The 70,894-nt window shown below is 55.0% G+C and overlaps 1 protein-coding gene and 1 long non-coding RNA gene across 2 annotated transcripts; both read left to right on the top strand.

The window, feature by feature from the left end:
* The first annotated feature begins 14,412 nt into the window (after positions 1-14,412).
* On the top strand, positions 14,413-27,207 carry LOC308356834. Its single transcript, XR_013968137.1, has 3 exons — positions 14,413-14,694; positions 15,643-15,815; positions 26,367-27,207. It is a non-coding gene; the product is annotated as an uncharacterized lncRNA (long non-coding RNA).
* Positions 27,208-31,580: 4,373 nt separating this feature from the next.
* On the top strand, positions 31,581-37,386 carry LOC308357136 (sialate:O-sulfotransferase 1-like; the record flags this gene model as incomplete). Its single annotated transcript, XM_080826617.1, is given in 8 exon segments — positions 31,581-31,753; positions 33,174-33,234; positions 33,539-33,701; positions 34,152-34,265; positions 34,268-34,315; positions 36,096-36,296; positions 36,933-36,937; positions 37,252-37,386. Coding segments are annotated over 8 exon segments (900 nt in total).
* Positions 37,387-70,894: the final 33,508 nt, after the last annotated feature.

Here is a 70,894-nt window from a genome sequence, read left to right as displayed (position 1 = left end):
GTAAAGCAATCAACATAGTAGAAAAATAAAGTACTGTCTGCACAGATTCCAAGAAGAGGCATATATAGAACAAGAGAAACTGTCACTTGGGCACAACTCACGTTTCTTACATTTGCTACCGTCAATGGAGACAAGATGAAAGAATAAAAGGTTGGGATGCCTGGGTGGCTCAGTTGGTTTAATGTCGGACTTTTGATTTCAGCTCAGGTCATGATCTCAGGGTCATGGAATTGAGCCCCATGCTGGGTTCTTCGCTGGGCATGGAGCATGCTTGGGATTCTCTCTCCCTCTCCCCCTGCCCTTCCTCCACCCACTGCCACTCACCACTGCACTCTCCTTCTCTCTCTTTCTCTAAAAATAAAAAAAAAAGAAAGAGAATAAAATTTTGCAGTAGAAACAAAAATGTATTCTACTTAGTAATAATAGTATTGAGATCTGATTCAGATCAACTTGTGGATTTGAGGAGGAGTTCAGAGAAACACAGACACATGGTGACAACATAGTTTCAGTGTTAAAGGGACTCCCAGAAAAATAAGCTCCAGCCCTGGGGAAGTGAACAGCTTTGCTGTCCCCCCCAACCTGGTCTTGCCCTGCCCCTGGCTCTGTCTTCTCCAAGACTCAGAACAAAGCTGCTTCCCTGAAGGACACATATGGACAAATCCCTAACAAGACTAAAATATCTATGTCAATGAGCTCCTTAATTTAAAAAGTACAAAACAATGGTAAATTTCCAATTAGCTATTTACAGTATTCTCTCCAGTATGCCTCCATGATTGGAATTATCTTGAAAGAATTAACAATCAATGGGAAATGTGTCAATATATATGAATATTTTTCTATGTCAAGTATTAATTCCTCTGTGCTAATTACAATCAGAAAAATAAAATAGGGCCTGATAATTAAGACTATAGTGAGGAAACCAAAATGAAGGGAGCAGATGATTCGACTATAGATGTATAGCTAACCCTTGAACAACACAGGGATTAGGGTACTGATCCCACAGTCAAAAATCTATGCAGAACTTTGACTCCCCCCAAACAGCTACTAATAGCTTACTTTTGACTGGAAACCTTACCCAAACCATAGTCAATTAACACTTAAAATACACTTATGTTATATGTATTGCATACTTTTTTTTTAAATAAAGTAAGTGAGAGAAGATTTTTTAAAACAAATCTTGAGGAAGAGGGGGCGCCTGGATGGCTCAGTCTTTAAGCATCTGCCTTCGGCTCAGGTCATGATCCAGGGGTCCTGGGATCAAGTCCCACATTGGGCTCCCTGCTCAGCAGGAAGCCTGCTTCTCCCTTTTCCACTCCCCCTGCTTATGTTCCCTCCCTTTTTGTGTCTCTCTGTCGAATAAATAAAATATTTTAAAAAATCCCAAGGAAGAGAAAATGCATTTATAGTGATCTATTGTATTTAATGAAGCAAAACCCACATATAAGTGGAAATATCCATGCTGTTTAGGATCTCGGAAGCTACTAGAAAACCTGCAACATTCCCATGCCCATCTCAGCCAACTCACTCCAAAGCATGCCCCCAGTCACAAGCACCGAGGAAACTTTGCAAGACCAGAGACACTGCTGGAGTACATAAAACTACAAAAATATGGTACCACAGAATCCACATTCATGAAAGGCCCCACCCTCTCTCTGATGTGGGGAAGAGTAGACTGTGCGGATCACTCCTGTTGCCTCCTCCCTGGGACTGGCTGCACAAATTCCGGCCACTGTTGCCATCGCATTCCATGTAAACATCTCTGCCAACTGCCCGAGGAGTGAGGTCATGTGGAGGCCTTCATCACCTCTCCACATAACTGGCTAAATGTGCAGAAAGGGATTCACACGAGCCCCTCTTGAGGGAGTCCAGTGGTTGTCCTTGTATGAACTCTTTCCCCCACAAACCCACTCCTGCACTTTGTTCACAGTTTGCTGAGTTGCTGTCTCCCCCCACAGAAAACCAGGTTCCCAACTGGCTGGCATCCCCACCCACCACTTTCAATCTTTCTTTTCGTTGAAATCCATGAATATCAATCAAGATTCTATAAGACAGAGGAGTAGAAGTTGGGGTTGGGATTCTGGAAATGGGTTCAGGAAAAGGGGGAACTCTTCTTAGAGTCTGACAAAGGTCCTGTCTGGGCCACTGGCCTCCAGCTGCAGCTGTCCCAGCACCCTCCCTGTCTGCCCACCAGCCCCTGCCTCCCAAGCTGAATAGGCTTGCCTCTTCCCTCCATCCCTGGGTCCTCTCAGCCTTTGGCACTAGTGACTCTTGATGATGGGTCAGCGTTCCCTGGAGGGACCTTGAAGTTCCTGCAATGGGGACAGGAAATCTTCTTGACTGTGTAGCTTCGGTGCTCTGCAAGAACAATATGACAGGACTTAGCATATTTCTGCTGCAGGAGTGCTTGGTATTTGCTTTTGGAGAACTCAAGAAGCGGAAGGTTCGGGATGCAGATGGGTACTGGCATTGGGTGAGATCAGGTGACCTACTGTTCTCTGGAGAGATGAGTCTGCAAGCACTCAGATTTTCAGCATGAAGTTGAATGAGCAGGTCTTGAGGTTTTCTTGGAAATCACGGGAAAGATGTTGATGTAAATTGTTATTTATTTCTCGGATTAGTCCCTTGGACAGTGGTGAGGTAGGTGGGTGTCTCAGCTGGGCACAGAGCAATTTTACTGAAGGATTGGAGTTCTGGTCTCATTTCCTGCAAGAGCCCCTGGTGTTCCACTGGCCCCTCTGATGGACAGCAAGCTGCACTGGGCAGGGCACAGGCACCCTCCAGGGTTCATTGCCTCCCTAGATCTCCCTTAAAGTCTGCTCCAGGTGGCACTGAGGATGGAAGGTAATTTCCCCAACTTACACGAGAAGTCCAGAAACCCCCACAGTAGCCCACAGTATGCGAGCTGTTACTGAACACCCTTCTCACTTAGAGCATTACTTCATACACAAATAAACAGACACAAAGTCAAACTTACAGACTGAAAAAGAGTGGGCCTGAGGCCCCAGCCCACTGAGTTTTGAGACTATACTAAGGCCTCCAAATGGAATCTTCAACAATATATGGGGTTCAGTTTGAAAACATCTGATTCTAGTTGATTGTATTTCTCTTCTCTCCAATTTTTGATGTCATTAATCATGTCACTATTTTTTTTTTTTTACTTTGCATGGGGTTAATTCACTGGTTGAACCCAATACCCAATTAAGATCTTGTTGAAATAAAATCAAGAAAGCAGTTTTCTGCCTCAAAAAAAAAAAAAAAAAAAAGAATCTCGTGCTGTTTCTGACTTCTTACTATTCACAGAACTGTGAAGAAGGTCTATGTAGAAATCTTTGCAAACTTGTACAATAATTCCTTAGTATAAATTAAAAACTCTCCAATGCTGGGGTGCCTGGGTGGCTCAGTGGGTTAAAGCCTCTGCCTTCGGCTCAGGTCACGATCCTGGGGTCCTGGGGTCAAGTCCCACATTGGGCTCTCTGCTTGGCGGGGAGACTGCTTCCTCCTCTCTCTCGCTGCCTGCCTCTCTGCCTACTTGCGATCTCTCTCTGTCAAATAAACAAAATCTAAAAATAAATAAGCAAACAAACAAATAAATAAAGGGGCGCCTGGGTGGCTCCATCAGTTAAGCATCTACTCAGGTCAGGTCAAACCTGCTCAATGAGGAGTCTGCTTCTCTCTCTCTCTCTGCCCATCCCCCTGTTCATGCTCTCTCTCGCTCTCTAATAGATAAAATCTTTAAATGAATGAATAAAATAAAAGTATAAACTAAGTCATGCTTATCTGTTTTAGGGAGATCTACTAAGAGACAAAGTTCTGGATCAGTTAGTACCTGACTTGAGATTTTTTTTTAAAGATTTTATTTATTTATTTGACATACAGAGATCACAAGTAGGCAGAGAGGCAGGCAGAGAGAGAGAGGACGAACCTGTCTCTCCGCCGAGCACAGAGCCTGATGCAGGGCTTGATCCCAGGACCCCAGGATCATGACCTGAGTCGAAGGCAGAGGCTTTAACCCACTGAGCCACCCAGGCGCCCCCTGACTTGAGATTTTAAATGGAAAGCTACATGTGTGGATTTTCTGAGGTTTGAGCTTTAACATTCTTTTTAAGCTTCCACAAAAAAGACAGAAAGGAAGAAAATGATAAAGCGGTCATCTTACAGTACAAAGAAGATACTTATGGCTCAACTGCACGTTTTTCTAATGAACTGATTCTGTGCTGGAAACATTTCGGGCCATGTAGCAAGGGGACTGCAAGGTACCCCCAAGCTCTGAGAATTAAAATAAAAGAAACACTGCCTGATGAACGAGTCAATAGGTTCAGAAGTTACCAGAGAGATGAACTGTCTCCCAGGGTAGGACCTGGAGACTCAAGCACTTGCCTAGAGCCAGACCGGCGGTAACTTTTAGAACCAAAGGAAGAACTCTGTTTGCAGGAGGGACATCAAGAAAATGACTCAGAGAGGAAGAGACGAAGCCAGCAACCCCTCACCCCCAAGGCAGGCAAGGGCTTCAGGAAAGGGGGGCCCAGCTGTGGTCAGGCGTTCGGGTCATCCAAACCACTCCCCACACGGATTCCGGGCCCACCAAAAACTCTCCGGTGATGGGTCTGGCTTTCCATGTAGACCCTCTTCCTGGGGGATTAACACCCAATTGGCTACTAAGTCAGAGGGAACTTCTGGAACAATCATGTACCTCAGTTCAGAAATGAGTAAACGCGCACTCTTGTGTATATATCCGTCTCGGCGAGTTTGGTTAGTGTGACTTATCTCCTTGGTTCATACAAGTCTGCCCAACCTCAGCAGAAGCTTCCAAATTCGTCTAGTGAGTGAGGGGAGGGCTAGCCCATGACTCCCCGAAGGCTGGGCACCTAGGCTCTGTGCCAGGCGTGGGCCCCTCCCTAGAAATGTCCCCTCTCTCCACTGGTGGTTGGCTCAGAATTGCCAAGAAAATGTTACCTAATACACATTCTTCACAATTCTGGGATTTCACTTCCAGAAGTCACAGTTTAAAAACTGTGCTGAGGGGTGCCTGCGTGGCTCAGTGGGTTAAAGCCTGTGCCTTCAGCTCAGGTCATGATCACAGGGTCCTGGGATCGAGTCCCACATTGGGGTCTCCACTCACCAGGGAGCCTGCTTCCCCCCCTCTCTCTGTCTGCCTCTCTGCCTATGTGTGATCTTGGCCTGTCAAATAAATAAAATCTTTAAAAAAATAATAAATAAAAACTGCTCATTTGTGAATGTGAGGTAGCTAAGAGACAAAAATTACCTCTAATTTAAGAGTTCATTTTCTATATTGTATGCACGAGGAAGACTAGGGCTAAAACCCAACCATTTAAATGCTTTTATTAAAATAAGTTACATATGTAATATTTTCACAACTATAAATGGAAAAGCGAACAAACCTGAAAAGCTGTATTTTACAATACCGGTAATAAAGTCATTCAGAGAATCCCACCATTTTTTGGCATTTCAGTGATTATATACAGTGACCACATACTGGATTTAGAATTTAAAGATTTTATTAATTTGACAGAGAGCGAGGGAGCCTGCACAAACAGAAGGTGTGGCAGGCAGAGGGAGAGGCAGGCTCCCCACTGAGCAGGGAGCCTGATGTGGGGCTTGATCCCAGGACCCTGGGATCATGACTTGAGCCAAAGTTAGATGCTTTTAACTGACTGAGCCACAGAGGTGCCCCTGGATTTAGAATTTAAAAGGTGTTTAATATAGCTGTTCAGGGGCACCTGGGTGGCTCGGTCAGTTAAGCATCTGCCTTTGGCTCAGGTCATAATACCAGGGTCGTGGGATCAAGCCCCGAGTCAGGCTCCTTGCCCAGCAGGAAGCCTGCTTCTCCCTCTCCCACTCTCCCTGCTTGTGTTTCCTCACTCGCCGTGTCTCCCCATCAAGTAAATAAATAAATAAATCTTAAAAAAAGAAAAAAAAAAGAAAGATGGGTGTTCAGCACCATGACTGCACTAAAGGCCAACGAACTGTACCTTTTCCATGGGTGGACTGTGTGGTAGGTCAGCTGACTCAGGACAGCTACTTTAAAAAGTGGTTAAAGAAGACAAAATTCAAAGAATCCTGAGGCGTGAGCAGGCCCCAGGCAGCTCAGAAGCACCGCCGCCCTCCTCCGATGAAGCGCGTCGTAAGCGCCATACCCAAGCCCACTGCTCATCGAGGAGAGGACCAGTCGGGTGGCCACGCACTCGTGAGGCTAAAGGACTGGTCTGGGAGGGTGGTCTCCCCACGCTGACCACGAGCCTAAGTGTCCCCCACCCTGGAGCCTGGCCTCCCGTGACTCAGAGGTGTTTCCCTCTGTTAGGGTGATTGGCTCCTGGGGGACGCCGTTTCGGGATTCCTAAAGGTACTCACATTTCCATGCAGCTTCCTAGGACCACAGTGGCTGGGCTTAGGGCCCGTGGTAGCATTCCACGGGACAGATTCTGCTGGGTCCTCATGAAGCTAAATGTTTACGCTCTGCACTCAGCAGACACACCTGGCTGCCGACCGGCTGAGCATACTCTGTTTCCCACTGCCCTAAATTCAAAGGCTGGAATCCTTCATTTTGCTCTCATTTTCTACCTCTACTCTACTGGGTAAGTTTCTAGAGGTGAGGAACAGGTTACCTCTCCATCCCAATGACGAACGTCACAGAAAATTCTCAAACTTCTAATAGAGAAGGGGGAGGACAGAAGGGAATCAAAGAGACAGAAACAATTGTTTCAAGGTGAAGGTTGTTCAGGGCCTTAGTTAGTATCCCTCCATTTGTACCAGGTTAGAGTCCTCCTCTTGCTCTTATGTTGTTTCCTCCCCCACTAGGACGAGCCCCTGGAGTAGATGGAGTGGATCTAGTTTATCCTATCCTATCCTTTTTTCTTTTTTTTAAAGATGTTATTTATTTGACAGACAGAGATCACAAGTAGGCAGAGACAGACAGAGAGAGAGGAAGGGAAGCAGGCTCCCTGCCTAGCAGACAGCCTGAGGTGGGGCTCGATCCCAGGACCCTGGGATCATGACCTGAGCCAAAGGCAGAGGCTTTAACCCACTGAGCCACCCAGGCACCCCATATCCTATCCTATCCTACTCTATTTACTATCCCAGTCTAGTTGACACGCACCATCACATGGGTTTTGGGTCCGTGTGGTGATTCGACAATGCTAAACCTTGTGCTGGGTTCACCACAACAGTAGCAGAGCAGTTATTTTTCATTCTCATTTTACAGATGAGGAAAGAGAAACGAAAGCTCACGGCGCCAGCAAGGGGCAGAGAAAGGACATCCCTCCAGGCCTTCCCAAGGCTCGGTGGAGCTGGGCCGTGGAGACAGGGAGGACTGGTGAGGCCCCCACCATGGCAGCCAGGTCAGACCCAGGCTCTCATGGAGGAGTTAGGCGGCTGGGCTCCGTCCCCTCCTTCTCTTCCTGCTGACTCACTAGCAGGGAAAGAATGGATGCTCTTTCTTGCTCTCCATATTCCCAGGAGTTCTGAGATTTTGAAAGTTTGGTGCAGAGAAAGGAAAAACCCTCTACATTTCCCTAGTAGCTCCTTGGGTTAGGATCTGGGCGATCCCCTGACATTGTTCCAGTGAGCGAAGGGGTTTAAGGAATGTCAAAGACCTCGGACCTGGATGGATTAATGCATAGCTCAGAAACCATTAAACTTAGGATGAGAGGTAGCCATATTCTGACTCTATTTTTTTCCCACCAAAGGATTAAGAAGAAAATCAATAGTGTTGGGAACACTGTGACTTCTTTATAAACTTTAAAGATGTGTGCATCCGTACACTTTCCAACTGGACACATCAAAACTACATCCTTTGTGTGTGAAGTACAACTTCACAGGGAGCTTTAGTCGGGCCTCAGGGTCCACGCTCTTGGCCCTTCACACCCCGAGAAGGCCACGCGTGCGGCCCACTGTCTAGTTCTAATTCATTTGAAGGAGTGCTTACCTCAGTAAGGCCTTTTATCTTCAGGTATCCACAAAGGTACGAGTTCCCTGTGTCCACATGCTGGAAGGAAAGGACACACAGTCTGGTTACAAATGGAGGAACCCGGGGCGCCTGGGTGGCTCAGTGGGTTAAGCCTCTGCCTTCGGCTCGGGTCATGATCTCAGGGTCCTGGGATCGAGTCCCACATCGGGCTCTCTGCTTGGCAGGGAGTGTGCTTCTTCCTCTCTCTCTGCCTGCCTCTCTGCCTACCTGTGATCTCTCTGTGTCAAATAAATAAATAAAATCTTTAAAAAAAGAAAAAAAAAACAAATGGAGAAACCCCTGGGACAAGCTGGGGATGCTGTGGAAATCCACGTGTCCTGCGGGCACAGGCCGGGTGGGCTAAGGGAGGTCTGGAGGTGGGTGCCCACCGAGCTGGGCCAGGGATCACCGGCCTTCAAGACTTTCATGAGTCCGCCCTACCCATGGGCCTGTTCAGACCAAGCAAGCTGATCCCAGGAACCTCTCAACCTCCTCTGAGTACCTTGAGACCTAAGTGCCTTTCTGGAGCAGCGAGCCCACGTACACAGGCCTCCCACCGGTCTCAGGAGTGTATTCCTCCCCTACACTCACACTAAGCACAATCCTGCATTAGTTCTTTTTTTTTTTAATATTTTATTTAATTTATTTATAAATAAATAAATCTCTCTGACAGAGAGAGACACAGAGAGAGAGAGGGAATGCAAGCAGGGGGAGTGGGAGAGGGAGAAGCAGGCTTCCTGCTGAGCAGGGAGCCCGATGGGGTGCTTGATCCCAGGACCCCGGGATCATGACCGAAGATGAAGGTTCAGAGGCTTAAGGACTGAGCCACCCGCGTGCCCCTGTACATTAGTTCTTTATGAAATGGGCAGCATATTCAGGAAAGACCTCATACGAAGACTTCTTGGGCAAACATTTCCGTTATGAACCAAAATGCTGACCCCCAGATCGGAATATATTACTGAGTGTTCACTCTGCCCATTTCATAGACGAGCACCTGTATTTCTTGGTGAAGAGTTGGGAGGCTACAATGAACAGGGGTAACAGGCGTGGGAGATGTTAAGGCTGCGTATCCACCACTTATGGGTTGCTGAGACACTGCAGGGTGCCTACCCAATAACCAATTTCCTACCTTTCCATGCTGCCAGGGCCCAGATCCTGTTCTGGCGCCCACCCTGGCCCCACAGGGCCTGGTCAGCCCTGACCCAAGGCAGACAGGTGCCCCTGTTCCCTCGTGAGTCATTAGTTTAGGGGTGAGTGACCCAACCAATCAGGTATGTGTGTCAGTCTCCTGGGGGCCTCTGGGAAAGATGCTGGCTTTTGAGGAGGCCCTCTTTCTTCCCCTGGAAGTGGCAGTACCTGTACGAGCGCCCAGGCCCTCGGCAGCCATCTAGAGACCATGAGGACAAACAGGCCGGGAAATGCCAGGGATGGCAGAGGAGAGACAGACAAGGGAATGAGGCCCCTGAATGACCAATCTGGAACCAAACCACCCCCGAGTTTCTTGTAATCAGAAGTGCTAGGTCCACTCATTCTTTAAATTATTTTGAGGTGGCTACGGTTTACTTACAGCTTAATGCACCTGAACTGATACAATTCACCCAAATCTATACAGACTGGTCCCGAACAGGCAGATTTTCACATTTCATGATAACTTGGGCTCCCTTAAAAAGCAGAACCCTGGAAAGAAAGCAAACCCAAGTACAATGACACTGGCACGCTGAGATTTTAATGTTAAGCGAGGTCTCATTTTAAGCAACTAGGAAAGTTTTGTGGTATTTTTCAGATTTGGAGACTTAACTACTTTCGTTTACACCGTAAATCAAATACTCCAGCAATCCTTAAAAACTGTAATGAGCACAGTCAGCCAGAGGAGGTCAGCACCAAAGCAAATGGGCTTCAATGAAGCTGAAATGTTCCCACAGTTTGGACCCTGTGACAAAGGTAGCCCATGGAAAACTGCCAAAGCACTTGAAATATCCTCATCAGCTGGCCTTAGCCTTGGATGTAATCTAAAGTGGTTGATCTGCACTAACGCGGTTCAGCGAAGGACTTTATTTAAAGGACACACAGCTCTAACCTGGGGCCTTAAATTTCATGTATGCAATTCTCACTGAATTCAATACACTTTGGGGTTTTACAGCTGCTGGAAAGCTTATCAGGTGGCCAAGATACCTGCTAATAAGATTAAAAACCGAACTGGGAGTTGGCTAACATTTTGCATGGATTATCACATGCTCAAGAATCAGAATTTCAGTCTGGCCTCTGTTCAACCATGTATCCCTCCCATTAAGCCCCAACTCATCTTGATGACAGTTGGTGAACTCAAACACAGTACAATGCAGAGACCTTACACCGAACGCCAGGCCAGCATCTCGATGAGAAAGATAACAAGGCAAATGTTTAGCAAGAACGTCTCACAGCACAGCTGTGTCCAACAGCTGCTCTTTCTAGTACCCGTTCCCTGTGACCCTGGCCTTCACTTTGGTCTTGGCTCCCTGCGTGGCAGAGGAGAAACAGAGTAGTTACAGTAACAACGGCAACAAGGGAAACCCAGCCAGAATCTCACGAAGGTTTGGGAAACTCTATAAACTAGAATTAAGAGGAAAGAAAGAAGGAAGGAAGGAAGGCAGGGAGGCAGGCAGGCAGGCGGGCTCCAGAAAGCCCAAGCAAAGATGTGCAACACTGTTAGTCATTAAGGAGATTCCAGTCAAAACCACAATGAGACACCACTTCACACCCACTAGCAGGACTGCGATCAAAGAGACAGGCAGTAAGTTGAAAGTGTCAGCAAGGCTGTGGGGAAACTGGACCCTCATGCGGGGCTGGTGGGAATGAAAACTGGGCTAGGCACTTTGCAAATCGGCGTAGTAGCTCCTCGGAGTGGTAAGCACAGAGCTGCCATCGGACCCAGCATTTCACTCCCACGAGGAATGAAGATGTGTCCACATGAAAGCTCATAAAGCAATGTTCACTCCATCGTTAAATGGTTTCCAAAGTGGAAACCACCCAAATGTTCACCGACTGCTCGAAGGCTCAACAAAATGCTGTATATCCATACAACAGATTATCATGCAATGATAAAAAGGAACAAAGCACAGCCACATCCTATGACATGGGCGAACGTTGAGGACATGACACTCGGCAACAGAAGCTAGACACAAAAGGTCCCATAGTGTATGACTCCACATACGTGAAATGGCCAGAAAAAGCAAATCTTCAGGAACGTGATGGCTAGGAGGTGAGGTTTCTCTTCAGGGTGATGAAAGGGGGCTAAAATTAGGTTGCAGTGATGCTTATCCAACTCTGAGTACTCCAAAAACTACTGACCTGAACACCTTCAGTGGGCCAGTTGTGTAGGATGCGAACTGTATCTCAACAAAGCTGTTAGGAAACAAAGCAAGCAAGCAGGAAAGAGGCTGATGTATATTCTAAAAAGGCTGAGTCCAAGAAACTGGTCCTGGCTGAAAAACCAGGGCAATGATGGGCCAATTCACAGGCCACTGACGGTCTCAGTGATGGGCAAAGAACTTACCAATCCAGATGTAGGGCGGCATTCCTGGGCACGACCACAGCTCCCACCAGCAGACATCCTACTGAGGCCTGAGCCGGGCTTCTGCTCTGGGCTCCCGTGAGACCAGTCAGTCCTGCACCAACTTAATCACCACTTCTATTGGGTCACAAGGACACGGGCACCCAACAGGATGTTGGAAACAACACACCAATGACAGAATCGGGGAGTTGCTGAAGAAGTCAAAGACCACTTCTCTTTGACACTTAGCGACCCTGCTGGTCTACCGCATCAGAAACTGTCAAAATAAACAATCGGCACAAATTCACGATCATTCCAAACACGACCCACACCAAGGACCTCACTGCCAGAATTTTATGATGTTGCCCCCACAATAAAGAAAAAAGAGTCTTTACCTTTATACTAAATTCTCACATTTCAAGCAAAAGACAAGCGGGATCACCACGTGAGGCATATAATTATGAAGACTGAATGAATCAGTCACAACAGTTTTCCAGCTATAACAAATGCCACCGCTCACGTGAAAAAGTTAAGTTTATGGAGCAAAGATACAATTAACATGAAGAGGCAGTTTCCTCCACCGAAAAAAGATGAAACTATTGATTCCCCCAAAACAGTAAGAAAAAAGAGGTTAATGGTGCTCTACAGTTAGCAGAAAGAAAATGTATCTGCACTGTCTTTTGGGAGGGACACCCACTTGCTCAGAAGAGAGGCTGTCCAAAATTTACTATTTTTAAAGAGCCAAGGGCACATAAGGCAAAGACACATCTTAGGTTCTGTCCTCACTCATGGGAGCAGTAAGGTGGCACACTAGGTCCTCAGAGTTTCTGTAAAAGGCCTTTCAAGAGGGCAGATGGGGAGGGGCTTTAGGAGGTGGGGCCTCACACTAAGGAAAAAAGGGGCAAAGGGAGGAGGAAAGTGGATCCTGAGGCAGGCAAGGGTAGCTACACAGGAAGGGTTTTTTCGGGGAAGGGAGAGAAAAAGGAGTATGGACTACTGTTGATCTCTGCCTGGAGAAAAGAATGTCAAGTGTGTTCCTATTTGCGTGAGAGGGGTGAGGTGCAGAAAAGGGCCAGAGTAGGTAAAGCTGTCGCTCCAAAGCCACCAGGGGCTGGCACCAGTTATTTAGAAATCCAGGTCAAATTGAGGGGGGGCGGGGGGAGGTGTACATGGACAGCAAGGAAATACCGTGTGAGAGATAATACGGGGTGAGTTCGATTTCCCAGCACATGGCTATCAGAGACCAGGAGGAAGCCCTGGTTGTGTAGATAAAAGAACACAGAAAGAGGGTCCCCTGGAGCCGAGGAGGAGGAAGATGAAGGTATGGGTTGGGGAAGCAAGCCGGGGAGACTGGGAGGGGACTGGAGGTGGCCAAAGAATGGAGGCAGGGAGCATGAGAAGCCTAGAGCGGGAGGCCTGGGGCTAGGGGCAGCTGGGTGCCTGGGCCAGGAAGAGACTGGGACAGTTGTGGGGGGAGGGAGGCCAGGAGGCAAGATCCCCACAGACTTGGAGGAGCTCCACTCAGCAGCACCCAGGATGTGAGTGCCTGGTCTTGAGGGAGTAATTACCAGAGGCTAGGAATCAGTTGTGGGCTGGGGGGCGCTCAGGGCTCAGGGGCTAATGGAGGGAGTGTGCGCCAGGTCGCCAGGTCCGAGGGGACTAACTAGGCTCTCCCAAGGAAGAAATCCTGGGAGGAGGGCCCCAGGGTTTGAGGATCCCTGGAACTTAGGAAAGGGGAGGGGAGGAGGACTGTCTCAGGTCTGAGATAATTTGACATGGGCCCAGCCACGGGTAGGGTCCCCAGTCAGGAGAAACCAATGGAGGGCTCTTCAGCGTCTGAGAGGGACTGGAGGAGGGGGCGCTGATCTCCGGAGGAAAGGTCCTGGGGAGGAAGGACTCAGGTCTGAGGGTGGCGAGTCACGGGGCGGGGGGGGGGGGGCCCTTCCTGATCCCAGGCAGGCCGGTCACTGGCTTCGAGTCTGGGACAGTGTTCAGGGTCTGCCAGGAGCTGCTCCCGACAGGCTCCGGTGTGAGGGGCAGGTCAGGGCTGGGGCTTGGAGAGTGTGAGACACCAGCTGGGCAGGTCCCGGGGGGGTGAAGCGCCTGGTGCAGGAGGCCATGCGGGGAGGGCCTGGTCCGCGGCGGCGGGCTCGAGAAGCCGGGGGCGGACACTGCCCGTGAGCGCCGCGAGGAGGCCCGCGGGCCCGGCTCGGCGCTCCCCTGCAGCACCACCTCTACGTCCTACGAGTTCCCCTTGCTCTTCTGGCGGCCGCGGAACTGGAGCTGCTGTAGAGCAGGCTGGTGGCCACGCCGGGCTGCTGGGTGTTGATGGGCAGCGGCGGGATGAGCGAGGCCGCGAAAGCGGCCGAGGCACCGGCCGGCGGGTGGCGCGGGGCGGGGGGCGGGGGGGACTCAGTGTGGACCGGCATCGCGGGGTCTTCCGGAGCCAGGGCAGAGGGGGGGGGGAAGGAACGGCCGCCGCCACGCGGGAGCCGAGGCGGGTGGCAGGGAGGGAGGGGCCGGGGCGCGCACGCGCGGGGTTGGGCCGGAGGGGGGACCACCCGCTCGCTGCCTGCGGACCAAGCGCTCCAGCAGACACCGGGACCCGGGGACCTGCGAGCAGGGCCCCCCCCCCTTCCCCGCGTCCTGAGCTGAGTCCTCCTCCCCACTTGCCTTCGCACACACACCACCCTTTTGATTGGCTCAGGCGCACCGGGGGGGAGGGAACAGGCTCACGCGGCGCTTCCACCCATTAGCTGGCGGAGAACACACGTAGGGGGGTGCGCGAGAGGCCCTCTGGGACTTGTAGTCTTCTTCCCAAGGCACAGCATGGAGGGGGCGGGGCAAGGTGGGTTAGTGATACTGATTGACTGGGGGTGTGTGCAAGAGGCGAGCAGGAGCGACAGCTCGCGCTGGTGTCAGGCGGAAGATGGCGGTGTCCAGGGGAGGCAGAGGACTCTGGGGAGGTTGTGAGAGGTTTCCGTACAACCCCAGCCTGCGGCTTTGGGAATCCCTTCGTTCAGTTTCCTGCTCTCAGGTTTCCCGCCGGTTGTCCCCCAGGCTCTCGGGGGCGATGTGGAGGAGCTGCCTCCAGCTGCGGCGCCGGGAGCCTCCTCCTGAACCGGCCGGGGCTGCCCTCACCACCTCCGCCAGCCGGAGCCAAACCCACTGACCCCTGATCGGGCCTACGCGCCCCCAACAGGTGAGGGAGGCCAGGGCACGTTCTCTTTGGGCCAGGGCCCGAGGCGGGCTAAAGTGGGCTGAGGGATTAGGCTGTGTAGGGCGGGGTCACCGAGGCAGGGCTCAGGCCCCTGAGGTTACTCAGTTCACCGGGATCCTGCCAGGGATCGGGAAAGATAGCAGGCCAGGCAAGGGCACGCATCGCGTCACTGCGTGAGACAGTAGTTGCCATTTGGCACGTGCAGTTTTTCTCAAAGCTTATGGGTTTCTTTTCCAATAAGGAAAGCAAATAGCGTTCTTGTTCTCAGACAGGGTAATTTGGGTTCTTAGATCAGGACTACACCAAGGTCACAGAGCAGACTCACAGGTTTGTGGAGGGCATCGGTCAGCCTGACCTTTTTCTGTGTACCCAAGGCTGGGCATCCTGGAACCGGGGCATTCAGTGGGTCTTCAGTCTTCCATCCTGGACAGTTTCTCTGCAGGTTCCCTGGCCCTCGGTCCCACTGTCCTATCACAGTCCCTGGCATTTCTCCTAAGGAGTTGATCCTGGTGCCTCCTTTCTCTCCTGACTGATAAGGCCTAGATGAAAGTAGTAACACTTTCACTGATTCTGGGAAGAGGTTTTAGGGTAAGAGTGGGAATGACTCCCTTAAATGAGTGCAGAGTAGTAACACTCTTTAGTTAATTTTTCTGTGCTGAGAGCTGGAGGCATGGTGGTCTTCAAGGTAGGTGAGGTCCTACCTAATGAGCACTGTCATTATAGTCATTATAGCTCACTGCAGGTTATAATAGTCTGATTAAACAACAATGTATGATATGCTGTGATAAGGGAAATACAAAGAAACTGTGACAACATAAAGAAGCACCTACTCTCATCTTGGGGGTTTTGAGGGTCTGGAAAGGATCTTGGATGAAAGGACATTTCAGCTGAGTCTTTTTTTAAAAAACATTTTATTTATTTATTTGACAGAGACATAGCAAGAGAGGGAATGCAAGCAGGGCGTGTTCGAGAGGGAGAAGCCGGCTCCCTGCTGAGCAGGGAGCCCGATGCAGGACCTGACCCCAGGTCAGTTGGTGACCTGAGCCGAAGGCAGATGTTCAGTGGCTGAGCCACCCAGCCGCCCCTCAGCTGAGTCTTGACAGGTAAGTTGGAGTTCAGTGGAGAGGAGGAGGAAGAGTGTTGGGTGGACAGAACAAGTTCAGAGGTGACAGCAGGATGTGAGGGACCATGCTGTGACATTATTTACTTTAGAAAATCTAGAACTCTACAGATAGTTTGACATTGTGGCAGAAGTACAGACCTGGGGTCTAATGCTGGCTGGAGGTACAGCACGATCTTGGGCGCTGGACCGCTTCCTTTGGGCCTCATTTTCCTCTGTGAGTTGAAGAACCAGGTTGCCTATGAGGGTCCTGTTAAGTTTCATCATTTTATATACATGGGGGAGAGAGCTGGATGCAGCAAGGAGCTGGCATTTCCCCTATGGTGGTCCAAGTTGAAGGGCATGAAAGTGGGCCATGAAGAACCAGTAAAGAGGGAGAAGGAAGGGCACTTGTGACACTGTGAGTTATAAGAAGAAATATACAGTTGATGGGGCGCCTGAGTGGCTCAGTGGGTTAAAGCCTCTGCCTTCAGCTCAGGTCATGATCTCAGGGTCCTGGGATCGAGCCCCGCGTAGGGCTCTCTGCTTAGCGGGGACCCTGCTTCCTCCTCTGTCTCTCTCTGCCTTCCTCTCTGCCGACTTGTGATCTCTGTCAAATAAACAAATAAAATCTTAAAAAAAAAAAAAGAAATATACAGTTGACTCTTCAAACAACATGAGGGTTAGGAATACCACTACAACCCCCCACCATTGAAAAATCACATACAACTTTTGACTCCCCCAGAACTTAATTAGTAATAACCTGCTGTTGACCAGAAGTGTTACAGATAGCAGTCAAGTAACACACATTTTGTATGTTAGATGTTATAATACTATATATATAATATAAATATATTTTATATATATACTTTTGTTATATATTTATTATATGTATTATACATATAATATATATAATAATTCCTATTTATTTAGATTCTTAAAGTAAGCTAGATACAAGATCTTCTTATTTAGAAAATTAGAATGAATCATAAGGAAGAGATCAGGAGGAATAGAAAATAACATTTACTGTATTGTTAAAAAATCCAGGTATAAGTGGACCTGTCCAGTTCCAACCCACGTTGTTCAAGGGTCAATTGTCTCTTTTGGTCTCCCTTTAGTTCCTGAAACACATCTCTCTCTCTTTTTTTTTAAAGATTTTATTTATTTATTAGTCAGAGAGAGAGAGACAGTGTGCGCTTGTGCACACAAGCAGGCAGACTGGCAGACAGAGGCAGAGAGAAGCAGGCTCCCTGTTGAGCAAGGAGCCAGATGTGGGACTCGATCCCAGGACCCTGGGATCGTGACCTGAGTTGAAGGCAGCAGCTTAACTGACTGAGCCACCCAGGCATCCCCTGGCACACATCTCTTAAAACCCTTGTAATTTACAAGCAATAAGAGCTATGGAAGAGGTTTTTATTATAATATTTGGTCTTTTGTCCTAAAATTGCTCCAGAGATACAAAGTTGAAAGTGGTATCTTATTCATAAGCCTCTTTCAACCACACCTGAGGTTATGTAAATGAGGAGGCTTTTGGAAAGCATCTAAGGATGGGGCCTGGTTGCCAGGGGAACCAGCCACAAGATGAGAGGTTTGGTACTTTTAGGCCTACACCCGACCTCTGGGGAGGGGAGAAGGGCTGGAGAGGTTGACTTGATTGCTAGTGGCCTGTGATTTAATCAATCATGCCTATATAATGAAGCCTCCATAAAAATCCCTGAACTTCGGGGTTCAGAGAGCTTCAGGGGTGGTGGACACTCGGAGATGCTGGAAGAGTAGCATGCTTTTCTCAAAGCTTGCTATGTCTCTCAGAGAAGGCACGGAAGCTCCACACCCTTTCCCCTATACCTTGCCCTGCACATCTCTTCTGATCCTGAGTTATAATGAGCTGGTGATCTAGTAAGTTAAATATTTATCTGAGTTCTCTGAGCTGCTCTGACAAATTCATCAAACCTGAGGAGGGGTCCTGGGAGCCTCTGATTTATAGCCAGCAGTCGGAAGCATAGGAGACCACCTGGGCTTGTGGTTGGCATCTGAAGGGAGCAGAAAATGCAGTCTTGTGGGACTGAGCCCTTAACTTGTGGGACCTGATGCTATCTCCAGGCAGATAGTGTCAGAACTTCATTGAACTGTAGGACACCAGCTGTTGGGTGGCAAACCCCCCAGACGTTTGGAGCAGAGAGTGTCTCTGTGAATGCATAAAGGAAAATGAGAGTTTCCTTTACAACATCCCGGGAAGGTACAACACGGCCAAAGGGGACATGTGCAGAGTTCACTGAAATTGGCAGAGGCAGAGCGTTCATTTGGGTCAGTGGTGCCATTTCCCGTTACTGTGACACGCGATCTACCATCTCTGTTTCCTTTCTCCTGCAGACTTTACTAGTTTAGGCTCTTGGAAGTAGCCGGCACATGGGAGGTAGTTAAACATGAAAGAGAAGAGGAATGTAAGAATGAAGCCCAGCGGGAGAGAGGTACATGACCCAGGCCTGTGAGTGCACTGCAAAGACACTACCACTTTGAGATTCTGTGAGTCTTGGGAATGGTGGAGTATTAAACCCAAGTGGGGGCCTTCCCCATGAAGACTCCGGCAGGCAGCTTGAACGTGGCTCCTTAGGAACGGCCAGGCCAGTGAAGGTTGTCAGAAGAGGAGGGGTTTGGGAAAGGGTTGCTGGGGTGTTAGAGGAGATTTTGCAGCAAGGAGGCCTGTTTGAGTGGTGGCCCAGCTCTGTACCAGTTCTCAGAGATCCATCAGCTGGTTTAGAGGGGAGGGTGTTCTGGAGAGGCTGTATGTCTGACTGAGTACAACACCCGGTGAAGCCAAGGCTGGAAGTCTTGTCTCTTCTGTTGTCAAATTGTCACCTGGACAAGTCATTTGGCTTCTCACCGTCTCTACTGCCTCAGAGGCATTACTTGGCCTGTCTTCACAGAGTGATTGTGTTGGGTTGAGGGAGATTCTGTAGATAAAGCCCAGCCTGCCACCTGTTGTTCAAATAAAGTTTTATTGGAACACAGCCATGCCCATTCATTTTCATGTCATCTCAGGCTGCTTTAACTACTGAGTATAGTAGTTGCCACAGTAATGTTATGTTATGTTATGTATGTTATGTTATGGCCAGCCGAGCCTAAAATATTTACTCTGGCTCTTCATGGAAAAAGTTGGCCAACCCCTCCTCAGGATGGGTAGAGCAACTTGGAAAAAAAAACCTGTGTTTAGTTATTTAGCTCCTTTATATTAATTGCTGTGGCAGATGCATTTGCCCCAAAGAGTTTTTTAACAGCTTCATTGAGATTCAGTTCACTTATAGCTTACTCATTTAAAACGTATAATTCATTGGCTTTTAGTATATTCACAGAGTTGTACAACTGTCACCACAATTCTAGAACACTTTGATCACCCCAAAAGCACCCCTGTACCCTTTAGCTACCACTGTTACTCCCTGCAGGCCCTAGACAACCACTATTTTACATTCTGTCTCTATAGATTTCCCTAGTTCGGACGTTTCATAAATGGAATGTGGTCCTTTCTGGCTGCCTTTCTTACAATGATTCTGGTGAGGTTTATCCAGTTGTAGCATGTATCACTACTCCATTGTTTTTCATAGCTGAGTAATATGCCATCATATGGCCATATGACATCTTATTTATCCATTCATCCACTAATGAACATTTGGATTGATTCCCTCTTTTGGCTATTCTTTTTTTTTTTTTTTAAGATTTTGTTTATTTATTCGACAGACAGAGATCACAAGTAGGTGGGGGCAGGGGGGAGCAGGTTCCATGCTGAGCAAAAAAACCAATGTGGGGCTCGATCCCAGGACCCTGAGGTCATGACTCAAGCCAAAGGCAGAGGCTTTAATCCACTGTGCCACCCAGGCACCCCGAGCTTAGTATAATTTCTAGTTCAAATTTAATTTCTAAATCCATCTTTATTAAAATATCAAACAAACAGGGTAACACAAGAAGTTAAAATAGTACAGGTTCCTGGCTATGTTTTAACCTCTCGATACATATATATTTCTGCTGTTAAAGGCTCTAGACTCTGGCCCTCCCCACCCTCTCTAAAATAAATAAATAATCAATCAAATAAGTAAATAAATCTGAAGGAGCAAAAGAATAAGAAGAGGAAGAGGAAGAAGGAGGAAGAGGAGGAAGAGACTAGAGACGTAGATGGGGAGGAGGGGGGATGGCGAAAGTTTCTGTCGTGGGCAGAAGGCAGCATCCAGAGACTAACATCTATTTTGTTCAGCCAGTGGGATTTTTGTGTGTATTTACTGTCACAGATACAGTTAAGGTAACAACGATGAGGCTTACTTATTTGTCTAAAAAAGTAGTAGAAGTCACTGTGGCTGTTTCAAGTTTGGTTTTCAATTCTTGATGTTCAAAGGCCTTTTATCTGTAAAAAGAAACAATCTGTCCTGGAGAAAATTCATGACTGTATACTGTTTACTACATGCTTTGAGAATGCACACATAAAGGTTTTGTTTAAAAAAAAAAAATAGTAGGCCCAAAATGGAGTCATTTGTGCTAGACCCACCAAGACTTAATATCTTAAGCTAATTACTGTTTCAGCCTCCCTCAGAAATATAGTCTTAACTGGTCAGTGTGGAATTTTCTGGTCAGCACCAATGATGTAATTTGCCACATGGCTCCTTTCCCTCCTCCAAAAGAAAATGAAGTAATCCCCCTAATATGCCCTTTTATGCTCAGAAGGAAGGTGACTTCACCTGGAGCATATATATGACTTAGTTGACTTGGCTTTCAAAACCTTTCCCTATCTGTAGACTTTGGAATGCCTTTCTAGTGTTAGATAGGATGTTGGCTGATTCATGAATTTTGATAAAACCAATTAGATCTTTAAAACTGACTCATTTCAATGTTTGTTGCTTAGCAGTCTTGACATTTCTGGTTAATTCTGAATATTTGAAGAAAATTCTGCCATCTTCCTATGTTTTCCCACTTGAGATGGACTCAGTCTACTTATATTTTTATTAAGAGAATAAGAAGATTCAAAGATGGTTTTCAGAATTATAAGGGTCTTGCTTTCTTCTCTCATTTGGTCCCAGGAAATTTGAAATCTAAACGACTTTGAATAGGAGATCTCAAATTATTTTCTGGAGTCTCTGTCATTTTAAAAGTACATGTGGAAAAACCATCCCTGTGACTTTTAATTAATTTTTCATAAAAAGAAGCTACAAATAAAAGTATCAAAGATATCTTTTAATTATTTTTCTTTTAAATTTTTTTAAGATTTTATTTATTTATTTGACAGACAGTGATCACAAGTAGGCAGACAGGCAGTCAGAGAGAGAGGAGGAAGCAGGCTCCCTGCAGAGCAGAGAGCCCAATGTGGGGCTTGATCCCAGGACCCTGGGATCATGACCCAAGCTGAAGGCAGAGGCTTTTAACCCACTGAGCCACCCAGGCGCACTTCTAAATTTTTTTTTACTCTTTTAAATTCTTAAGAATTTTTAAGTTGGTAAGTTTTATGAGATAAGATTTTGGTATATAATACTATACAACTTTTCTAGTCTTTTTTTCTAACAAAATACTCACTTTGTTGAAAGAACTCATAGTTTTTTTCTTAGTTCAGTTGTTAAATTTTCAAAACAACATATATAATTAAAAATGCATGTTCTTGGACTAAAATGTCTGGAGAGTTAAGACAATATTTAAACTAATATTGTTGGCATATCCCTGTGTTTTAAATATCACTGATAACCAAATGAGATTATATTTATGTTTACAATATGTTGTAAGCATGCTACAAAAAGAAAGTTATTGAAAACTAAGAAAAATACATCAAGTTTATTCACTGATCTACGGGGTTTTTTTACATTCTTTAGGTTATTCCTTTGCTTTCTATTTCTCTGAAATAGAAATATAACAGAACTATTGGTTCTGTGTCTCATTTCAGGCACAAAACCTCTGTAATTTCCAATGAGGATAGCAATAAAGGTTTCTTTTGTTATGTTAATGAGGTGGCTTTTGGACCTCACCTAGGAACTGGGGCTGGTTGGCAGTGGGGTCAACTTGTGATTAGAGGCATGGACCCTTGAGCCCCACCAGCCAGATCTCTGCAGAAAGAAGACAGCTGGACATGACGATCAATGGGCAATAATAGTCAATTATGTAATCATTCATGCCTGTGAAATGAAACCTTCATAAAACAACATTTCTCATAACATCGTGCATTTGTAAACCAGGCTTTGATTTTAGACTCTCTGTTTTAGCCAAACTAGCAAAAAGTGCGAGATTTTTGTTTTGTTTTTGTACATTCTCATATTTGGAATCAAAAGGGTTCTGTGCCCAATTCCACCACGGGTGTGGGAGGGGGTGTTCCACTCACCAACAATTCTCTGACACCAGCTAGGTGTGCTACAATGTAACTCAAATCTGACACTATCTATGTGGACGTAGATACCTGGAGATAGCAGGGGCTCAGTCCCACAAAACTGTCCCCCCAACCTCTGCCCCACCACACACATATCACACACTTCAGACAAGAATCACAAATCCGGGTTGTCACCTGTGCCTCCGACCAAACTATTCTAGGAATTATAGCCATTCCTGTTACGGCTACCACTGTGGGAATGGCCTTGCATCAGGCCGTACAAACCACCCAATTTGTGCAAAAATGGCACGAGAATGCTAGCAAGGCTTGGCATCCACAAACAGTCCTAGATCAAAGATTTCATGAAAGAGTCTCTGATTTAGAAGAAGCCGTAACATATATAGGAGAGAAGATCTTCCAAATATAAGGCTTCACCTTCTGTGTGATCAGAATGTTTCTTCCTTCTGTGTTACTCCCTAAACCTATAATGAATGAGAAATACCGTGGAACAAGATTTCGCCATATTACTAGTCATTATGCTGGTAATTTAACTGTGGATATTAAACAGCTTCAAGATACTATTCAGGGCATTCCTCGCTATCCTTACAATCAGTTCCAAGAGTGAGTTTCGCCCAAAGGATTAATGATATTCTGTCTGATGTAAACCCCTTTGCTTGCATCCAAAAACTGGTCTTGGCATTATAGGTGGAATGATGACACTTTTTATTGCTATAATCTTTTTATGCTTAGTCCTCAGATGCTCACGAAAATCTTTCTGACGACAAATGGTTCGAGAACTTGCAAAACGGATTTTGCTGCTTCTGCATTAACAAAAAGGGGGAAACGTAACAATCCCTCAGAATGACAGACTGCTTAAAATATCACTAATGAGAAATTGTACTGGTCACGCAAGCATGCTTGACAATGACCTTGAGAAAACGGGTACTAGCAGCAGGCCTCCGGAGGAGAGGAGGATACACGTCCTTGAAGCCCAGCAGCTGGGGATGCCCTGGTCACTGACCCCTGCCAGGGTCATTAAAGCCTGCTGTTAGAATAATCCCTTTATGTGCGCTTGCTCAACTATCAATTCCACGCTGCTGGGCCAGGCACACCCTCCTCTGTTTACCTACAAGACTATGGCCGACATAGGACTCCCATTCCCTCTGGTTGACCTACAAGACCCCTGACTAATGTATAACTTTCTCCTTTGTTGGTTGTTATCAGATATCTAAAAAATACGGGACTGAGGAGTTTTTCGGGGTGACAGCCCTTTCAGCTGTCATCCTTGCGCCTTCCCTCTCACAGATGAGTTGTTTGCACCTCATTCTTCTCCCCAGGGCCATCAGGAAGCAGCACCCCAAATGCCTGGTAGAGGGAAGAGATGCACTGAGGGAGGCTGGTGCTTGTGTGAAGTAGGATGTCACTCAGCGTTCAGGGAGCTGCCGCACCCTCAAGGCAAAGCTGTCCTCCTTTGCTCTGAGCCACAGTCTTTGATGCTAGACCCATACTCTAGGCCAGGAGTGTCTTTACATTGCCCCAGGGTTGTGAAGCAAAAAGATTCCGTGGGGTCCCCAGTGGGAGAGAAGCAGCGCTTCCAATCGGCAAGGGTGAGTCTCCCCATTTTGCCCTCCCCAGGCCGGTGTTCTCCCAGGCCCATCCCCAAAACTGAAAATCTACTCTCACTCTTCAAGGGTCCATCCTTCTAGCCCTACCCACTCTGCTGGGGCATGGGATCCTGGAAACGATGGCGTCTGGCTTCCCATTCTAGCACCCAACTCCCATTCGAGTCCCAACTTTTGCACACTTGACCCACAAAGGAGACTCAGGACAGCTATGCAAAGAAACTAGAACAAGGCTTTAATTAGTGAAGTAGACACTCCCTAAAGGTTCTGGGAAGAACATGGGGAGAGGGGAGGGGAAACCTGTGGGCAGCGGCAGGAGTCCCGGGTGCTGTGGGACTGGAGGCCTAAGGGACACGGATCTCCGTGTATTGTCCCAAGGCCCGTGGACCCTGGGATCACGGACAAGGGCTCAAGCCCCCACCTTCCTTCAAAATGGTGGGTCAGGGATTGGGAAGTTTCCCCAATGTTGGCTGGCTGGCTGGGAGCCTGGTTTTGCTCTAGGCCCGCCAAGGTCGGGGCTCGATTTGTGTCTCCCATTGCACACTCTTCTGGCACCGGTGTCACCTGGGAGGAAGTGCAACACCGGCTGCTTCTCCCCGAAGCGATTGGCTCAGCCGAGCCTCTGCCTCTTGGGCCCCCAGGGAGTGGGCTCTGATGTGGAGGAAGATGGCTTGTTCCATGGCGCGGCGCTTTTGCGTCTCATCAAGGGCTGGGCAACGGATGAGGGGGTCTTGGTGGCAAGGCTGCTCTGGACCGTGCTGATCAGCGAGGTGGGGCTGCTAGGAAGAGAGGCCAGGACACCCCCGCCCCCGCCGGCGACCTTGCTGGCAGTGCTGCAGCCATCTGAGCTGGACCTCTGCTTGGTCAGGTGCCTGGGGATGTGACTGGAGGGAGGGGCCCTCGGGGCTCCCGACACAGCGTGGTTCGTTGTGCTGACTCCAGCGGTCCCTGACAGGGTGCTCTGGCGTGGGCGGCCCCCTGTGTTTGGGCCCTGGCTTGCCCTAGAGCCCTGCAGGCCACTTGGGGCCCTGCTCGTTCCTGCTGTGATGCTGAGAGCCCCAAAGCTGGAGCACAGATCTCCAACATCATCTCCTCTCCGCAAACCTGGGGGTGCAGCTGAAAGCCCCATGCTGATGGGGGCCGGCATTGTGCTGCCAGCTGGGGGGCGGGGCTGCTGGCTGTTGGGCCCAGCATAGGACACGGCACCGGGCACCTTGGGGGCAGCTGCCAAGCCAGGGGCAGCGGCTGTGCCAGGGGCGAATACAGCAGTGGAGGTAACTGAACCTGGCTGGGCACTGGCACGGGTGCCCCGGGAGGCAGATGCGGGTAAGGGAACCACATAACCCGCCTGGGGGCCGCTGCCCAAGGATAGCTGGGCTAGAGCTGTGCTCAGGGCCTGGAGTGGGTCTGGAGCCTGAGCTGCCGGCTGTCCATGCTGGGGAGAGCTGTGAAGGGTGCCGGCTCCGGGCCACTGCCCACCAACAGCCCCGAATGGGGCCTGGGCAGTGGGTCCCGGGTTACCACTACTCCCGGGCAGTGCAGGCAGGCCTGGGGGGACTGTGACTGAGGCCCTGCGCTTTCTGGAGAACATGGAGAGGGCCTGGGTAGGTGGCAAGGAGCTCCCACTGCAGCCAGGGTGAGACCCCAAGAGGAGAGGCTGCGAAGGTGGGGAGCAGCCCATGGGGGTGACCTGGGTGTCAGAGGCTGGCAGGGGAGCAGCCACTGCAGCAGACGGGGCCAAGGCACTGGATGGCGCACTTGGGCCACAGCTGCAGGTGGCCTCTGTGTCCCCTCGGAGAGCATCTTGGATGCGCTGGAGAGCAGCTCTCTTTTCCTGGTCCAGGTCCTCAGCGGTCACTCGAAACCCCGGATCAGGGGGTGAAGGCAGCCTCAGAGGCTCCCCTCGCCTGTGTGGCAGCAGACAAACCCTGCGTTTTCGGGGCCTGGAACAGTCAGCTGGGGACGAGCAGTTCCTCTGCGTTGCCTTCTGCCCGGTGGTGGTATCGGCATCCTTTCCCAGCTGGTTCTTCTTCTGAGAAAGTGCAGGCACTCCGGCGGGACACAAGGGGCTCTCTTGGCTGACTTTTTTGGGGGACCTTGGGGGCCGCGAGGCCTGAGTTGTGGCGGGACACAAGGGGCTCTCTTGGCTGACTTTTTTGGGGGATCTCGTGGGCCGCGAGGCCTGACTTGTGGCCAGACCCCTCCTCCTCTGCACCGGGTGGCAGTCCCTGGTGGAACTATAGGAACTGGTGATGGCATTTCGAGTGGGGCAGGAGCTCCGATGGGAGCTGGGGGACTTCCCATTGTATGGGTCTTCCGAGCTCTCTTGCCGGGGGACAGCTGTCTGCAGAGGCCCAGGCCTGGGCACAAAGGAAGAGAGGCCTCCCTGGACCCCCGGCGGCCTAAATGCCCCCTGTGGGGCCCCAGTGCCTTTAGGGTCCTTTCTGTGAGTCTCTTGCCCCTCTGAATGTGCAAGGTTTTCCTCTACCTGTGCCGTGCCTTTGCTGCTCCCTCTGGGGTCTCTGCACACCCTCTCCCCCGTGGGGACATCATGGACACTTCTGGGTTCTGAGGGCAGCAGCCCGGTGATGATCTGCTTCTGCAGCACACAGGGGGTGGCCGTGTCCACGACGGAGTCGCAGTGGCGGTGGCAGGACACCTGTGATCGAGGAGCCGAGAGCATTGCCTTCACCCGGCAGCCCCACCTGCAGAAAGAGGCGAGGAGCCCCAGAAGAAAGTGCCAGGTCTCCAGGATCAAGGAGTACCTTCTGCAACCTGCTAGGACCGAGCGCGGTTGACACCTCGCAGGGTACTTGGAGGACCGCCTGCGAGTGGACCCCGGGGCGTGGACCGCCAGACGAGCCCTGGGCGCCAAGAGTAGTCTGCGGCCACAGTGAGCAGGGTGGGAGCGGACCAGCCCTCCTGGCAGGTGCGGACCCCGCAGAGCTGGGGGCTGGGGGGAGGGGCACGTCCTGCTCAAGGAGGTGCCCATAGAGCAGTCGGGTAAGGCCAGATGCTGAGGATAGCGAACTAGGCTCGCAGCGCTCTCCTTCAGCTGCCAAGTCGCGGCAGAAGGCCTAGAGCACAATGCGGGGCCTGTTGCCAGGACACAGCTTTGGAACCTGGAACCTGAGGAATGAGCACGTGTGCAGGAACCCCTGTGCTCGTGCACATCTTCTGTTGGGCCACCGCCCAGTGCATGAATCAGGCCTGCAGGAAGGGTCGACTCTCTCGTTCCCCACCCTCGGGGGGTTCACAGATCTCTCGGGCTTGAAGGCTGAACTGAGGAAGAGGAATGGGGGTGCAGAGGGTGCCAGCCATTTCCCCGGGTGGGAACAAGGGAGACTTCACTTTTCACTGTACATCCTCTAGACCATATTTTGTTTTTAAGCTTTTAATTTTAAAATTAAATGTTAATTTTAAATTAAAATTTAAATGTGGGTCTCCATTGTCCCATCAAGTCATTTCTCAAGGCATTGAGCCCAATGTGGGGCTCAGACTTACAACTCTAAGACCCGGTCACAGGTTCCTCTGCCGAGCCAGCCAGGCGCCCCTAGACTATAAACTTTCATGAGGGAAACATTTTTTTGAAAACACTCTTTCTTCCTATCTTGTCTCCCGGCTACCCTGATCACAGGAGGCCCCATGGAGCCCAGCAGCACAATAGGAAATGTTGTGTCAGGTGTGGACCTCAAAGCTAACTATGCAGTCATTCCTTCCATCATTTCCCAAAAGTTCCATTCATTTCTGTGCAAACTTGGAATTCTCCTGAAGACAGGCAAGCATTCTCCTAGAGCAGTAGGATGTATGTCTCTTGCGTTTCAGAAATCCCCCAGTGTCCCTGCCTTCCAACGGGGCTTCAGGGTTGCCATGAGCCCACCCTCCCAAGGCAGGGGGTATCCTTGCACGGACTCCCCAGCTGAGGCTGGTCACAGCAGGACGGAACCTGCCCAGCTGCTGAGGTCCACCTGTGGCAGCTGTGCCCTTGGCCTGAGGCTCCTCTGCGGGCCACTTGCTGTCCACGCCTAGAGCGGTCCTGCCGGAGGACTGGAAACTCATCCATCATCTGTGGATACTTTGTTAGGGTCCTTGCAAAGTGATAGCTCAGATCCCTTGTGCGAGCAGGGGAATCTACACAGTTCCTGGTACTGAAACCTAGGATTTTCCTTACCAATATTTCAGTACTTCTGAAACCTCACAGAAGTGGAGAAGGCAGGATCTGGAAGTCTAAACATACACAGCACGCCTCCTATGATACAGACCAACAGAGATTACTGCTCATGTCCACTGAAAGTTGTGCAGGTAGTTAAAAGCTAGAAAAGGCAGACACAAAGCAATTTTATATCAGTAATAGAGGACATGTGTATCGTTTGATATATTAGACAGCACAGTGCAGAGTAATGAGGAAATGAGCTGTTGCTACATTTCACAAATATGACCTTGAGTGAACAAGCCAGAAATGAAAAAGGACCTAACGTGTTTCTGCATCACTGTTGCAGCTTTGCACTGTTTGTTTCCTAACTTTGCATTCATCGACATTCCGGCACAATAGCAAATAACATTGGTGGAAACAGACGTTATTGCCCCTTAGCTAATTTTAAAGGAAACACTTCTTTGTAATTTCTCCATTTAAAGAGACACGTGCTCCTGGGGGCTCAGTCTTTTAAACACCTGACTTAGGCTCAGATCATGATCTCAGTGTCCTGGGCTCGAGCCCCAGTGATCAGGTTCCCTGCTTGGCGGGGAGTATGCCTCTCTGTCTCCCTGTAGCCCTCCCCCCTTCTCATGCGTGCTCTCTCAATCTTTCTCTCTCCAATAAATAAAATCTTAAAAAAATAAATAAATAAAAGAAAGAGAAACACGAATGACCTTTTTCCTATGGGTCAGTCTATTCCTTCCTATTCAGGAGTCTTAAAATTTTTAAGATGTGTTCATAACTATCTCACATTACATTTGAGATGGCAGCTCTCTTTTTGCACATTAAATGCTAATTAATACATGTCCAGTTGTTGCCCGCAGTTGGGTGAAGAAGCCATGTTCCTGGTGGCAATTGTCAATTGTGATAACTAGTTGAGACATACTTTGATCACTTCCCTTTCAAGTATCATTCTCTCTGAACACTACATGTATTTTTGTGAATGCAGAATTTAGTAAATAATGCAATATACATGGAGAAAATAAGCTTAAATTTGGTCATTTTAGTAAGATATTCCTTCTGTATTCTTATTTATATGATTCAATCTGACTCCACTGGATCTTTAGTAAAATTAATTTTGAGTGAGTTTTGGTTATTTTTCCACCCTGGTTTGAATAACTTAGCCATGTCCTCTGATATCTCATTGTTGAGAAATATCATGGTAAAAACAAAAGGCTTGGTGTGTTCCTTAAAGATGTGTGGACCTGCTGCAGGTCCTGGAGTTAGGTCAGTCAAGCAAATGCACAAGAACCAAAGAGGCAGGAAAGCCTGCAGCGGCTTTCCAGTCCCAGATCAAGGAACACAGTCTAGTGACTAGTGTTTTGCTGCCCTCTTCTGGTTCGCGTTGGAAGCCCTTGTTTAGACACATTCCAAGAACGTGGCTTTAGGATACAATTTTTGTCAAAATCTCCCATCCCACAAAATCAGCAAAAATAAAATAAATAAAAATATGAAACGTTTGATGTATATGCACTTCGTCAAATATTCAAAAAGCAGAAAGTATTCTGATCCCATAGAAGATTTCAGATCTACACTGTTCTGCTCTTCCTGCCGTTTGAACTTGATCAAAACTCTGCAACATTTCACCCAGAAGGTAAGATTCTCAATGAATAGCGGTGTTCAGTAGTGACTCCTCTTGGGGGAGCAGCTTCCCCTGGCCATTTGCTGAACAGATCGCTTCAGTGGCAAGCCCTCCTAGTCGCAAAGGCAGAAAGCACGCAACGTGGGGCGTGTCCAAACACAATTCAAGCTGACAAAGTCTTCATATTCCAAATGCTTGTTACATGATCTTGTCTGGGAAGGCACAGAGATTTTCAGCCCCGAAACCAGAGAATGTCTACCTGGTTCAGGCAAAAGCACACGCACAGAGGGGACACACACAAGAACAGACAAAGAGAAACAGCCAGGATGACACAGAAGCTGCTGGACCAGGCAGCCCACACTGTCCCAGAACACACGCATGGCCCGAATAGTTACTTGTTTCCACCTGAACAATCAAAGTGGCATTGACTCTGTGTTGCCTTCCCTCTCCCTCTCTCTCTCTCTGTCTCTCTCTCGGCAGGATATTCTCCTGCACTGGGCATTTCCCCATTGGGTGAGGGGGACTCTATGTAGATGTGAGGACCCAGAGCACGCTCTCGTTGTCCAGTCACCACCAAAGCAGAGAGTGGAGAGAACAGAGTGGATACAGAGCTGCTGAGAGACGCCCAGGCCTATGACCCAAGCCCTGATCTGTTGTTTAAATGCACATTCTTATTTCCCGTCTGTAAGAGTGCACCCAGCTCTTTTCTGGTCCATCTCCCCAAAGCCCACGAGTACAGACATAGGGATTATCACCCTTGAGCCATTTCAGCCAAGAGCCAATCAACACCTTCTAGTACTTGTCGAGAGGACCAGGAGGGGAGTCATTACTATGACAAGGTCACTTTCTCTAACTCAAGGATAAAGTTTAAGAAGCAGAAATCAAAATGTCCTTTAAGTCAGAAGTCCTGCCAGTTAAATTGTTCAATAATTATGCATTTTAATGGAAATACAGTCAATAGAAACCTCAATTCATAATCCATGCCCATTTTCTTCCTTCTATGAGGCTTGAAGTGTATGCTTTTCCTGTCATCACCCGAGGGGCTGGAAATTGTCCTGTGTTTTCAGAATCCAGTTCTGTTCTGTTGTAAATAAAACCGCACTGATGTCTGCACTCCCCCGCGCTCCAAGGCACCTGGAACTTGACAGTTTCATCGACTCAGGGAAGCGGAGGGGCTCAGGTCCTTAGTGGGGTGCAACCCCCACCAGGGGTGGCCACTGGTAGAGGGACACTTCCTTCTGGGACCCGGTCCTGCCGGCACTTTTGAGGACACAGCAGACAGAACCCAGACGTGTGGGGCAAACGGACGCCCCGTGGTGTGTCTGCACGTGGACCACAGCTGCAGGTTCCTCCACGGGGATCCAGCGTGGGCACGTGGATTTCTGAGGGAAGGGAAAGTCTGCACCGAGGGATCCTGTTTCCAGTACGTTCTAGGGTAGCTGGACGACCACGGAGCACAAGTCGGAGCCTCGGCTGACCGTGGGAGGAAAGGGGACCCAGTGATTCCCACGGGCAGAACCCGAGGGCTCAGCAAAGGGATGGGGTCTCGTGGGGGTGGGAAGGGTGTGGTGGTGTGAACCGGGGTGGCTAGTGAAGGCCTCTCAGGGAAAGGGGCTTGAATAAGTGGGGGAGGTCTGGGGGCAGGACATTCCAGGCAGAGAGAACAGCAGGTGCAAAGGTCCTGAGCTCTGCATGTGCCAGTGGTGCATGGCCAAGGACCGTAAGGACCCCAGTGTAGAAGGTCACCACAACTGCCCGAACAAAGTGCCACAGATAGGGGGCTCGCACTTCTCAGGGCTCTGGAAACCAGAAGGCCAAGGTGGGGTGTCGTTGGGCTGGTTACTTCTCAGGACTCGTGGGCTCACAGACGGGCGTCTCGTGACTTTGTGTTCATAGGGTCGTCTGCATGTGTGTGTCCGAATCTCTTTTTATGACCACACTAGTCGGATTGGCTCACACCCGCCATGGCCCCATTTTAACTGAATTACATCTTTAGAGACCCCGTCTCCGAGTATACCTGCATCCTGATGTGGGGGTTGGACATGGGCTTGGGACAGAGGCCGTGTGGTACAGGGAGATGGCTGGGGGCTCCGCCGGTGCTGCTTCATGGCCTGGTCCAGGCCCCAGCCCTACATGCCAATGCGGGCCCCGCTGCGGAGCCCGAGGGTGGGCTGGTCGGGGGCTGGGCTGCTGTGGCCATGGGCGGGTCTGACAGGTGCAGTGGGGGTGGGACTTCCGACCTTCCAGGCATGGGGACCTTGGAGAGGAGCCTACGGGCAGAGCGTCAAACCCTCAGGTCCCCCAAGCATGGGGGGGCAGTGGAGTCCTAAGAGATGAGAAGGGGCTCGCAGACAGGGAAACTGAGGCACGGAGGTGTCAGGGTCAGTGTGGGGATCTGATGGGCTACATGCCTGCTTCTTCCTCCATGGTCCCTATGTCCAGGAAGCCCAGACACCCTGAGCTACTACCTCCCCCGTCCTCCATCCTCCGAAAATCCCTGTCTCGAGCCTTGTCCAGAAAAAGCATGGAGACCAGGGCTCTGGTCCCAGGGGAGAAGACAAGCTGGTGAGGAGGCCAGAGGGAAGCCGGGTCCTCCTCCTCTCCCAAGCCAGCAGCCGAAGGACTTGTCCGTTTTATAGAGACTAGCATTCTGGATGGGGCTCCCGGGCTGTTTTAGGGCTTTTCCCGCATGGGGGGGGGGCTCGGTGCTGTAGCAGCGATGGGCATGGGTGGTGGGGGTTCACAGGGGTGTGTGGTGGGGGTGCATGGGGGTACGTGATGAATACACACAGGGGTGTGTGGTGGTTGGGTGCACAGGGGTGCATGGTGGGGGTGTACAGTGTCAGAACAGCACAGGGTCTAGGCTTCTGTCCCCAAGCGGCAGCTCAGCCCTCAGAGGTACCGGGCTGGGACCCCGGGAGCTCCCGGCAGGGGTGCAGCTGCCCATGGGCGTCCAGGAGGAGGAGGGAGGTGGGGAGAGGCTCTGGTGGGGGTGCACAGCACTGGGGGGCACAGGCCTGAACACAGGAGCCCCCCCCCTGCCACAGGCTCTTCATCACCCCCCTCCCAACCACCATGGCTGGGACTGGCCCAGCGACTTTCTAAGCACGGAAATCCTCACTTTGCCAAGCCACGCTCAGAAAACGCTTTTGATTTTTCTTTTCTTTATTTATACGAGATTTTTGCTGTAGCAAAAAATAGAAAGATCCGTGTGGCACTGCCTTGGCCTCCCGCCTCCCTCCCTGCCACCTCCCTCCCTGCATTTCCATTGGCAAGAGGTAGGGGCAGGCAGGGATGATGGGGCTGGGTACCCTGAAACACCCACACATGTCGTGCCCCGTCCTGGGCTGCCCTTATAAAGGACATGCGAAGTGGATTTGATTGCCCATGTTCGGTGGTGAAGGGCAGAGAGGCTCAGCACCTTGCCCGAGGTCACCCAGCACCCAGCGGTCTCCTCTGTGGGGTCAGAGGGAGCAGGGAACGAACCCCACAGAGGCGACCAGGGAGGCCAGGAGACGGCTTCACCATGAGGTGTTGCCCTGCCCCTAATCCTGGCAGGGCCGGCAGGGACTTCGGGAATGTCCTGGCCTGCACCCCTGCCCCCCGCAGCTGGGTTGGGCTGGTCTCCTCCCCAGGGAGCCCCAGCAGGAACGCCAGAGGTCCCTTCGGGCTCACGGCCAGTGGGCCCACAACGCAGTACGTGTGCTCACCTGTCCCATCCTGACCCTTGCACACACTGGCTCCTGCAGACGCCCCTGTCCCAGGTGCCTGGTCCTCCCTGTGCTCCCTCCGGCCCCCCAGTGTTAGCCCCGGGCCTGGCTCACACTGACTGTTGTCGGGTCTCCGACCCGCTCTGAGCTCCTGGGGGCAGAAGTCACGTCCCGTGTGCTGTGCCTCCCCTGGGCTGGCACGGGAAGGATGGGCACCATCCATGCTGACAGGAGCCAGGAGGACTGGCCCCAGTGGGCACCCCACATGCTTCTCCCTCCTCGCTCCCCAGCAGGAGTTCCCCCTGGCCATCCTGCGGGGCTGGGAGTGCTACTGTGCTTACCCCACGCCTCAGTTCAGCCTCCGGGACGTGGTGGACAGTGCGCTGTGTGGCCAGGAACCCAAGGCACAGAGGCTAGCCGAGTACTGCGAGGTCTACCAGACGCCCGTGCAGGGTGAGTTCGGTGCCTGGGGCATGAGGCGTGCGGGGCCCTCCCCGCCATGTCTGCCACGTGTGCTCTCCGGGCATTTGGAGAGACCAGTGTGGCCGTGTGCGGCCTCGGGTGGGGAGGGGAGGCCACCATCGTCCCTGGAGGCTGGACACGGGACACACCTGGCCTTTCCCTGAGTCTGGGGATGGAGGTGCTTTGAGGAACAGCAGGACACCCGCAAGGTGGGGACCCACAACCCTCGGGCAGAATCTGGAATATTCTGTGCTGTTTGGGGAGCCAGGGCTTGCTGCCCAGGCCGTGGGAGGCCTCGTCATCCCCAGAGCTCTCTCTGGGCACAGGCCTGTGCAGCCAACCCCTCCCCCTGGGCCTGCCTCTGTTCCCCATCGGTGAAGCAGGAGACTGGGGGCGGTGGGTCCGGGTGGGGCGGTCGGTGGTCAGCCTCTGGCCTTTCAGACACTCACTGCACGGATCCGTGGTTCCTGTCCACCAAGGCCAGGGTGTTTGTGGCTCTGTCGAGCTTCCCGGGAGCCGGGAACACGTGGGCGCTGCACCTCATTGAGCACACCACCGCTTCTACACGGGGAGCTTCTACTTCCACGGGACCCTGTGCAACAAGGGTGAGTGAGGGCCACAGGGCCTGGAGTCCCGGGGGAACCAGCATTGCAAACACATTCCCAGCCGTGTGGCCAGCCCAGGACTCGGGACATCCCTTCTGGTGGCTTGTGCTCCCATGCTATGAGCACTTTCTGAATTTCCCTTTGTTGTCAGAACCCGCAGTAATTCTGTGAGATGTCACTGGCTCGTTTGTCTGATTTTCTGTGAGGCCAGAAGGAGCTCCGAAAAACGCTGTGTTTTTGAAGATAGGTGCAAAACCCCCCGGAATTGTGTGGCCCCTAGTCTCCCCCTGCAGAAGCGAGAGGCCTCCCTGTGCTGAGTAGGACCGAGAACCCCAGCCAAGCGAGGGGCTGTCGGTCTGCCATCAGATGTCACCCCCGTGCGTCCAGATTCCTGACCGGACTATGGTTTAGGAAGAGAAACTCAGGTCCACAGGGTCCTGAGCTTGGTGGGGGGCTCTGGTCTGCTGGGAGAAGCCAAGAAAGCTGGTGGCTCATCCTTATGCCCTGTGTGTTACTGGCACCCCCAGGGGGGTGGCCGGATGACGTGTTCCAGGGTCCTGCCTGCTGTGGCCTGGCACCCGTGGAGTCCCATGGCACGGGCTGCTGGCCACCTGCTGTCTAGAGGACCGTAGCCGTCTGCACAGCTGGTGGTCTTGGTCTGCAAGTGGCCCGGGGGCCCAGTGGCTGGAGTGGCCACGTGTGACGGCCCTGGAGGTTCCCCCTGTGAGGCTTATGGGACTGGCTCGGGGTGGTTGCTGGCCTCTGCACCGACCCCCTAGTGACAGGCAAGGGCACTCGGTCTGTCCTGGGCGGCTGTGGCCCATGGGACACAGAGTGGCCACTGTGGGGACAGCCCGCAGCGCACCCGATCCCGATCCTGATCCTGTGTTTACACCCATGATCTGGCTCCTCCTTCCCTCTTCCCCCGCGCTGGGCAGTAGGAGCCCCGGCGAAGGCTGACGGTTTTTAAGCCTGGGGCAGAGATCTGTTTGAACTGTGTTGGGTTCCAGGAGCAAACCTGACTCAGAGGAGCCTTGTTCCCCAGCATCAAAGAACCTGGCCCTGCCTGCAGCACCTTTGCGTGCCACCCTACCCCCCACACACACTCACGAAGTAGGTGGTGTTGGGGCTCGTTGCTGTCCCTTAAGAGCCCAGGAGACAACTCAAGCTCGTTTATGGAGCATGGGTCCCTGGCTGGCGGACCCCGGATCTGTTGGGAAGTGGCCAGAGTCTAGGTTCTGGGGCATCCCTCCAGGGGTCCTTCTGTGACATCTGGCTGCACCCCTTGACCGGCCCCCTACTCCTAGTTCCTGGGAGGCCCTGTGCTCCGTGGGACCGCACATGGAGCCCCTCCATCCCCAGCATAAAGGCCACCGCTGAATGAGCCCACAGCATCTTGCTGACCCACATGTGACTGTTACAGGTGGGGAGGGCTGGGACCTCGCCACAGGACCCCGGGGCCCACTGCCGGGCCGGGGCTGGAAGACCGGCATCACAGGGACACCTGCACCAGGTGTCCAGAGCCCCGTGCTGCCCTGTGATCCTGGCAGATGTCCTGCCCACTCTGAGCCACGCCTGCGGCCACGACTCCCTCTCAGGTTGTCGATGACGCTCGCGGGAAATCACCGTGCAGACGCCCACACACACATGTCTACAGGGTCTAGAGGGGTGTCAGGCCCCTGCTGCCAGACTTGTGGGGTCTCCTGGAGGTACGCTCAGCTCTGCCTGCTGCCACGACGGGGTCCATCACTGTCCTCAGCAGCCCCTGTCTCCCCCGCAGGGTTCAAGGGCGAGAAGGACCACTGGCGCAGCCGGCACACCATCTGCATGAAGACCCACGAGAGCGGCTGCAGGGAGATCCAGATGTTCGACTCGGCCATCCTGCTGATCCAGAACCCGTACAGGTCCCTTGTGGCTGAGTTCAATGGCAAGTGTGCCGGGCACCTGGGCTACGCGGCCAACCGAAACTGGAAGAGCAAAGGTAGGAAGAAGGGCGTGGGGGAGGCCAGGCAGCTCTTCTCCTGTGCAGACACCCGTCTCCGGCCCTGTCCGGGCTCAGCTGCTCCCCTGCAGTGTGGCCGGGACACGGGTCCGGGGGGCCAGTTTTGGGACACTGAGCGATCATAGGGCAACAGGGCTGTTGGGCAGGCAGGCCCGCCCCCGCAGACCCTGCCCCGGCAGACGTCCCCATCGCCTCCAGCCCATCCTGCCCCTTGCTGGCACCACAGGTGCAGGAGGCTGAGCTCTGGTCCCTCCTCGGCTCCCAGGGGCCTCAGTTTACCCACCCAAGACACCAGAGCAGTCCCTGTCTGAGGGTGGTGGTGAAAACCAGGGAAAGCGAAGGGTTCCCATGCCATCCGAGGTGGCAGGATGGTCACAAGCTGTTTGTTGATATTGACACCGTCCCCACCAAGACAAGAGCCCCAACATGTCTTAATTTGCCAGGACAGAGCTCTCACGGATAGATCCTCCCCGAACGTTGCCGGCTGCCCGGCGGCGTCATGGGGTGGACTGGCCACCCCTGTGGGACATGGTCCGCATCAGGCAGGGACCTCGCTCACTTAGCTTCAGGCCTGTGCCCGTCCTCACGGTGCCCCAGCTCGTCCCTGTCACCCAGGCAAGGTGAGCATGGATGAGGGTCACCCCGTCTCCCACCTGTGACGAACACCACTATGCCGCATGGGCCCTGTGGTTCTCCCTGCCCCGGCGTGGGCCCCGCGGGCAGGGTGCTCACCGTCCAAGATACAGGGAACTAGCTCTCTCCACACATGCCTCATCTGTCCTCGTGTGGGGCTGCACAGCCACCGAAGCAGACGTGGCCCGGTGACCCAGGCTGGCCCCGAGGTGCTGCTCTTACTGCCCACGGGTCGTCAGGAGGGCCTGGTCCGAGGGGCTGCCGGCTCTGGTCTCCCGCCTCCCCGGCTCCCCACCCACAGCGCCCAGGAGGTGGGCTGACCTGTGTGTCTCTCCCCGCTGAGTGGCCAGACTTCGTGCGCAGCTACGCCGCCTGGTGGTCCTCGAATGTGCTGGACCAGCTGCGATTCGGCAAGGGGCTGCTGGTGGTGCACTAGGAGGAGCTGTGCCACAGCCTGCTACCCACACTGCGGGAGATGGTGGCCTTCCTCATTGTGTCCGTGAGCGAGGAGTGGCTGCTGTGCGTGGAGAAAAACAAGGAGGGCAGCTTCCGAAGGTGTGGCCAGCCCCTGCACCATCCCAAGCCCTTCACCCCCAGGATGAGGGCGCTGATCCACGGCTACATCTGGACGGTGGACAAGGCGCTGCGCGACCACGGAGGGCCGGGCTTCCCAGAGAGTATGTGCCCAGATGAACACCCGGCTGCTCCGCCCGCGCCGCCTGGACACTGCTCCACAGGGCCCCGCTGCCGGAGCCGCTGCGGGAACCCTGCGCTCACAGACCCGCTGCATGCACCGCTGCACGCTTGCAGGGACCCGCTCGGACTTGGTGACGCTGGCCCGCCCGTGCACGCTGGGTTCCCAGTGTGGTTCTCCTGCTTCCCGCTGCAGGCTTGCTGGCCGGGGTCCTTGCCCCCTAGTGCGGGGCTGGGTGGGCATCAGCACTGTGGGCAGCGAGTACCGCAGTGTGCACGTGAGCTCATGGAGGCTGCTGGACCCTGTGACCCTAAACGGCACATCTGACGCCCTGTGAACACCTGGGGTATGGCCACCAGGCTCCCGGGTCCACAGCCCTGCATCGTCCTTCTCCGTAGACCGGCTGGCAGTGCCGAGTGGAGCCTCCCCTGACCCCATGCTGCACATGACCTCAGGACCTGCCACAGCTCTGTGCACCCCCCACTACCCCATCCAACGTCAGCACTCCATGGAGGGGTCCCCTTGCCTGGACTTTTCATCTCATGTCCTAGAGGCAGGGTGTGGGGCAACGGGGCATGGGGCAGGGAAGGGCTGGCCTCCAGGGGCTGCACATGGGGAAACCCAGGAGGGATGGGTCTTGGTGTCACTTGGACCGGTGGCCCCACCCATCTTGGTCATGTCCCCCATCCACACAACCATCGGGGGAGGAGCCATGGCCAAATCCTCTGAGTTTACACCCCCACCCCAACCCCCCGCTGCCAGCCAGTCACCTGGACATTGGCGTCAGGTCACTCACTGATCTCGTCCCCATTGTCTGAGCCCCACACCCAGCCGACCCGGTGACTCACGCCCACCTCACAAGCAGGACCCCTGTCCCCTGCCAACCCAGTGACTCACACCAACCTCGCAGGCAGGGCCCCTGTCCCCTGCCGACCAGGTGACCCACGCCCGCCTCGCAGGCAGGCAGGACCCCTGCGCCCGGCCGACAGTGCTACTGGCCGAAGTTGAGATCACACCCCACCATCATCAGCTGGGCCGCTTGCCTTTGCCACGTGACGAATTACCACGAACCCAGCAGCTCAAGCCAAACCCCAGGCACCCTCCCCTGGCTCCCATGGGTTGGGCGTCTAGGTGGACCTCCCTGGGCCACCCGCCATCGAGGTGGTGTTAGCGGTCTGTGTTCCCACTGGAGGCCTGACTGGGGCATGTCCGTACCCAGGCTCCCCCACACTGTTGGCAGAACTGAGTTTCTGTGGTTGTAGGACAGAGACCCTCAGTCCCTCCAATCCACACTTGGTCCTGACATGTGGGCCTCTCGCAGGAAGGTCGCTGCAGAGCGGCTGCTGGCAGGAGGGTCCCAAGTCTACCATGTGATCCCAGTCACCGTTGCCGCATCCCATGGGACAGAACCCCACTCGGGGATGGGGGTCCCACGAAAACACGAGCCCCAGGAGGTGGGGATCCCTGCGGACCAAGTCGGGGTCTGACAGTCACAACATCAATGTGGGAAAAGTCTGGAAATCCATACTTTCTGCTCCCCTGCCCCGCTGGTCTGCACTGACTATGGGGGGGGGTGTTTGAGGATATCATCCAGGGCCCCGGCTACACTCGTGTCCCCAAGAGTCGGGGCTGAGTTCCCAGTCCACACTGGCCACTCGGCACTCCTTTTCAGTTAATCTTGCACAGCACACAGTGGGACTTTCAGTATCTGGACTTGTCTAGTTTTAAGACGCCATTAACTATTTTGGGGATGAATGTTGCCCCTCCCTCCAACATCTTTCTCGAATTCCTCACTCGCTGGCACACGGACTCCAAAGCCCAGCTGCATCTGGGAGCACACAGCAGGCGGTTTCCCACACGTGCTCTCTTGATCCCACCACGAAGGTCCTGCACTTTGGTCTTCAAAAATGATCATTTGCTCTCCCCTGGGTACAGTTCCCATTAACCCACCTGCCCATTTCCATAATTAGATATATATTTTTTTTAATTCCTGGAACTTCTAATTAATTTTTATCACGGTCTGCCCCAGTTTTGTGGATGGTGCCCTTTCAGGTCTGCCGGCGGACATTAAATGCACTCAGTGCTGTTAACTCTATTTCCTCGGCTGTTAGTTTCTCTCGTTGTCGGGTTTGTGGTCTCTTTGGCAGTTCTGGTCCTCATCGGAGTGTCGGCGGCTCTGCGTTCATTCCAGGAGAGGAGGATGGTGCCCAGTCAACCTTCCTGGCAGGCCCAGGTTTGGGACCTCAGCCAATGACCCCGTGAATCACGCCTGGGCCACCTCCTGCTCCCCGATTCCACCGACTCCCGGTGGGACATGCCTGCCTTTCTGAGGCATGAGCCCGGCTGTGTGCTGAGCGCTCACCACCTCTGACCTTCTCATCAGTTTGCCGCTTCTCAGTGTTTGTCGTTGCCGTCCCTTCCCCGCCTTCCTGACCATGTCGCCATCTGCATCCGAATCAGGGAAGGAAAAGTTGAGTGAGTGCTTCCCTTGGTTAACCAGCTGCCGTGAGAACCAGATGCCTGATCACAAAGACTGGATCAGTTGACCTACGAGCGTCGCCAGGAGATGCTGTGTGACCTTGGGCTAGCATCTTCTCCTCTCTGAATCTCAAGTTCTTTATTAGGAAAAAAAAAAACCAAAAAAAACCCCTGAGAAATTTGAAAGAAGAGCTGTCTAAGACCTCACCCGTCTTGGCTGTCTGACAGTTCTGCTGAGGCCGTCCACACAATCTGGGGAAAAAGCATCACCTTTGTACCTGCTCCAAACACTGACCTCACCAGGGACATGGTAACAGCCAGACCTTCACTCGAGAGCCCAGTCTCTGTCAGGCCTTCCCCAAAACAGACAATGCCATGGAAAACACACCAAAAAACTCTCTTAAATCAGGTTTTGTGTGTTCCTTCCATTCTTCATGTTTTAAGTTGGATAAATAATCATCATTTTCAATTCACTTGAAAGCTCTATTTACACGTTTACTTCACTGGATTTTTTAAACCTGTGGGGACAGGGACAGTGCTATATTTTGTATGGACCTTCCTACCCTCTGCTCCTGGCACAGGACTCGCAGGCCGGAGGTACAGCAACTATCAGGGGAAGGAAGTAGGGATGCACGAAATTCCTAAACACACTGCTTTTCAGGTTTTCCAGGAAAGCAACCACTGCCTCACGCTTCCTGTTTGTGAGCTGGTGCGGGGACAGAGCTGATGACACCTGTGAGCCCCCCTCCCCCACGTGCTGAGATGCTGGGGGACAAAAGTGAGCTATGGGATCCCCACGGCAGGCAGAACAGCAGTGCCGAGCACTCCAGGGAGTTGTCTGAATGGAAGACACACATTCTTGGTCAGTCTGTGTCCCGTTTGCAAAACCGGAGATAAAGCAGTGGGTTTTGTCCAAAGTCCTTTGGTGGATGGTCGGAAAGAAGGTCTAAGGGCATCGGCCGACCTTTGCCCCCTGTCCTGCTGCTCGGTACCTAATGCTGAGCCCCAAACCGACACCAATGCTCTTTCTTCTAAACGGAAACCTCCTTTTCAGCACAGGCCCCGAGGTGTAAACGGAGACGCCCCCTTCTCCTGCGGGCAGCACGAGGACCAGTGTTTGGCTATGTAAGGAGGAGAGGGAAGGCCGTGGTGGGGCCCCCAGACCATGCATACACGCTCGTCCGTGGGGAGGACCGGGCTTCTCTCCCAGCCCCGCCATCCAGATGAGGGGACAAGGAGGGGGAAACACAGGGAAGCACCCCTGCCCCGCCAGCAAACGTCTCTGTCACTGATTCACCGCCACACAGCCACCACCCCAAATCAGCCATAACTTAGAGCCATGGACTCAGAGTCCACGTGGACCGGGAATCCAGGCACGGCCTCCGTGGGTCCTATGGCTCACAGACCCTCTGGAGATGGCAACTGGGAAGTGGCCGGGCCACATGCTCCTCGGGGGCTCCCCCCTGAGCCTCTCTCCCTGCCGTGGGCAGGACTCCTCGAACGCGAGGGCAGAGGACCTCCCTGTCAGCCCCTCACCCACGCAGCTCAGCCTGACGAGGGGAGGAGGGTACAGGGACTGAGCCCCCTTTGGAAACCGCAACCCCTGCATTGCAGTCCCCGCACATCTGACCGCGGGAGCTCCCTGCCCCTGCCCTGCAGAAGGCGGCCTCCAGCATCCTTCCTGTGGGCTCTGCCCTCCGACCGTGTACGCGCCAGCAACTGTCTGTCCCCACACACAGCCTAAGAGGGAGCCTGCGAGGCTGGGAGACTCCGGCCCCACACGGCTCTCCATACAGCCCCAGTCTCCCCTCCGCCGTGGCCACGTTAACCTCTGTCAGGTAACAAAGGGCTCGGCTCTCCGTGGGAGACCTTCATGGTCACCTTTCTGCCAGCCAGTCACCTCCGACAGGCACAAAGTCTAATGAGACATGTTCAAACCGAAGAAGCCAAAGGCTCCCCACTTTCACCACCACAACATCACTCCGCCCGACCACCCGCTGCATCACACACGGTCTCCACGGGACCCAGAGCACAGAGTGTGACCTTCAGGGAAACTGTCCATGTCCTCTCCCTTGCCTCATTAGCATGTAATTCCAGGACAGATTTCCAGATACATGGAAGGGGGAACGGATTGTGGCACAGGAGCCAAAGGCAGTGGGACCGTCCCCGAAGCCACTGAGTCTGGGGGCTGATGTGTCCCCCGCACTCAGGGCAGTTACAAGGACTCATCCCAACCACGAGCGCCAGCTCTCAGGACCCTGTGCTCGGATCCCCTCCCTGTCTCTGTCCCTTGTCCGAAGGCTGAGCTGTTACACATTCCTGGGCCCTGAAGAGGATGTTTGATGCACACACCCAAGAGTCCTCCAATCTGTTGGAAGCAAGAACCTCACAGTGCAGATTCTCCAGTGCAGACGAGCCCCAGGAAGAAGGGATCGAGGGAGCCCTCCTCCGCTCTTTCCAGGGCCACATTCTGCTCCATGAGCCTCTTGGCTGCATCCCATGTGAATGCCCCGCTGGGACCCCTCTGGCCTGTCTGAATCCCAGAGGTCACTGGCCCTCGGACGTGGGCAATGAGAAAACTCGGAGGTGCCAAGAGCCCAGCCACCCTGGGATCTGGGGGCTCCAGCATCCGTGCAGGATGGGGTAGCGAGGCTGACACCTGCTCTGACCCACCACCTTGTCTCCCTGACCTGAGCCCAGCTGTCGGGTTCTCTGTGTCCAGCACTTGGACTGAAATGCACCAGCCTGTCTGCTTGGTGTGTGTGTGTGGGGGGGAACAATGGCCGTGGGGTCTGTGGAGCAAGGATTGGCATCCCATGCAGAGAGGAGGAGGGCTGGGGGAAGAGCCCCCACGTGGTGGCTGCAAGTCCCTTATCACGATGATGGCCCAAACCCAAGGCAGGATTTTTGTCCCTCGTCAATTTTCTTATGCAGTTCTCCTCCCCGTGTGAACTCAGGGGTTTACTTTCTTTCCTACTTGGCATTACATTCCGAGTATGTCCTCATTTTGTAGTATCTTTTTAACATTGTCTTTTCCCCCTTCCCCGTCCAGCCCATGCTGTGGCCCCAGGGCTCACGGCCGAGGACGGAATTTTCCGTCTTTCAGGTCCCCACTCGATGGTATGCTGTGGGCTGTGGGGAGGGTGCATAACATCCTCCAGCAAGGACCTCCGACGTGCGGCACGTACGCCCCGCTGGCACCAGGGAAACATCCAACGTTTGACCTCATCTGTTTGAATCCTCCTGCTTCGGTCTGTCTATCCCATGCTTGTAATATTCGTATATGCACATGAAAATCTATGCTTTGGAGGTGCGCGCTGACACCCCGTGAGCAGTCAGCAGTCCTCCAAGGCCACGGGGCTAAGGAAGTGGGAGGGACTTTGTCCACGATTCCCCGCTGGCTGGAGATGCTGTTTGTGGCTGGGGCCACTGCTGGCCTCATGCAACAAGGGTTGCTCGGTACGAACGCTTACATACGAGTGCTTTGAGGTCTGTAGGACCCAAGCTTAAAAGCTGACTCAGGGGATAGGTGGCATCCTAATCCTGACGGATGTTGGTGGCCTCCTCTCCAAAAAGCCATAGCCATCCACACCCGCCGCAGAACATATGAAATTCTGGCGTTCCTGCATCTTCCTGGACCTCGCAGCTTCTCATCTTCTCAAAGTTTTGCCAATCCAGTGGGTGGGTTGGGAAGTGGCCCCATGTGAAGCGGTACCTTTGTGGGTAAGTTGGGGCATCTGGCAAGATGAGCCCTTGTGCCCCTGATTCTCCAGGTGTCTGTTCTCAGAACTCACCTGACACAGATTCACCTTCAGTGCCTCCCCGACCCCGAGAGCTGCGGAGGAGGAGCAGAAACCCACACATCGGGGGCCCGGGAGAAAGAAAGCCGAACGCCATCATCATCTCGACAACACTGCTCAGCTTGTAAAAACCATGCGTGCCAGATCCCTGCGATTTCATCCAGAACAAATAAAAAGGAGCAGCATGTAATAGTTCCAAGATGAGCATATTTGTAGTAAATATTTTAAGATCAATGGCTGCATGAAATGCATTTCCTAGGAGTTTCACTAAAATGGCTTTGTATTAGAAGTGCCATTTCAATAAATATTCATGGGGAAATCCATTGATGTGTTTTACCACTTACAGCGAAAATTTCAAAGGTCCTGGAAGAAAAGACATAGGATGTGAGCATTGCCTACTTGGGAGAGGGGTGGTAAAAACTGTGTGAAACCCTCCCAGGCAGGAGCTGTGTGTGTCTCATGCCCCATCCAGCCCACCTGTGGCAGGGCCCGCTGGCAAGAAGGGCTGTGGGAGCAGGGGTGGTGGGAGGTGGGAGCAGGTGCGTGAGCCCCTTCGGGCTCCGAAGCCCCCCACTCCCCCACAGCTGCCATTTGAGGAGCACCTGCTGTGTGCCCCACAGTGCATCCCATTCATTCATGCTGGCCCTGAGTCCTCACAGCCACGGCCAGTGCCACAGAGCTCCCACAGTGACAGGGACACCGTGTCTTGGGAAAGTTAAGTGATCTGTCTCAGTGTCACAGAGCAAGTTCACGTGGGCCCCATCACTCCCTCCTTACCTCCGTTTCCCGCGTGTGGTTCCTCTGGGTTTCCAGGAGCTGCTGAGGCAGTGAGGACAGGAGGAAGCCCGGCACGGGGCCAGAGGCCCCCTGCGTCACGTCCCCTTCCTCGCAGTCCCTGGAAAGCCCAGTTGGTTGCCTGCTCTGGACGAGAGGCCTCCAAGCTCCCGTGATATCCCCCTTCCTGGCCCCTTTCCCTGCGGCAGGAAGCAAGCACACACAGGTGGAGTAGTGAAAATCTGGCCGAGCATTCCTGCCAACATCCTTAGTGCGGGGTAACGTATTTATTTTTATAATGGCAACTTGTCCCCCTTGGCACCGATCGGATCCCACTGCTCCCTTGTTTAAGACACTGGAATCCCTCCCCACAGCCAGCAGATGCCCCACTTGGTTTGGCATGCGAGGCTCTCTAAGGCTCTCTGTAATCTGCCCACAGAACCTTCCTCTTCACGGCCGCCATCCTCCATCCACTCGGCCATTCGTGCTCCTCCATCTTCCTGGGATGCCTCCCCTCCGCCCACCCCCACTGACTAGTAGCCTTTTAACTATCCTTCAAGGCCCAGCTTGGAAGGACCTGCCTCCTCCCTCAGCCTCTCCTGATCCCCTGGGACAGAACAGACCACAGGGAACCTTCATCCCTGCCTTTGCTGGAATGTGAGCCTCCTCGGGGTTTAACGGTGAGGACACCCATGACAGCGACAGCGGCGGAGAACTACGGGGCCTTTAACACGGGATTGTACCGAGATCCTCTGATCAGCCTCAGGAGGTCCCCTGAACAGATAAGCAAACGGGCTTCTGAGCAATCAGGTGGGGTGATCGGCTGCAATTTGAACCCAGCTCCTGCACGAACAGCTCAGACCCACTGGCATCAATAGGTGCTTGCTAAATGTTTGTTGAATGACTACTCAAGCACACGGATGAGCAAATGAGTCATGAGAGGGGAAATCACACAAACACAGAGTAATTACCTGCTTGTTGACAAATACAAGGATTACCTAGAGCCCACGTGGCGAGACCTGGCATTTCCTGCCACTTGGGAAAACCTCGCTTACAATCATGCACCACCGCACACACTCCCAGGGATACAGACAAGGATGGCCTATCCTTCTGGGTTTAGGCCTGCGACGGTCTTGGGGGACACAAACTTGGAGGAGGACCCAGGCTCACAGGGTGGGAACTCTGGCGTGCTCACAGACCCGCACGGGAGCCTCCAGGAAAAGCAGGTTCAAACACGGCTACTCAGTGTCAGAGAAAGTGCAGGTAGGAAGTGTCTGCAGAGCCAAAGAGAGCCAAGCAGGCTACAGGAAGCAAGAGGGCAGATGGAGAGCTGCCACGGCCCAGCAGATGCCTGGCCACGGCCCAGGAGATGCCCGGCCAAAGCTGCGACTCTGCTTGCGGGAACCGCAGGGGCTGGCAGAGCAGCGGGCACAGCGGAAATGCAGGAGGAGTAACCTGCTTATCGGTCCCAGAGAAGTCCAAGGCGCTGGCGGGCCTGGGGCAGACATGCTCAGCTCAGGGAGAGGTCACATGCCCATGGGGCACAGCCAGGAGCACATACAGACGGGGCCTGGCCCCCTTGCCTGCCGGCCGCTGCCCTGCCTCGCCTGATGCTGCACGGAGCCCCAGCCCTGCAGCATATCCTGACCTCTCGTCCCCACTCACTCACCACGGGGGGCTTCTGGAGACATGGGAATACACAGTCATGTGTGCGCACATGGACACACACTTACGTGAACACCCATACAATCACTCGTTCACATGCACACACAATCACACACATCATACATGCATGATCACATGTACACACATGACCCACATGTGCACACTCAAAGACACGTATGCACGTGTACACACATGTTCCCTGCGCACTAACACAATCACACGTGTACATGCATGCTCACACACACGAGATCACCGTAACAGACACGACACGTGCTCACACGCTCACACACACATGATCACAGTCACACACACACGCACCTACTCAGAGGTCTGTCCAGCTCCACAGTACAGATAGGAGGGTGGGTCCTGTGGGCATCCTGAAGGCTGTGGAGGCCCCTCCCTCCAGAGCCCAGGCTTTGTTCCCATCTGTGCTGCTTTCAGTCTCCCCCAACCAGGACCTCAAGCCTGCTCTTAATTATCTCCAGAAAGGACTGATGCCTGTTAGATGGGCTCATCCTGTTTAATTCAAATGCACAACAGGATAAATGCTCTCAGGTTTAAACCCCCTTGGCTGGAGGACAGCTGGACAGTCAGTGCTCACTCTCACACGAGTCCTTCTGCCCCGGGTGACCCGTATGGTCGGGTCAAAGCCCTCCAGGAACCCCACGCCTGCCGCCTTGGGAAGTTGTTCATTTGGGCTTCACGATGGCAGGAAGCTGAACAATCATGTAAGACTGTGTTTCTGCGACAAGTTTTTGGATTTACTTTGAAAGATGCAAGCATGTGCCTATAAACCATGGGGGAAATCATCAGCAAATGTTTTAAAATGACCAATAAAAATGAAAATATCATTGCTCATTGTTTTTTATGAATCATAATGTGTTTTTTTTTTTTTTTTCTGATGGAAACATCCAACAAACTCCCCTCCTAGATGCCAGCTACTAATTACACAGCTAGCACACGGTAATGCAGGCATGCGGTGCCCGCCTGTCATAATTCATCTTCATAATTGTAATTGGCCCAATGAAAGAGCACAAAATCACTTTGCAAAGAGCAGATTCAATAAAGACTGATTTCACTCTCCTCTCTTCCAAAGCAACAAGCTGGGGACGGGAGCTCTTAAGTACATATCAGGTCGCTTCTCCGATTGCCACTCCCACCCCAATTTGATGATTTCTTGCCTATTTACTGAGGACCTAGTCCACTGGAATCATTAGCTAGGTACTGGGGGAAAGCAAAGCTTGAGGCAAATCCCCCATGGCCAGGAAGCGCAGTCAGGTGGGGAAGGAGATAAGTTGCACCGTAATGAATGCCCCAGAAGAGAGGCTGCGTGGATGACTCCTGCCAGAGAATCAGGGGGGGCTTCCTGGAGGAGGCGGCATTTACGCGTGATGAAGAGGCAGGAAGAGGGTGGGCAGGAGCTCAGACTACCACGGGGGCAGTGTTAGCGGAGTGCAGGGGGGAGTGTGGGAGGGTGCCGAAAGGCAGGTGGAAGGTCCCTGATGTGGGAGAAGCAGGTGTTGAAATTTGTAGGTAAAGCCCGAGCCCCTTCCCCTCGTGTGGCGTGGTCAGAAGAGCAACCCGCCCCCTGCCAGGCCTTGGGCGGTCCAGCTCCCTTGGCTGCAGGCCTGCCCCCAGGACCCAGAAGGGCGGTGCAAAGGACTCTGCCAATGCCGTTTATGACAAGAGGCAGGGCAGGTCACTGGGGTCACTGCTCACATGGGGTCCCACAGGTCTTTGAGGAGCTCGTCATCCACCCAACCCCACATCACAGGACATGCTGCTGGCAGGAGGCTCCCGGCGCTTCCAAGGCAAAAGATTTTGGACCATTTACTGTTAAGTGCTTCTCTCCATCTGTGCTGCCGACATTCCCCTCCTTGAACATTTGAATGCGCCAGGAAAAGACACTGAGGAGAAATGTTCAGGGGGACGGGAGGGAAATGCTAATGAGACCCACAAAGCAGAATCCCCGGGAAGGGGAGGTCTCCTGAAGGAGTGGCAGCCTGTGTCGCTCGCTAACAGGGAAGTCGATTTGGGGAATGGGCGAAAAAAGCGGGGCCCGGGGAACAGAGGCCGGGTGGCAGCCAAGGATGGTGGGAAGGAGACCCACGCTGGCGCAGGTCTGCTCGCCCGCCCGCCATCCAGACCTCCACGCGCGGCGGGGTATTTGCTAACAGACCGACTGACTGTGGGGAAATTAGGGGTCACAGCTTCTCTGCAGGGGAAGGCAGGTGCTGCTGTGACTTTTCCATCACGGAGGATCTTGGCAACCTGTGGGCTGTGTCCCTCAGGAATGCCCCACCTATACCTGTGGCTCTCATCTTTCTGGGGCTGAAACTCAGACTCGGGGGATCTGGGACAGATTCGCCCCTTCCCTCCCCACGCACACTCTACCCGCTGCCCACTCCGTGTATTCCCTCTGCTTCTCCTGTGTTTCTCTGCTCCCCCCCCCCACCATGGCTTCCTCTGGGACAGACTGAATCTCTGCTTCCAAGGCTTCACTGCCTCATTATAGATCTTACTTCTCAACCTTCCCTGGCCCCACAGCCCCTCCCCCGGCCCCACGGCCCCTCCCCCACACCATAGCCCCTCCCCCAGCCCCCAGTCCACCCTCCCCCGCCCCACAGCCCCACCCCCAGCCCAATGGCTTCTCCCTCAGCTCCACATCACCCCCCCGCCCCACGGCCCCTACCCCAGCCCCACGTTCCACCCCCCTCCTGCCCCCCACCCCCCCACCCAGCCCCAAGGCCCGGCCCTGCTCCCTGCCCTTGGGAGGGAGATGGACATGGGTGGACCATGTGACCTGTCTGGGCTAATGAGATATTCGTAGATGCACCTGCCAGAGGCTTGCCACGTTCTTGTGCCCTGGAGTTGGGCGAGCTTGCATTCCTGGGATCCCCCAAGAAGGTTATGCACCAGGCAGAGGCACCACTTCAGATGTGGCCTCTGGAGAAACCCCGAGGAAAAGACCTGAGTCTACTGAGGAGCCTGGAGCCATGCCCCACTCACCCGCCCCAGAACGAGGGTAGCCCAGATCAGCTGTAGCGAGGTCAACCCACAGAGCCCTGCTCATGAGAAGAAATAGCCTTTGTCTCAAGCCCCTGAGGTTTAGGATGCTTTGTTACGTGGCATGGCTGCTCAGTTCGCTGGCTGATGCAACCCTGGTCGTCCGAGCTCCCCCCTCTTCCTCCTTAAGCCCAACTATCATACGGATGCTCATTGTAGCAGGAAAGACTTCCCCATCAGGGATATTCCGACTTTCTTCCAGAGGCTTATTTCTCAGTTCATGTGCCAACATACAGAGGTCCATGCTCAGCCTTAGCAGGGGCGACAGGGGGCAAGAGTGGCGTGGTTCTGCAGGAGGCCGAGACGTATGCCCTTTCTTCGAGAGTGAGAGCGCCGGGCCTGAAGCCAGTAATCACATGGCAGGGTACCGGCCACGTTTCTGACCCAAGAGCAGACCACGGGGAGATAAGGTCATCGTTCTGCAGATGCCCGTGTTTCTTCTCAAGACAAATTATCTGTATTTTTTTTTAAGTCCCCAGTAATTATTAGTTTCCCTTCTTTTGCACAGACCGCATGAGCCAGTGAGAAATCAGAATGCAACACAGTCTTCCCATATGTCAGTCCCAGTTACGTCTCCTTTTAAAGCGTGTTCTGTGCATCTTTCTGGAAGGAGGCAAATGAAATGTTCTTGTAAACAGACAAATGATTCACGGGATCAGGACTGCTTTGCATCAGCTGCATCAATTCTAGGCAGCGATGGGACTTGGTGAGATATTATTTACAACTTGTTAAAAACACTCCTTGAGACACTTCAGGCCTTGTTCGGTCCTGGTGAGCTCAGCTGAACGTGGCTGGGCTGGCAGTCAGCCGAACCTGGTCCTCCTGGCACACCCACACTACAGAGGAACCGCATGCCGGGGTGGGGAGGCTTCCGGAACTCTTTCCTTTGAGATGGAGGACGGGGAAGTTTGAGACGTGCACGGGACTTTACTGGGCCATCAACGAGGCATTCGATCAGGCATCGAGCCACGTGACATTGTGTCTGCTGATGGGGTCACAGCTTCACAGGGCAAAGGACAAACACACAGTCCTGCCCTCAGGCAGCCTATGGTCTCACAGAGACACAGTTGCCTGTCTACTATGTAGTCTTCAGGAAAGAAATGACCTGGCTTACCTGTCCCTTAATCCCCTCCTCCGTCAAATTAAGAAAATGGTAATCACATCCCAGGACGGTGGGGACAGCCACGTCAGCCGACACCTGTCCACCATACCCCCTTGTTCCCTGAGAGGACCCTGAGTGTGTTGGGGCGGCCATGCTTCCTAATGATGGCTCACCTTCGCAGGCTCCCTGCGGCCACATGGGCCATGCGCCCCGGTTCCTGTCTGTGAGCACGGATGGAAATTTGGGTGAGTGCATTCCTTTCCGAGTAAAAGGACAAAGTTTCTCGAGAGACACTGCTCATTTGCCTTCTCTCCAGAAATACCTGTACGGAACCTCTGACCACCTGGGACCAAGGGGACAGTGACAGGCTGGAGGGGCCTTGGGCTCCGGATGTGCTCCTGGGCACCTGTCTGAGCTGTGTTCTACTTAGTTCCAGACAGTTCGCTCTTACTTCAGCAGCTGTCTCACGGGTGAATGTGCTCCAGAGAGTGTGAGCCCACAAACTGCCGGACGGGCGGGAAGCACTCCATGGGGCCGCACTGTGTGGTTACTGATGTCGTGAGCACACAGCATGGTGGCGTGGTGAGCGGGGTGCGGACGCCAGATGCTTCACAGGGCCTGCAGTCCCAGCCAGTGCCGCGGGCTGTGAGCCTCAGAGGTCTTTCTGGGCGGAACCCCTCTGCTCCTCCCAGCCATCGTCCCCTCCACGGGGCCTCTACGTTGGCCGTTCTGGCAGGTTCCAAGCCGGCCTCCTGGCTTCAGTCCTTCGCGAACCATCCGCCTCGCTTGTTTCCAACACGGGTCTGCTCCCAGCTCACCCCCAGATGCAACCTCCCCGGAGCCCCTTGAAGCTCCCATCCTTCGGGCCCCGAGTGCCGACACTGCCATGGACACTTCAGCAAGGCCTGGGGAGACACAAAACATACCTCACTTTAAAAAATTCAATCTTAGGGACGCCTGGGTGGCTCAGTTGGTTAAGCAGCTGCCTTCGGCTCAGGTCATGATCCCAGGGTCCTGGGATCGAGTCCCACATCGGGCTCCTTGCTCGGCAGGGAGCCTGCTTCTCCCTCTCCCTCTGCCTGCCACTCTGTCTACTTGTGCTCACTCTCGCTCCTCTCTCTCTCTCTGACAAATAAATTAAAAAAAAAAAAAACCTTTAAAAAATTCAATCTTAAAAGAAAAAAAATCATGCAAAGTTTGCTTTTTTACTGTGATATATTCTTGTTGGCTTCAATATAAAAATGTTTTAACTTCCCTGCTGACGGGGAGAATTAATCGTATTTGAGGAAGATGCTGGGTGTTCAGCCACGGTTCTGAGCGCCCCCTCAGAGGGCGTGCGGGAGCTCCCTATCCTGTCGTCCATGGGTGGCCTCCTGTGACCCCCTGTTCCATACACCCTCCTCATGGAGTATGCTACCTCTCTGGCTGCTGGCAAACTCCCGGGTGTGTTCCCGTCTGAGAGTGCCCAGCGGGCCGGCCGTGCTAACTGCTTCGGCCTCTGGTCCCACCGCACACCTGTCAAGCACAGGGAACATTCTGTTCACCGTGGAAGGCTTCCAGTTACTCGTGTGTGACCAACGATCCCCACACCTAGAGACTCCTCCTCCCGACTGGGGCAGGTGCCCCAGGACCAAGCAGGCGCCAGCTGCCAGAATGCACCTCGGTACCGCAAGGGGTGGGGCACGTGAGGACAAAGAGAGCATCTGAGAAGAGACTTGCCGGCCAGCGACATCTCCACACACCCTCGCAAGCCGTCTCTGCCCCGCACCCGAGTGTGGAGGTTGAGGCTGGAGCAAGAGGGCAGGGAGGGACCCACTTGCTGCTGGGAGGGACCCAGCAGGGAGGGACCCATCTCTGGCTCCCCATTCCTGGTATTTCTTACCCCCAGCCCCACACGGGAAACCGAGTGCTTGGTGTTCACTCTGAGCGTGGGTCAGTGGTCTGTAAAGGAAACCGGGATGGGCTCTGGTATTACCCGCATTCCCCTAGAGCCACTTCTGTGTCCCCCACTTTCAGGGGTCTAGCAGAACAAGGAGGGCTGTAGGCGGCTCCCCCCAGCCCCTCCCCCCAGCCCTCAGGAGAGGCAGCCCACCATCCGAGAGCTGTCCGTGGCTGTGGGCTAAGTGTCCGAGGTCTAACAGCCCCTCGTCTGCCATTACGAGCTCCGTTATGGGAGCCTTCATAGCAGGTGTCATTAACCAGACATTAAGACCCAAAGCGGCCATGGTTTAGGGGACCATTACCATATGCCCGATATTTGTCATGACAAACGGAGACCCAGCCAAGCACACATGTGATAATGGGCCGGGAAACACCCCCTGGGGGGAAGTAACAGGATGCGGGGGGGGGGGAGGCACGCCCTGCCTGGGGCCCTCGGAGCATCTGTTGACTCTGAGTCGGCCTCGCCCTGGCCTCCCTGGGTCCCCAGCTCTCAACCAGGGAGGTGGGGACCGCTGCCTGCCCGGCCAGCCTAAGCATGCTCCAGGGAAGCCTGCCCTGTGACGGTAGGACAAAGGGTCACGCTGCTTCAGTTTCCCCTGAGCTGACGGGTCTTTGGGAGCCGAGGCCAGTGTCAAAGCGAGCCGAGCTCATTTATGCTTCTGTGGGTGTGGAGGGTGCAGGGCCGTCAGGGCACCGACACCCCACCTCCAGCGGAACTGCGCATCCGCACTGGTGGCCGGCCCCACCGACCCACTCTTCCACCTGCAGCCTTCCGCGACCAGGAGGCGGGGCAGTGTCCAGTGCAGGTGCGCGCTTTGGGTTCTGGCCTCCCTGAGTTCGAAGCCCAGCTCTGCCCCCTGCAAGTCAGGCTCCTCTTTCTGTTTCCATGGGGCGCCGCGCACACCATCCCTCTGGTCTCCCAGGTCCCTCTGCTCTGCGTTCATGCCCACGCCTGCCGGAGAGTGGAGGGCCCCAGGGTCTCCTGGACCCTGCCGCTCCCCAAGGGAGCAGACACCCCCTAAATCAGGTTCCATCCATGAAGGTCCCTTCCCTGGGCCACGCCCGAAGGCAATGGCAATGGCAAGCACAGCCGGGGACTGTCCGCAAACCCACCAAACTGCCCGCTGACCAGAACTCGTGCCCCCACCTGTGTACCCAGCCCCCACCATGCCCTCAGCTTGCTCCTGCCATGCTTTCTGTTCCCAGCACCCCAGGTACCACTTCCTCCTACCTGCTCCTCCTCCTCCCCTTCCTGAGCCCTCCCCTGCCCCCACCCTGCCTTCTCCCAGACTGCCCCTCCCCCTGAAGCACTGGCTCCCTGAAGCCTCCATGTCCCTCAGCCTGCAGGCCCTGCCTGCAGGGCACGTGCCTTCAGGACCGAGCCTCGGGCAGCCGGGTCCTCCTCCTTCTCTCTCCCCGCCATGTGCTGCGGTGTCCAGCTCTGTGTGTGAACGTGCTCTTGCCGGACTCACCCCGGCCCTAACTGAATGTCAGATGCACTCTAGCCGCCTGCTGAGCCAGTCCCATGGCTGCGCCCGGCTGAAGGGGTGGGAAGGGCAGCGCCCCTCGTGCCGGGCCTGTGACCTCAGACACTTAGCCCACAGCCACGGACAGTCAACAGCCCCGGACAGTCAACAGTCCCCGGTGCCCAGAGCGCAGGGCCCGCCCTCGCTCCCATGGGCCGTGGCCAGCCAAGCACGCAGTGTCTCCCGTGGGTCATCCAGGCCCTCCCACGCGCACAAGTACCTCCTCTAAGATCTTCTCCTGTCTCCTATGAGCAGTGGTGCTTTTACTCTTAGGACCGCCTTCACTGTGGCAGGCATTGCGGTCTACAGTGGGCTGAATGGTGGCCACCGGAGAGACATGTCTGCGTTCACAACCCTGCAACCTGCAGCGGTTACCTTTAACAGGTCTTGCCTGATGTAATTAAACGAAGGATCTCAACATGAGACCGTCCCGGATCATCCCCCAACCCAGGGACAAGCGTCCTTACCAGACACACACGCACAGAGGAGAGGACACACGGACACGGAGACAGATGGAAGGACGCAGCCATAGCCACGGACACCGGGGCCATAGTTCTGTGCGGGGCTAGACGGACCCTGCCTCACAGCCTGGCTGAGTGGCTGCCGTGGCCTTGCCTCGCCTTTGGACATCCGGCCCACCCGGGACACTGATTCCTGATCCCCCAGGGACAGTTAAGGGGTAACGGGCATCTTGTTAGAGTCTCGTGGGTGCTGAGAGGCAGAGTCCCAGCCTCCGCGTGTCTGGGCGGCACGAAATCTGGGCTCCACGGCTCCCAGAGGCCAGGGCTCGCCCGGATTCTACCCCCAGCATGCAGACCAGGAGCCCTGAGATTTGGGGCAAAGTGCTTAACCCCTTGCCCCCAGTTTCTGCCTCTGTAAAACGGGGGGAGGGGGGTTGGTAAAAACAACCCTTTGCCCCCTGGGTTGCTGTGGACTCAAGGGTGCAGATAATAGACATCTACCGTGGACAGCAGGGAGGGCCCACCTGAGACACAGTGTGTGCTTGGAAGGCACCTGCTGTTACAGCCCATCTGCGGTGTCCCCAGCTCACGCGCTCTGGTCTCCGGGTTCTCCGGGCTCACACGCTCTGGTCTGAGGGATTCCCCCTCTCACGCACTGTGGTCTGCGGAGTCACCCGCTCACGTGCTCTTGTCTGAGGGGTCCCCCGCTCATGCACTCTGGTCTATGGGGTCTCCCGGGCTCCCGGTTTCTGGTCTGTAGGGTCCCCGGCTCACCCGTCCTGATCTGCAGAGTCCCCTGCTCATGCGCCCTGGTCTGCGGGGATCCCCTGCTCATATGCTCTGGTCTGTGGAGTCTCCTGCTCATAAGCTCTGGTCCACGAGGTCTCCCCGACTCTGCACTCCGGTCTGCAGAGATTCCCTGGCTCATGCGCTCTGGTCTATAGGGTCTCCCCCTCACGCACCCTGGTCTGCGGCATCTCCCTGGCTCGGGCGCTCTGGACTGCGGGGTCCCCTGCTCACATGCCCTGGTCTGTGGGGGTCTCCCGACTCTTGCGCTCTAGTCTGCGGGGTCCCCCCAGCTCTGCACTCCAGTCTACGGGGTCACCCCCTCATGCACTCTGTGTCCACCCCACCACACAGCATGCGTTTCCCAGGTGCCACACTGCTGACACTCCCTGCTGAGAGGCTGTCCTGGGCTCTGTTGGATTTGAGTGGTGTCCTTGCGCTGCATTCGTCCTGGCCTGGCTCCCTGTCATGCAGAATGACCCTGGCTCACTCTGGCCCAGGTTGGGAGACACGGCTGCCCTGGTGGAGAACAGCCCACTAGGTGGAAGGGCCAGGACTTCAGAACCTGGGCCTCCCGCTTGCAGCTGGCTTGGGATGCAGGCAGTGGCGCTGGGTGGAGCACTGGAGCTGGCAGATGGTTAGCAAAGGCCCAGGGGTGGGCAGGCCACGCAGGCGGTGCACAGACAGGGCCCCGGTTCGCCCTGGGCAGTGGCACCAGCCCCACGGTGACTGCAGGTGCTTCGTGAAGCCGCGGATGTGACATGAGCCATCTGCCGGGCACGGGGTTGGCTGCCCCGCGGCCGTTCCTGCTGTTCCTGCCCGCTGAGCGAACCCGTAACGGGATGTGGGAGGAAACATCTCTTCACAGGGCTGCAGACCCTCCAAATCAACTTGTCAAATAACAGGCACGTACCCAGGATGAGGGTGGGGGTGTGCAGCGTGATTTGGAGGAGTGTCTCTGCCAGGGCTGAGATTTATGTCGTGGTGACAGAGGTTCCTAAAGAGCCGGGTCCCCCCGGCCTGTGATGATGATACTGGCTGCTAGCAGACGCAGCTGAATCGGAAAAAGAAAGACTATGCTCGGGGACTGTCACTTCATTTTCCTCTCCTGTGGCTGCGGTCCAGTCCCCACGGTGGTGCCAGCCCCTCCCTGGGGAGCTCCAGGGTGGCCCTTCTCCCCCTCCCCCTCCCCTGTCCTCCGCCTAGAAGCTGAGGGGAGGAAGCACGAAGTCCCTCAGACTCTGGAGGTCTGGGTCCATGCGGCTCTGCCCTTTGCTGCTGTGTGACTTCAGGCCAGGCATGCCTGGACCACCTTTCTGAGCAGGACAAGGACGGCCACGATGACATGACGCCTGCTGACTAGTGGCTTATTCCAGAGCCCACACGAGTCAGGATAGCACTCTGAGGGCGTGTTCTCACTACTCCCATCTTACAGAAGAGAGAGACAGGCTTCGAGAGGTCAGACAGTTTGCCGAGGCCAAGCAGCTCATCAGGGCCACCCTGTGTGGTTGTTCCGGTTGTGTACTGCACAAAGGACCTCCACCAGGGCGGCAGTTACACTGCAGATGATTGCTGACGTCCATGACAGCACGAAGTGGGCACAGGGCTCCCAGCGCCCCACAGGGCACGTCCGAGAATGATGTCCTTCATGACACACCCAGACGCCCACGCCCAGGTCCCCATGCAGGAGCACAGGAGCTCACGCTCCCTCTTGGCCTGACTCCTGCTGCGGAGCAGACCCTGAGTCGGCTGTGGCTGCCTGGCTGGGGGATGGAGCAGGTGCACGCCGGTGTCCACGAGACTGGGAGCCCGAGGGAGCAGCAGATGGACGTGGGGCACCAAGCAGGACTCCACCCAAGGACCAGGACCACAAATGCTGCTCTCTAGCCGTCTGGAGGGTGGACATCCCAAAGCAACCTTGCTGGCTGGACCCGGGCGTCCGCGGGGCCAGCCTCCTTGGCCTGACCTGTTTCCTGCCTTTTCCAACCTCCACAGCCCCATTCCCTGCCCCTCCAGGCCCGGCCTCCGGCCTCAATGGACGTGTTTCCTCCTACAACCAAATTTCCTTCTGCCTCCCCCTTGAGGGGACTCTGCGCGTGCACTCAGGGTCCCGCAGGTCATCCAGCATCAGTTCCCATCCCCAGACCCTAAACCCAGTCCTATCCACGAAAGCCCCTTTGCCTTTCCAGGATCAGGACCTGGGTGTGGCGGGGTCATCACCCAGAGTACCCAGAACGCCAGGAGAAGGGTCTTCACATGCTAGGCCACCTCGACAGATGAGTGGCTTAACTTGGGCGGGGAAGGGGCACGGCCTCTGGGGAGGAAGGCGGAGGAGAGGGAGGAAGCATGTTTCAGTCAAAGGTGCACCCGAGGGGTGTGCCTAGAGCCCTACTTCTGGGGTGTGCCAGAGCGCCTGCTGAGCTCCCCGCCCAGAGCAGAGGAGACTTTCAGGGCATGGACGGGGCACAGCTCTGCTGTGCCCATCAGAGCAGCAACTGGAAGGAGGATGACCGGTAAGAACCTGCGGGGCTGGAGACGGTGCTGGAGAGAGAGGGCGTCCCCGCACAGGGGCCAGCGCTCCACCTCAGGTGTGAAGGGAGCACCCTGCCCCTCGCAGCTCAGGAGGACCACCCATTGGGGGAGGTCATAGAGAAGTGCTGGCCCCCGGGCCCTCCAAGGTGCCTCAACAGCACCCCCATCCTTGGAATGTGGGTTTGGGGTGGTTTGGGGTCTCAGGTCCCCAGTGCCAGGCCCGGCCCTGTTTCCTGTCTGTGAAGGGCAGGGTGTGTCTGCAGCCCTAGATGCTTGGGGCCTTCCCAGGATGGCGCGTCCAGGCCCCGGGGCCAGCACTCTGGTGGTGGGGTCCCCGTCTGCATCCCCCGGCGCGGTCTCCTCACATCCCTCCTTCTCCCACGTGGCTGTCCGAGTCTTGGATTCTAGCCACGGCCTGGGACTCAGGGCAGGGCTCCGCACTGCTAGCTGCCGAGGCTGGATAGGACCCCGGAACCAGGCTCAGGGCCGTCGCACCCTGGGGCTTCCCTGTGAACACGCGATGGACGTGGAGTCTGTGAGCACCGAAGGGGAGCCGCGGGGGACCACAGACCCCTGCGAGCATGTTAGGCACCTCAGGCCTTACCCCAGGACCCCTGAGCCAGAATGGCAGCCTGCAAGATCCCCGTGGGGCACTGCAAAGCACTGATGGCACAGAACCCGCGTGAACCCACGTCTGCCCGTCCCCACTCAGGTCCCTTTTCCGCGGTGCTCCCATGCCGGCTCCCGTGGGTCTCCTCCCGACAGGTGTGACCGGCCTCCTGGCTGGAGGGCCGCCCCGGGGCTGCTCAAGGCCCTTCTGCCGGCAGCCAGAAAGGCCTGGAAGTTGACAGCCCCCCAGGGCAGCCCTAACCCTGAGATTCCAGAAGGTCCACAGCTCAAGGAGCCCTTGACAGCTCAGTGATTTCCTCATGGCAAGCATTCCGAGCCCAACGAAACAAAGACCTAACAGCTCCCATGATTAAGTAACAAGGTCCAAACAACTTAACAAATATTTATATCCTAACAGCTTAGCAGCTGAGCAGCTGGCTGAAAATACAATATATGCAAATCAAAACAAAAATACTATTCTTGCTTCATTCACAAATGTGGTGTCTGACAGCTTTCCATGGCTGGTCCTCTAAACTTAAAGTATTCCACAGCACTCACGGTGGCGTAGCACACGGTTGGCGAGCCGTGGCCTAACCTCTGACTGCAAGGGTTGGAGTCTAAGTACCCTGGCGGGTCTGAGCTGAGCAGAGGTCGATGCCATGCTGGCCTTCCCTTCTCACCTCAGCACTCCCCACCGCTGGCTTTCCTGGGAAGGCCTCATAAGTGTGAACTTTCACAGGACCAGCTTCATGGTGGGGCCCCGCCCAAGGGGAGGTGGCAGGAGGGGGGCGCTGAGGGCCAGCCTGGAGGTGGTCCACCGGGTGGAAGTCTGTGTCCCCTGGTGCACGGGGAGCGGGAGCTTGAGTCAGGGGAGGCCCTGGCCGCCAAATGGATGGGGAGGTGCCCCCAGCGTAGAGACACCATTAGCAGCCATCTGGGGGCAGAGGTGGTTGGGATGCGGGGCAGGTGCCCAGGGCTTTCTCCACAGAGCTGAGTTCAAACCCCGCAATCCCAATTCTAAGAAAGAGAGAAAGCCAAGCCTGAGAACCTCTCCACCCACTCTTAAAAAAAGATACTGTTTAAACGTCCCCTTGAAGCGGCTCCTTACTCCTCATAATTACCCTGATCACTGCCCTCGGCGCGTAAGAATGCGTGGGGAGGCCCAGCTCGAGGTGGGCAAGAGGTGCAGACCATGTGCCCTCCAGCATGGAGTACGGCCTGAGCGCCCGAGTGTTTCTGGCAAAGGGCAGCAGGTGCCTGGTGAGCGTTACCCTTTGTGTCAGATGGAATAAGGGGACCGTCCAGGAGCACAGGTTAGAAAGAGCTGCCCCTTTGGGCAGACACAGTCTCTTACAAGCAACACCTGCCAGAGTGCTGGGGACAAAGGCAGCGGGGTGCCCTCTCCCTGCAAACACACGGGCCTGCTTGAGCAGAGTGGGCCCCCGAGGACCCTCCAGCCCCTGGGCCGTTGCTGGTGCTCTGGGCACACCTCTGCATGGGTGGCTTATTTCTGTCCTCAGGCCATTGGCCCTGGTGAACAGCCACGGGAACACAGACAGAGAAGGCACACCAGAACAGGAGCTGGGCTGCTCTGGCCAAAGAAAGCAGGGTGAGTTTGGTGGCAGGTGCGTACAGGGAGCAGCTAGCGAAGGGGCCCACTGGTGCACAGGCTCAGGGTGGGCAAGCTTATTAGGGAGGTCTGCAAACATGAAGTAGCCTGTGGCAGGTGCAGGAAGGGTGGGTGGGAGGCCACTCATCCCAGAGTCCCGTCTTCTTCCCACGCACCGGGATGAAGTCCGTCTGCCGCCACCAGAATTAGGCTCTGGGATCAGGACCCCATGTGGCCCCCACCCAGGCAGTCAGGAACTGGCCCTGGGGGTAGGCAGACACAGGCCAGCCTCAGTGCCAGACGCTGCCTTTCCATGGGGAGCCATACAGGACGCCAACTTCCAGCTGCTACAGCATTGTTGAAGGTGCTCAGGAAACTTCTAGCAAATTCTGGAATGGGCAGTCAGTCCCTTCCTTGCAAATCAAATTGTGGACCTGCAGGAGAAGGAGCGAGGGCCAGCTGGTCCCCTCTCCCCAAAATGCCCTTGATGATGAATTTGAGGTTGGAAGAATAAATAAATCCCTGGGCATGTTTCCCCTCGAGGGTTGGGATGACAAAAGCGGAATGAATACGAATGTCTCCGGGTTATGTGCTGGGAAGTTAGTGTGGGCTTGCATTCATCGAAATTCAGTTCTTTATGTGTATCAGTTCCTTTTATCCTTCTGGGGATCACAGCCGCCACAAGATGCTGGGCAGCAGATTAATCCAAGTGTTGTCAACGACAATGATAAATTGAGGTTTAAAAGCCTGCATTGACATCAGTTACTATGAAAACTCGGGACTCCCCTCTCCCGCTACTTAGAACCAAGAATTTGTGAAGTCCTGGGCTGCCTTTCATTAAGCTCACCCCCAGAGGTTGCGCAGGGGTTTCTCAGTCAGAGGCTTTTTCTTTGCTCTGTGCTCCTTCTCCTTCCAGGCGGACCCTCTCTGCCTCCCACTCTCCGCCTCCACCGCCCCATGCACCCGCACCTGTGCCCTGAGTCCCTGTGCACCTGCACCTGTGCCATGAGCACCTGTGCTCTGAGCATCTGCATTTGTCCTCTGAACACACCTGCTCCCTGTGCACCTGCACTTGGGTCCTGAGCACCTGCAACTTCCCCCCAAGCACCTGTGCCTTGAGTCTCCTGGGAGAGCAGATCTAGTACAGCCATGTTCCCCCACCATCTCCTCGGTTACCAGAGACTAGAACATGACCCTGGATGCCCATCCTCTGTCCCCGCCCAATCACTCATGCATTCCTCCATCACTTTCCTGGTGTCACCACTCCTGTCACTACCCCAGTTCAGAGTCTCAGCAGCTCCCCGCCCCAGGGGTGGTTACCAATGCCTCTTCTGCGGCCTCCCTAGCTGGAGTCGCCATCCAGCCCTGTTCCCAGCCCACAAATCCGCGCGCTGCCCATCACTACCTCTTGTACTACCTCCCGGGACACCCCCATGGCGCTCAACTTAGAGGCTTTTCATGGTGCAGTCCTAACTTCACGCCTAGCCATGCACTTGTTCTCTAGAAGATGCATCACGTCTCCACGCCACACCATGCCCTTCCATGCCCTTCCACGGAGTGTCTTGTGCCCCCTTCTCTGCTGGCTGGCTTCATGTTGGCCCTGCTCCTATCTCAACACTGGCGCAGTGCGTGCGGCTCTCCAGCCATTTCCTACTTCTCTCCCCAGTGCTGAGCCCCAGGCAGGGGGCACACACTCTGGGCTTGCAGTCAGCAGTACCCACGGGCCAGAGGGAGAGCACTGCCTGCCAGGCGCTCAGGTTCCGTCTGTGGCCCGGAGAAAGCCCGAGCCCCCAGCACCCCACTCTCACCCTCAGAGGCTGCAGGATCCCTCGTGAGCACGTCATAGAGGGTCTCGGGCTTGCAGCGGGGGTGAGGGAGGCAGAGCAGAGAGGAGCAATTCATAGCAGCTCATCCCCAAGGATAACACAGAAACCGCAGTCCTGCAAACGCACCCTGGGAGAGCTGGTCAGTGCGGTGCCTCCCAAGGGAAGCACCGCTGTCTCCAGGTCAAGGCGTTTGCTGGCTGGTCAGATCCCATTTTTCAGGGGCAGAAAAAGCCTGGGTTCCTGTCCCTGCCTCCCGTCCCTTCCTCCTCCTCTTTTCCTCCATCCTCCCCTCCCTCCCTTGGTCACTGTGGCAGTTTCCCCAGCAGCAGGGAAAGACGCGGCCTTCTCCAGCACCAGTCACTGTAGTTCGGGGTGAATATTCGGTTAGTTCCAGGCCAGAGAGTCCTGATCAATATTACCTTCTCCCGGCAAAACAGCGTAATGGAGCTCTCATTAGCGGCTCCAAGCGCCGGAGCTGACACCCGTGACTGGCGCTGTGATTAACACCTGCCCCTTGGTTCCCAGAGCTGCGGCCTGTCCAGGGCAGCATCCCCATGGCCCGCGAGGCTGGCAGGAGCCTGGCGACTGTTTGAGCTTCCCCCGAGCCTGGAAGCCCAGCCTGAGCTAGCCACTGGGTGCCCAGCCCCGGGCCTTTAGAGGACAGACCATCAGGAACAGAAGGGCTCGTGTGGCCCGGATTCAGGGAAGAAGATGCGTGTCCACCGCCCACCCATCCACACACTCACGTTCCGCATCTCTTCCCAGTGACTGCTCACCATCAACTTGCACACCTCCAGTGATGGGGTGCTCACTACCTGACAAAAGACCCGGTTTCCCATCCGGCCAGCTGCGATTAGGAGCTGGCTCCTCCAGATACGACTTCTGCGTCTATCGGTCCTGGCATTGTCCTTCAGGTCCCAGCCCATCTCTCCCTTTCAGCATGCCTGCCACCCCTGCCCTGGAGCTTCCCACGGCTCCCCTCCACCCTGAAGCCATCCATGGTGTTGGCCTTTGAGAGCCTCTGTGGCTACACCAGTAACATCAATAATCATAATTTGTTGGTGGTTAGGGTGGGCTGGCCCTGTGCTCGGTACTGCAAACGGCTATTCTAGTCCTCATGACAGCGCTGGGAGGACAATGCTATTGTTATTCCCTGTTTTACAACCAGGGAAACTTAGGCACTGTGGACCTGCCCCAGCCACAGATCTCACAAGGTTTCTCCATTCCTCTTGAAGACTCTGGTGTCACCCCCTGGGCAAGGCTTCCCTGTTCTGTGCGGAACGCATGTCCATCCCCACCTGGGGCTCCAGACACACCTCACATGTGTTCTTTCCCTGCCCCCACTCCTAGGTACTTCTTTCACCTTTGCATGCATGCTTTCTTCACTCTTCTCTGGCAGGGCCAGCTGGGCCCCACTGCACCCAGATCAGCCTGCACTGAGCAGAGCCAGCTCTTAGGCTGCGCTTGCATCTGTGGACAGAATCGGTGACCCCAACTCCTATGGAGGCTGCTGTGACCCAGACAGAAATGCCCCCCGCTGAGAGATCACTCAGAGGAGGAGCTGAATGTCACAGGAGTGCTGCAAAGACAGCCCCGGGAGAAAGGGCAGAGGAGGGTGGTAGAAAGAGCCCCACAGCAAGGCAGTCAGGAGCCTTGTGTCCCCATCCCAGTTCTGCCAGACTCTCTGTGGTGCGTGGGGATATACCCGTTCCTGTGCTGGGCCTCAGTTTCCCTACCCACAAGCCCTTGGCTGGTACAGTTGGCTTCTCAACCTCAGAGTACGTGTGTCGGTCAATGCAAGTAGCAGCTGGGGGTCTCTGGCCAGCGGCCCCCCAGCACAGCTGCCCCCACCGCCCCACTACGTCCCCACGTCCTGGACGCAGGTGAGGGCAGTGGCCATAAGCCGCGGCATGGCCCTGGGCACTGCAGCAGGAACGGACACCAGACACTGTGGTTTCTGCAATACACGGTCTGACCCAGAGCAGCACTGGGTGGCGGGCTCACCTCGCCCTCAGGACAGCCTGGGAGTGGCAGAGGGCACTGGCCCGTCACAACCCTGTGCCAGGCGCCTGCCTACTTCCCAAGCCCTTGCACACGAAGAAACAAAGCTCAGAGGTGAGTTCACAAGGCGGGCACTGACCACCTGACTCCAGAACCACCCACGTGGCCGCCCTGCTGACTGCCACCGACAGAGGGTGCCCTTCCTCCTTGGACCCACACTGGGCTCCTGGGTCCAGTGACAGAGGACGCAGGCCTCCTGACTCCAGCCCATCGCTCTGCCCTGTCGGCCTCCCGCCCTCCCTGACTTCCTTCACTCTGGCCCGTACCCAAGACCCACCGACATCAGACGACAGGCCCAAGGGGACCGCCTCAGGGACCAGGCTCAGCCTGACAGCTGTAACGGACACGCTGCGTAAGTCACGGCTCCGTCCCAGAGTGGGAGCAAATCCCAGTGGAACACACCGTGGGCAAAGGAGCCTCCGCCGGTGACCTGGACAGGGGTCTAGGGCCTCCATGAGCGCCCGCCTACAAGACAGTCGGCAGTGACCCCGGCCGCCTGGTGTCACACAGGGGACCCATCAGACGGTTGCAATGGGGGTGAAGCACATGAACGTGAACAAGCGAATTCAGAGACACAGAGTGTCACGGGCTTTTCCACGGAGCCTGCTCCTCAGCCAAGATGGGGCCGGCTGGTGCCAGATCCTCCATTGCGGGACCATGCTGAGCCCCGTGGCCGGACCGTGACGGGGGGGGGGGGGGATCTCGGCGCTCCAGCTCCTGCAACCTCCCAGCCCAGGATCCCATGCAAGTCTCTGCTGCCTCCCGTTCCTCAGGTCCCAGGCTGTGCTCTGTCAAGCAGCACAAGTGGACAGTTTTAAGGGAAATTAATGCATGTGTTTCTGAATCACCTTATGTGGAAACTATCACAACGTTGTGTCTGAAGGACAGTAACACCCAGAAATGACCTCGCCATTGGGTGAGCTGTCTGGGTCGTGCCAGGTTTCTAAGAGTCTCCTGATGGGACGGCCTCACAGCTGGCCAGAGTCTCACCAGGCAGTGCTAACACTGACTCCTCCAGGAAGTCCCCGGGGCCCCCCAGGTTTTCGAGCAGCCTCTCTGCAGAGCACAGCATACTCCAAATCAGGGCCATGGCCCATGGGACCGTCCTGGTTTGCTCACAGTCCCCCCCTCAGCAGAGGCAGCTGCTCCAAGACAGGGGCCAGACACCTGTCCAGGTCCACATCTCCCTTTTCAGTGACACCTTCCCAGTCCCAGCTTGACGGACATGGCTCCTCTCCCACGGTGACATGTTGCCCGGCCCGCACCTACTCCCAGCTCGCGGCACAGCCTCACAGCTTCCGGCTTATCTGACATCCCCCCGCGATGATCCGTGCCCCTTGGGCACGCTTGCCTGCACATGTCAGCCCTTCCCGACCCAGCACATTGGACAAAAGGGCCCGACAGGGAAGAGGCTCCAGTGGGAACTAGAGGCCAGCACTGCCTGGAAGTGTGGGTCAGTGGGCTCAGCAGTCCCTACATTTTTCTAGAATTTAGCTTAAAAAAAAATGTTTCTTTAACCCAAGGCAGCAGGCTGGTCTCACCAACCGGATGTTAACTCGGTGTAGCACGTTCATGAAGACTCACGCAGACGGAGTTCTCCGCATCCTCAGAGGGCCGGTGCTCGGAAGGGGGCCGCGGGGAAGCACACTCGGCAGCAGCATCTGCTGGTGCCCTCCGGAGCCACGAGGCCCACCAGGTGACAGCCGGCATGGGTGGAGGACGCCAGAGGAGCTCCTGAGATCGGCGCCACATCCTGGCTGGGAGACCGCACCTCTTACTGGCAGAGGGAGAGCACACGCTTCCAGCAGGCTCTCGTCTTGAGAACGCTTGCGTGCCATACGCACGGCCACGACATTAAACTGCTCTTCTGCTTCCAACACGAAAACACACATCTGTGCGCACGGCTCCAGCACCGCACAGCTGGGGAAGCGGGAGGGATCGGTGTCCGGAAGGGGGACAGCGAGGCGGGGGGAAGACCCAGGACACCGGCAGGTCAGGACCACCTGCGCTTCCTTCCTTGGGGGCCTTTCCTCCTCCAAGGCGGACCCCCGGGCATCCCCTCACTAGCCGGCGCCCCCCTCGTTCAGCCGGGCCCCAGCCCCAGAGCCTTCCCCGGGTTGGCACGGGTGACTCTCCGCTTTTCATCCGACTGACGACTCCCATCTAGGTCTGTGGGTGGCTGGTCACTACTTCCCTGGCACTGGGCGAAAGCCCGGCATGAGCGTGGAGACCCCTGGGGTGATGGCATGACCGTGCGCTTACATGCGCACGCGACCACTCAGGACCTGTGACCCGCCTGTGGGAAAGAGCACCACGCGCTACATCTGCTGACTTGCCAACTTCCCTGTGAGGGCTTCGGGTTTTGATTCATGTGTTTCAGGGCTAAGGGTGAGGACCCCAGACCCCAGGATCACCACAGCCTCTTGAGGGCACAGGTCCACTCCCTAAGCGTGCCCCAAGCCCCAGAGACAAGCCTGGACCCCCTCAGCGGTGCGCCTCATGGTCCCAGAAGCGGGCCCTCCCCTGCGTCAAGCGAGTGTGGCTGACCTGGTCAAGCTCTCGGTGGGCGTGCCTGGGGGGCTGGGGGTGTGACCCTAGTCTGACTGCCGTCAGAGAGCCCGATGCTCCTTGAATTGAGTTGAACTCACAAAATGGGTCCTTGGGGTGTCAGGTGGAGGCAGAGAGATGGTGGGGATGCCCCCTCGTGAGCCCACTCCTGCCCGTGATGGTTCCTTGTATGCAGGGATGCCTTAGAGCCCAGGGAGGGGGTGTCACCCAGACATTCCCGGCATCCGGGAGGTGAGGCTGAACCCACTGCTGCCCGGGGCACGGGAGATGCAGTCACTGGGAGCTTCTCAGGCAGGGCCCACCCCCCCAGCCCCAACCCAGGCGAGGACCACAGATTCACGGCCCGCAACTCCCTCCCAGTCCTTGCCCGGCTTCCTCGCACACACTGTGGTTCCTGGTGAGGGGTCTGCACACCCCATGTCCGTGGGACCTGACCCACGAGCCCCAGGAATGAGCCCTCATGATCCCTGGAACCGTCAGAAACCGCCCGAGAGGTGCTGGCTAGAGTGGCTCCCGGCTGGAAGACTGCAACGCACAGGAAGAGCTGCCTTCTACAAGAGGATCTGGCTGCAAGGACCCAGAGTGCTCTCTGGTTGTGCTCACACTCACACTTGCGCACACACCCCACATGCTCACGTAAACACCTCACACTCCCACACACACACTTGTCATGTGCTCACACTCGTGTGCACGTGCACATGCACACTCGTGCTCACACCCACACTCGTGCACACTCAGTCCCACCGGGGCACCTCCTGCTCTCATGCACTTGCAGCAACGCAGCTGGGAACTGGCTTCTTCCCAGAACTGAAATGTCACAGAGCCACCACCGCCTTCCCTCTTTGGTAAATTGTCTCATTCCCCAGATCGGTCCGTGTGGCGCTCAGCCGTGTAGGCCGTGAGGATACAGACAGAGCGAGTGGTTCCCAAATCTCCAGACCAGGGAACCAGGGAGGAGGACGATGGGCTGCGCTCGGCACCCCATCCTCCCAGCCTGGGCGGCCCCTCCTCCGGGGGCTGTGGCCTTGGTGTGCCATCCACTGGGAGCCCTGGACAGAGCCCAGGGAGACCCCCTTCCAGGACAGTAAATCATCACCGAGGGACCCAGGACAGACACTGGCTGGAGTGGCCGTGTTGTGACGCTGGTGCCCACAGGAGCTGGGAGCTCCTGGCCTGATTTAGCCCTCCCATAGCCCAGAGCAGCGGGTCTCCCTTCGGTTCCACGAGGTACCCCGTGTCCTTCCCACGGACTCCCTAAGTCAGATCGTGGCTGCTGCCAGCGTGGCTGCTCCCGGACCCACGTGGCTGCTACGTGGCCTGTGCCACACCCCCGAACCTGTGTGCTCAGCCAGAGGAAACCCTTAGAGGAGACGGCACCTCCGCCCATCTGAGCACGGCTGCCATGTCTGACTGTTGGGCAGGGACTCCGTGGATGGCGCCCGCAAGCGCGAGCTAGCCCCCCGTCTCTGTGCCTTGGTGTCCCGGGGAGCTCACTGCCGCATAGGCAATGATGGCTGGGGGCAAGCATGCCTTGGTCGTGGCCTCCCGCCTCGCTGTCTCAATGGCTCAACGAACGAGCCGAAGGACTTTCAGGGCAGGAGAACCCACGGTCGGATCGTCATGCTGCCAGTTTTCTCATCGCAGAAGAAAGTTTTCCTGGACATCTTCTACTTCTGAGAGTTGGCGGGTGGTGGGGATTCACCCTAACTGCTGTGAGGGGCTCACAGTACCTGAGCATCCTGGGTGGACCGAGAGACCCGCGGGGACACAGCCTGGGAGGCTTGCGCCTGTCTCCCCGGGCTGTGCCGTGTGTCTTTGTCCTTTGCTGACCTTGCCAAGCCTCCATCCACCGTAGACATGCTGCCTGGGGTGACCACACGCTGAGCCTCACGAGAGTCCCCAGCAAATCACCAGACATGTGGGTGGTCTTGGGGATCCGACTCACTCTTCTAACCGGCGTCCTTCCTGGATGAGCTTGCACTTCCCTTGACTGGTGCCCGCCTCACCTTCCGTGGCTTCTGGGGCCCCTGCCTGCTGCCCCAGCTCCTGCCTCTGCTCCTACTTCCACTGTGAGCCCTGTGTGTGCCTTCCCTTCATTTGCACAATGCAGGTCTCCCCTTCCAGGAAGCCCTCCATGTTCCATCCCGTGCGGCTGGTCCCCTGCTTCGCCTGCATCCCACACGGTGGATTCCGGAGTTCGGGAACTGGCCCATCTGCGTTTGTACCTCGGGGCGACCGCAGATACACCCTGCCTCTGAACTCCTAGGAAACCGGCGCCCCAGCCCCTGAGACGTGTGGCCCTGTACGCCTGCGACCTCTTCACACACATGCCCAACCCTGGTTAGGTATAGACTCGAGTTCTGATCCGACACATGGACCCGACAGCCTGGAGTGGCTGGCCAGTGGCAGGGTGATCGGACCCCACTGCACGTCCTGGAACACTCCCTCCCTGGGTGCTGGGCGCCATCACCTGAGCTGGGGGGGGGGCGGCTGGGTCACTGTCATCTGTGACGTACTCCTAGCCCTCACCCCTTGCACAAGGCAGCAGAGACAGCACCCAGAGCTACATGGGTGATGCCCCATGACCGCCCAGGCTCGTGGGTCCCCCAGTCCCACAACATATCTGAAATCTCGCTCCTCCAGGGGATGCATGACTCCCTCCCGCTTTAGGGAATCGGCTCAGAGACCAGGAGCTTTGGCTTCTTCCTTCATCACGCCCAAGAGCCAGCTTCGGGGGCCCGGCACCCCAGAGATCTCAGGTGTCCTTCTGCTGAATCCTCTGGACATTTTCAACAGCAAAACAGGTTTGATTTGCAGAAGCCATGAAGGAACAGGGGCAATACAATTTGTAAAACACAGCGTTAATGGAAACGATGGAAGACTGAATGTGTCAGTGAACATACTGGGTTAGTGACGGCCCGAGAAAATAAGCCAGGGCCCACGCAGTCTGGCGGCGGCGGAGGACAGGGTGGAGTGAAGGGGGAGGAGGAGGCTTCATGCCTGACCTGCTCACACATGCCCAGCACAGTCCCCAGCTCCCCCCAGATGCACAGAGACCCACGGATCCACGCCTCCCCTCCTGGGCACAGGAGCAGGGGCAGAGAGGAAACCACAGGCCCGAAACAGGTGCCACGAGCCCCACACCTGCTCCCTGGCTGGACACCCGACCGATTGCGGCTCCCAGCCCCCAGGAACCCAACCTCGAACCTGCCCTGTGGCGGCTCCAGGATACCCTGGGAGTTTGCAGACGGCCACTTCCGTTTCCCTTAGGAGGGCAGCCTTGCCTGAAACCGAATACCTTGCTGATCATTCCCTTTTCCCCCACTCCCTCTGCCCCTAAAACCCTTTCCCCTCCAGTGGTTCCTCAGTATTTGCTGGACGGGACGCTGCCCGATCCGTGAACCACTCCTCGAAGCCACTGTGACTTTCAAGTCTGCTCCACCAAATTCTGTGGCTCGGCAGCTGCGCGGAGCTCGGCAGCTCACAGACATGCCTGACAGGTGTGCACGATGAGCCAGGCCCGCATTCCCTCGGCTGGTGACGACAGGCGCCATCTCTGACGTGCCAACACAGGCCAAGCCCTCACAGGAACTCTGGCAAATCTTCCTCCGATCATGGCCCCCGTAGTTTGCATGACTCCTGGAGGCAACCAGAGTGCTAGCACCACCTGACAGAGAAATCCAGGCACAGAGATCTGAGGCCACAGGGGAGGGGGAAGCCAGAGCTGAAGCCCAGGCTGGCCAGGACTCTCCTCCTTTCCCGAAGGGCCATGTCTGACTTGCTTGCATCTTCATGGGGCTGTGATGCCTACACTGACCCTCGCGCTCCATGACTTCTGATGCGCAGATGTCCCCACACAAGAGTCATCAGAAGCTGCTGCAGCTGGGACATGCGTGTATCACCCTCTCCTCTGCGTCCTGTGGCCAGGGCGCGGGCAGGCCCAGGCAGCGTCTGCCATGGGAGGTGGTCCGGGAGAGATGCAGCAGCGGCTGGAGACAGGGCGGCAGGGGCCCGGATGAGGGAGGGTAAGAGCCAGAAACCAACCCAAACGGGATGGAATCTGGTGAAGCTGGGAGGGCTAGGGAAGTGCTGGTTGGGGGAGGAAACAGCAGGTCTGAGTGGGGCCCGCCACCAGGTACCTGGGTGCGGGAAAGGCTGGTCCCAAGTCCGCCTGAATCCACAAGTTCCAAACCCCATTGACCTGTAGGATCAGTGGTCCTGACCACACCACCCGCTGACACTTCAGTGGCCCCTAAGGAAGCACCTGGCACCCCAGGTCGGCTGGACGCCCCCTCCCAAGGGTGACTGCTAGTCCTGAGGAAACAGCATGTGGGCACTGACTGAGGTGTGGGGACCAGAAGGTGACCCAGGGACACTGGGTGTACAGACAGCCGATGTCGAGAGGCAGGGATGTTCCCTTCTCTACAGGCCTTAGGCCACCTGTCA

The sequence above is a fragment of the Martes martes genome, assembly GCF_963455335.1.
Source record: "Martes martes genome assembly, chromosome: 16".
In the NCBI taxonomy this organism is placed as follows: Eukaryota; Metazoa; Chordata; class Mammalia; order Carnivora; family Mustelidae; genus Martes; species Martes martes.
The sequence above is the reverse complement of the archived record's forward strand: the minus strand, read 5'-3'. Positions and strand labels throughout refer to the sequence as shown.